Genomic DNA, 70,988 nt, shown 5'->3' with positions numbered 1-70,988 from the left:
TGGTTGCACACACCTGTAATCCCACCTATTCGGGAGGCTGAGGCAGGAGAATTGCTTGAACCCGGGAGGCGAAGGTTGCAGTGAGCCAAGATCGCATCATTGTACTCCAGCCTGGGCAACAAGAGTGAAACTCTGTCTCAAAAAAAAAAAAAAAAAAGTTATTTTGAACCCAAAGTCCTGTACTCTGTACTCAGCCAAATTACTATTCAAATGAAGGGTCAAAATAAAATACACGGGGGTATACAAAACCTCAGGAAGTTTGTCACATTCAGATTTGCTCTCTGAAAGAAATTCTCAAAGATTGCAACCTAGTAAGACTAAAAGAATCTGGCTCTGTTGCCCAGGTTGGAGTGCGGTAATGTGATCTTGGCTCACTGCAACTTCAACCGTCCAGGCTCAAGCAATCCTCCCTCCTCAGCCTCCCAAGTAGCTGGAACTAGAGGTATGAGCCACCATGTCTAGCTAATTTTTGTATTTTTTTCAGAGACAAGGTTTTACCATGTTGCCCAGGCTGGTCTCAAACTCCTGGGCTCAAGCCATCCTTCTTGCCTTGACCTTGGGATTATAGGCGCGACTCACCACACCCAGCCTCTAAAGTTTTCAATACCCAGAATTAATCAATTCTATCCTTTCCTCCAAAAGGATAAAAACCTTAGTCTGTTCTCACTTCAGTCCTCATTCTTCTTCTCCTTGAATTAAGGATCCTTGAACTTCCCCTTGAACTAAGATCTGGGATCTTAGTTCTCTATTATTATTTTTAGTTATACATAAAAATTACTTAAACTTCTCTGACTCAAAAAAAAAAAAACTTCTCCATGATGCGATTATTATGCACTGCATGCCTATATCAAAATATTCCATGTATCCTATAAATACATACACCTACCATGTACCCACAAAAATTAAAACTTAAAACAATTTTAAAAATTACTTACACTTAACTATAACTTATAATGGCTGCTTTGCTTATAATTGCCCACTGGATACCCCATCTTCCTATTTTTGGGATTTTTTTTTTTTTTTTTGAGACAGAGTCTTACTCTGTCGCCCAGGCTGGAGTGCAGCGGCACTATCTCAGCTCACTGAAATCTCCGCCTCCCCAGTTCAAGTGATTCTCCTTCCTCAGCCTCCCAAGTAACTGGGATTACAGGTATGTGTCACCACACCGCTAATTTTTATATTTTTAGTAGAGACAGAGTTTCATCACATTGACCAGGCTGGTCTTGAACACCTGACCTGAGGTGATCCCCCTGCCTTGGCCTCCCAAGGTGCTGGGATTCCAGACGTGAGCCACCGCACGCAGCCACATTCCCTGCATGGCTTGGTGCAGTTTTCTTGGTAGTGAGTTCTCCCGAGATGTGGTTGTTGTCAAGTGTGTGTGGCATCTACTCCTCCACCCCCATCTCTTGCTCCTGCTCCCACCATGTGAGATTCCTGCTCCCACTTCACCTTCCACCATGAGTGAAAGCTCCCTGAGGCCTCCCCAGAAGCCAAGCACATGCCAGCGCCATGCTTCCTATACAGCCTGCAGAACCATGAGCCAAATCAACCTCTTTCTTTATCAATCACCCAATCTCAGGTATTTCTTTATAGCAATGCAAGAATGGCCTAGCATATTCCCCAACTCAAGATATGACTTTAGTGTAACCCTGATTCCAAAACTGTACAAAGACTACAAGAAAGGAAAATTTCAGTTCAACTGTACCCATGAGATGTAAAAACCCTAAATTACATACTCATCAAATAGAACCTGGTAATGTATAAACACATAATGACCACATTGGGTTTATTTCAGGCATGCAAGACTAGTTCATTAGAAAATCTACTGATATAATTCGCCATGGTAATAGATTAAAGGAGAAAAGCCAGATGATGTCACTGATGATGCAAAACCATTCAATAAATTTCAACATCTACTCATGACAAAAACTCTTACCAAACCAAGAATGGAAAGTGTACTGTATTTATTTATTTATTTATTGTTGTTATTATTATTATTATTATTTGAGACAGAGTCTAGCTCTGTCACCCAGGCTGGAGGTTAGAAGAAAGGTCAGAGAGACTTGAAGGGGATCTGGACAGGCCACCATAGAATATGCCACTTTGACATAAAGATTATTTTGAGCTGAAGGCAATTGAGAATCAACAGATCCAGAACGAGTTCTCTGCCCTCCCCCTTTTTGCCTAAAAGCAGGTCATAAATTTGATTACACCAGTGTACTCCAGCCTGGGTGACAGAGCGGGAATCTGCCTCTTAAAAAGTAAATAAGTAAATAAAAGGATCTGCATTTCTACATACCAGCAACAATCAGAAAACAATTTTAGAAAGGAATTAACAATGAGAAGGAAGGAAGGAAAAAAGGAAGGAAGGAAAGAAGGAAGGAAGGAAGGAATGAAGGAAGGAAGGAAGGAAGGGAGGGAGGGAGGGAGGGACAGAGAGAGACAGGAAGGAAGAAAGAAAGAAGAAAGAAGGAGGGAGGGAGGGAGGGAAGGAAGGAAAGAAGGAAGGAAGGAAGGAAAAAAGGAAGGAAGGAAGGAAGAAAGGGAGGGAGGGAGGGAGGGAGAGAGGAAGAAAGAAAGAAGAAAGAAGGAGGGAGGGAGGGAAGGAAGGAAAGAAGAAAGAAGGAGGGAGGGAGGGAGGGAAGGAAGGAAAGAAGGAAGGAAGGAAGGAAGGAAGGAAGGAAGGAAGGAAGGAAGGAAGGAGGGAAGGAAGGAAGGGACAGACAGAGAGAGAGAGGAAGGAAGAAAGAAAGAAAAAGAAAGAAAGAAGGAGGGAGGGAAGGAAGGAAGGAGAGAAAGAAAAAGAGAAAGAAAGCAAGAAAGCAAACAAGCAAGCAAGCAAGAAAGAGAGAAAGAAAGAGAAAAAGAAACGAGAAAAAAAGAGAGAAATAAAGGAAAAAAGAAAGAGAAAGAGAGAAAAAAAGACAGACCTAATAATACCTAACAATAAATCCAATGAAGATGTGTAAACCCTTAATGGGGAAATTACAAAACTTTATTGAAAAACATTAAAGTTGGCTTATGTGTGGGTCAACCATAGTGGCTCACATCTGTAATCCCAGCACTTTGGGTAGCTGAGGCAAGCAATCATTTGAGGTCAGGAATTTGAGACCAGCCTGGCCAACATGGTGAAACCCCATCTCTACTAAAAATACAAAAGAATTAGCCAGGTATGGTGGCACATGCCTGTAATCCCAGTTTCATGGGAGACTGAGGCGGGATAATCGCTTGAACTCGGGAGGTGGAAGTTACAGCGAGCTGAGATTGTACCACTGCACTCCAGTGTGGGAGACAGAGTGAGACCCTGTTTCAAAAAAAAAAAAAATCATGTCAGCAACAACAAAAACCTGATTCAAAACTGGGCAAAGCGCATGCTTCAGCAGCACATATACTACAAATGGAACAATACAGATTATTAGCATAGTCCCTGAAAAAAAAATTTTAATGGGCAAAGCACTTGAATAGACATTTCTAAGATGTACAAATGGCCAATAAGTAGATGAAAAGATGCTCCACATCATTAGTCATTAGGAAAATGTAAATCAAAACCACAATGAGAATGACCATATGATTCGGCAATTTCACTTCTGCATGTATACCCCAAAGAATAGAAAGCAGGGTCTGGAAGAGTTGTGGACACCACGTTAACAGCAGCATTATTCACAATAGCTAAGAGGTGGAAGTAACCCAAGAATCTATAAAGGGATGAAAGATAAGCAAAATATGGAACATACATACACTTAAATTTGATTCAGCCTTAAAAAGGAAGGAAATTATGGGCCGGCGCAGTGGCTCACGCCTGTAATCCCAGCACTTTCAGAAGCCAAGGTGGGCAGATCATTTGAGGTCAGGAGTTTGAGGCCAGCCTGACCAACATGGCGAAACCCCGTCTGTACAAAAAAGTACAAAAATCAGCCAGGTGTGGTGGCGCGTGCCTGTAATCTCAGCTACTCGGGAGGCTGAGGCAGGAGAATCACTTGAACCTGGGAGGTGGAGGTTGCAGTGAGCCAAGATCACACCACTGTACTCTAGCCTGGGCAACAGAGCAAGACTTGGTCTCAAAAAAAAAAAAAAAATGGAAATTCTAACACATGCCACAACGTGGACATTGAGGATAATTTGCTAAGTAAAATAAGCCAGTCACAGAAAGACAAATACTGGTGATTCAACGGATGGGGGGTACTGAGGGTAGTCTCATTCATAGAGAGAAAGTGAAATGGTGGTTGCCAGGGGCTGTGGGTAGGGGGAAAGGAAAGTTAGTGTTTACTGGATACAGAGTCTCAGTTTTACAAGATGAAAAAGAGTTTGGGAGACGGATGGTGCTGATGGTTGCACAACAGGATGAATGTATCTAATACCACCAAACCGTACAATGGTTAGGATGGTCCATTTCGTGTTACATGTATTTTACTGAAATAAAAAAAATTTAATGGGGGAAATCCATTAATAGAGGAATGCCCAAGAGTTCTAGTTCAGCCTGGACAACATAGTGAGACCCCATCTCTACAAAAAAATACAAAAAATTAGTCGGGTGTACTGGCATGCGCCTGCAGTGCCAAGTACCTGTAGTTCCGGCTACTGTGAGTGGAGAGGCAGGAGGCTGAGGTAAAAGGATGGCTTGAGCCCAGGAAATGGAGGCTGCAGTGAGCCTTGATCACGCCACTATACTCCAGCCTGGGTGACAGAGCAAGACTCCGTCTCAAAAAAAAAAAAAAAGGTTAAATAAGTTACAGTATGGTTATACTATAACATTCTGTTCAACGCTTATATAAACAAAGTGGACTTAAACATGAGCAGATTTTTAAGGCATACTTTTTCAAAAAATTCAATTTGCAAAACAATGTACCCAATAGGATCCTACGTATTTTATTTATTTATTTATTTATTTAGAGATGGAGTTTTGCTCTTTTGCCCAGGCTGGAGTACAATGGTGTGATCTCGGCTCACTGCAAACTCAGGCGCCGGACACCAGGCCCAGCTAATTTTTGGTTTTTTTTTTTTTTGGTAGAGATGGGGTTTCACCATGTTGGCCAGGTTGGTCTTGAATTCCCGACCTCAGGTGATCCGCCCACGGCTTCCCAAAGTGCTAGGATTACAGGCATGAGCCACTGCGCCCGGCCTTATTTTATTTTTTAAAAACTGACAATAGTGTACAGCTCTGTGTATGTACAAAACATAATGCGTGTGGATGTGGGTGTGTACAGTTACACATTTGTAAATTCCTAGAAAACAGACTGGAAGCGAGACCCCAAAGTGGGACTTTGGGGAAAGGAAGAGGAGGGAGAGGAGGGAGAGAAGGGAGGGGAGGGAGGGGAGGGAGGCGAGGGAGGGTGGAACAGAGAACTTTCAAGTCTTGCTTTATGTATTCATGTATCATTTGAGTCTTTCCCAATGAACAGGTATTGATGTATTTGTTGTATAATTACATTTTTTAAGTGCTTTAAGACCCAGGTGGCGCTGAGCTAGATGCCTCATGGACTAATGACATGGTATTATGGTATTATCCACCATCCAGAGATAATTTACTCTTTCATAAGCATGCTGAGTGGCTGGTATTCCTGAATAAGGGATGTAGAAGCATAAGCAAGTATTAGAAAAGGGGATGATCTCACTCTTGCCTGTGACCTTTGTAAGTTTTATTCTTGCACTGATTTACTGCTGAAGCCCAAATGTGAGGCCTGACCATCCTTTTATTACCATCATCCTTTAACTCGCCCCTGGCTGTCAAGTTATCTGTAACAAAGCTTCCTCCCAGTCACCCTACCTGCCTCAGCAAGTCACTCAGCAATGCAAATAAAGAGAATTCTGCATTTTGTAAGACTGTGACCACATACCACAGTAGGGCCCCAGGCGCCAGGCAGGCAGGGCCTGAGGCCGCCACACAACGGATACAGAGGGCTGGAGGGAGGAATCTTCAGGATCGGGTGAGTACAGGACTGTCGCCACGCCACATTCCATCTGGGTCTAAAAAACAAGGAAACAGCCTGGAGCAGGGGCTCACGCCTGTAATCCCAGCACTTTGGGAGGCCGAGGTGGGTGGATTACCTGAGGTCAGAAGTTCGAGACCAGCCTGGCCAACATAGTGAAACCCCGTCTCTATTAAAACTACAAAAATTAGTGGTGCATGCCTGTAATCCCAGCTACTTGAGAGACTGAGGCAGGAGAATCCTTTGAACCCAGGAGGCAGAGGTTGCAGTGAGCCGAGACTGCACCATTGCACTCCAGCCTGGGCAACAAGAGTGAAACTCCATCTCAAAAAAAAAAAAGGAAACATAACTTTCTCTTCAGTATACTTTGTGAAATCTTTTTCTCTTCTGGAAAGAAGAAATCTGAACCAAGCACAGTTGTTATGGGTTAATTACCTTTGCTTGGCTTTCAAGAAAAACACTGAAGCAAAGACGCGGAATCTAAAGAGGCCAACATCTCATTCCTGTTTGCTGTCTTCCAACACAGGCTCTCAGATTTTACCAGCATCAACCCAAGGTTTGTGTCTGGAGATTGCGCCTCCATTAGCCACAGTGTTGTCTTTTCTTCTTTATTTTTTAAGACAATGAACTTTCAAGTCTAATGTTATTTTTAAGCCAAGTAAAAACCTCCAGGAGCAGGCTGAATTTAAAAACAAAATACTTGCCGGGTGCGGTGGCTCACGCCTGTAATCCCGGAACTTTGGGAGGCTGAGGTGGGTGGATCACAAGATCAGGAATTTGAGACCAGCCTGGCTAACATGGTGAAACCCCATCTCCAGTAAAAATATAAAAATTAGCCGAATGTGGTGGTGCATGCCTGTAATCCCAGATACTCGGGAGGCTGAGGCAGGAGAATTGCTTGAACCCAGGAGGCAGAGGTTGCAGTGAGCTGAGATCATGCCACTGCACTCCAGCCTGGGCGACAAGAGCAAGACTCCATCTCAAACAAAAAAGAAAAGAAAAGAAAAAAGAAAATCTGAGAATGTGGTCACATGCTGAATTGAAACAGCAAAGCAAAATAAAGCAGTTCTGTGAAGTAGCTGAGTTTCTGAGGCCCAGCAGGTATGCAGCCCTGTGGGGAGATCCCATCTGATCAGCTCGTCCAGGACTTGCTTGGGAACCTGCAAGCTGCAGGAAGTGAAAAAGATGATGATGATGGTGATAATGATGGTGATGGTGGTGGTGAGGGTGATGGTGGTGGTGGTGAGGGTAATGATGGTGGTGATGGTGGTGGTGGTGAGGGTGATGATGGTGATGGTGACGGTGGTAGTGGTGATGGTGGTGGTGGGGGGGGTGGTGATGGTGGTGATGGTGGTGGTGGTGAGGGTGATGGTGGTCCTGGCGATGGCGGTGGTGATGACGGTGATGGTGGTGGTGGTGAGGGTGATGGTGGTGGTAAGGGTGATGGTGGTGAGGGTGATGATGGTGGTGGTGGTGATGGTAGTGGCAAGGGTGATGGTGATGTGATGGTGATGGTGGTGGTGAGGGTGGTGATGGTGATAGTGATTGTGGTGATGGTGATGGTAATGATGGTGATAGTGATGGTGGTGGTGGTGACAACGGTGGGGATGTTGATGATGATGGAGACAGTGATGTTGCTGGTGATGGTGACAATGGCGATGGTGATGGTGATGAATCCATCATTCACATTCTTCCCAGTGCTAAAGACCTTCCTTAGCGCTCAGCCCCAAAAGAGCCCATGGCCCCAGCCTGGATGCCTTGGGACTCAAGCTAGGGTCTGGGGAAAGAGCCAGCTCCGGAAGGGCCTCATGCTGGAACCGTGAAGAGTGTGTCCAGCCCAGATGTGAAAAGGAACAACCCCTTCCTCTGCAGCGTGCTGACAGACCCCTTGTGTGCACAGGGAAGATGCTGTAGCGAATAAACAGGGAAGAGTCTGAGAGCAACCCAGACCCACCCAGCGCTCCTTGAATGCCCAGGTCCCTGCTGCTGCTTCCCCTCACTAAGGGCAAAGGGAGAGTGTTTTCTAAAAAAAAAGCAGCCAGATGATTCTGCAGAATTGGCTGCAGGAGAATATAATGTCCTCCTCATTTCTTAGGAAACCAACACCCTAGAATATAGAGTAAGTAACCAGACTCAGACGATACAATTGGCTACACTAAAATCATACTTTACATTTAATGTTGCAGTTATAGAAATGAATCCTATGGCACAGGCTCTTGACCTCTAAAAAGACTTTCTTCTCTGTAATGGATGATACCAATGACTACTTTCTAGGGTTACTGGTTGGACAGAGTTGGAGATGTAGCACATAAAGGTCCACATACTGGTACAGAGAAGCTCTCGAAGATATGGTAACTGAAAAAGCAGGGGCAGAAGAATGCGACCCCTCTTGGGATTTTGGATAGAATTCGAGCCTTTTGTATAAAGTGTGAAAGAAAATTGGCCAGGCGCAGTGGCTCACACCTGCAATCTCAGCACTTTGGGAGGCCGAGGCGGGCAGATCACGAGGTCAGGAGATCGAGACCATCCTGGCTAACACGGTGAAACCCTGTCTCTACTAAAAATACAAAAAAAATTAGCTGGGCATGGTGGCAGGCACCTGTAGTCCCAGCTACTAGGGAAGCTGAGGCAGGAGAATGACATGAACCCGGGAGGCGGAGCTTACAGTGAGCCGAGATCGCACCACTGCACTCCAGCCTGGGTGACAGAGACTGGCTCAAAAAACAAAAACAAAAACAAAAACAAAAAAACACTTCAAATGATGAGCCCCAACCCCCGAAGTTAACCTCCTAGCTCAGTGCAGGCCACACAGCAGGTGGTCAGTAAGCCCGGCCCCTTCCTTGCTAAACCAGTTGGCACCTGGGATGCAAACCTCCCTTCAGAAGTGCAGGGCAGGGCCATCACAGCCCTAGAGCAACATTTGGTCTTTGGCTTCAGGAATTCAGTTAATGGGCACCTGGCTGCCCCTTGCTCAGTGGGGCAAGCCGTGGCCTCGAGCTAGTTGGAGGCTCCAGTGCTCCTCCTGCAACAGGAAGTTTTAGGTCTTCTTCCTAACTCTCCGGGGGTCTTGGGCAGGCCACTTGGGCTCTCAACGCAGCTGTTACTGTCTCTAAGATGGCAGAGACCCCCTACCCTCACCCCCAACTCAGGAGCAGCACAGTCAAGCCAACTGCCACACATCTGAATTCTGACTCCAGGTCACTTTTCAACTGTAGATAGCGCCCCTCCCACTTAAGTTTCCAATTTTTGTTTGTCCCCTCCCCATTAACTTACTAGAAGTTAGGAAGCAATTTTGTTCAGCCTGGGAAAGAAGTGGGCAGATACGAGAGGGTGGAGGTTTTAAAAATGTAGTCATTCAATAAGGACCAGAAAAAGCCCAAGGTTTAGACAAAGCTGGTTCCGGGAGCCCCCCATCCCAAACACTGTCAGGGAAAGGGAAGTAAATCTTCACTGCAATGCCTGGGCTCTGATAACGGTGATTTCTCTTAGAGATGCTCTTTGAGAAATGCTCATCTAGAAACACCTTTTCCTGCTGCCCTGAGGGCACAAAAACTCAAAGAGCCAATTCCTTTCAATATCTCCCTTCCTGTAGATATCTCTAAAATTCCAAGGATCTTATTCAGAGGTAAGGGATGCTGGCAAAACACCTAGCAAACTTGAGAGAGTTTACGGATGTTAACTATAAGTAATAAATGGTTTTCAGATCATCAATTTGACTTTTCCTTTTTTTTTTTTTATTGAGACAGTGTCTCACTCTGTTGCCCAGGCTGGAGTGCAGTGGTGTGATCTTGGCTCACTGCAACCTCTGCTGCCCGGGTTCAAGCGATTCTCCCGCCTCAGCCTCCCAAGTAGCTGGAATTACAGGCGCCTGCCATCATGCCCAGCTAATTTTTGTGGTTTTTAGTAGAGACAGGGTTTCACCATCTTAGTCAGGCTGGTCTTGAACTCCTGACCTCGTGATCCACCCGCCTTGGCCTCCCAAAGTGTTGGGATTATAGGCGTTAGCCACAGCACCCAGCCTGTGACTTTCAAATAGCAGGTATCTGCCAAGCGCAGTGGCTCATGCCTGTAATCCCAGCACTTTGGAAGGCTGAGGCGGACAGATTACCTGAGGTCAGGAGTTCAAGACCAGCCTGGCCAATGTAGTGAAACCCAGTCTCTACTAAATATGCAAAAATTAGCTGGGCATGGTGGCGGGCACCTGTAATCCCAGCTACTTGGGAGGCTGAGGCAGGAGAATTGCTTGAACCTGAAAGGTGGAGGTTGCGGTGAGCTGAGATAGGGCCATTCATTGGACTTCAACCTGGGAGACAAAGACAGACTCCGTCTCAAACAAACAAACAAAACAAATAGCAGGTATCCAGTAAACAAATAGCAGGTGTCCAGTTTTCTTTCCTTATTAAAAGTGGGCTGGGCACAGTGGCTCGTGCTGTAATGCTAGCACTTGGGAGGCTGATAGAAGGATCACTTGAGCCCAGGAGTTTGAGACCAGCCTGGGCAACATAGTGAGACCCTATCTCTACAAAAAAAAACTAGCTGGACATGGTGGCATGTGCCTGTAGTCACAGCTACTTGGGTGGCTAAGGCATGAGGATCACTTGAGCTGGGGAGGTCCAAGCTGCAGTGAGCCATAGTTGCACCACCACACTCCAGACTGGGCAACAGAGCAAGACCCTGTCTCAAAAATGAAACAAGGCCAGGCATGGTGGCTCATGCCTGTAATCCCAGCACTCTGGGAGACCAAGGCAGGCAGATCACTTGAGGCTATGAGTTTGAGACCAGCCTGGGCAACATAGTGAAACCCCATCTCTACAAAAAATACTAAAAATTAGCTGGGCACAGTGGCACGTGCCTGTAGTCCCAGCTACTCAGGAGGCTGAGGCAGGAGAATTGCTTGAATCCAGGAGGCAGAGGTTGCAGTGAGCCGAGACCGAGACACTGCACTCCAGCCTGAGCGACAGAGTGAGACCCTGTCTCTGAAGAAAAAAACAACAAAAGTGTACCTTACCTCATATTCACCAATCTGAACTCAAAATTCATCCCAGCCCCTACCCCAGGGACTCCTTCACAAACTCAGGACATTGAAATCTCCACATGATCTGTGTTCAAGTCAGGAAATGTGGGGGTTGTGGCCGGGCACAGTGGCTCACGCCTGTAATCCCAGCACTTTGGGAGGCTGAGGCAGGTAGATCACTTGAGGCCAGGAGTTTGAGACCAGCCTGGCCAACACGGCAAAACCCCATTGCTACCAAAAATACGAAAATTAGCTAGGCATGGTGGTGCACATCTGTAATCCCAGCTACTCGGGAGGCTGAGGCAAGAAAATCCCTTGAACTTGGGAGGTGGAGGTTGCAGTGAGCCAAGAACATCGCATCACTGCACTCCAGCCTGGGCAACAGAGCAAGCCTCTGTCTCAAAAAAAAAAAAAAAAAAGTTGGGGTTGTCCCGGACACCCTCTCACACCAAGTGGGTGCCCAACGCTGCCACCTGACTGGCCTCAGCATCCCACCTGCCTGCACGCCTCCTCCAGAAGGGTCTCTTCCCAGCAGAGCCGTCTTTGAACTAGGTGGGTCAGGTCTCTCTCTGGGGGTTGTCTCTGTCTTGACACCTCGCCGTGGCCCTGGCTACCTCTCCAACTTCACTTCCTACTGTGTACCTCCAATAACCCGCCCCTCCCTGCTCCTCCTGCCTGGTACGCTCTGAACAGATACCTACTTGTCTCTTTCACACCCAAAAGTCCTCAGATTCTCACTGAGATGTCTTTTTGGAGAGGCCTTTGCTTCCCATCATGCAATTCCCCTGTCACTGCCTCCTTACCCTCTTTCATTTTCTTCATAGAATGTGGGTATTTGAGTATTTGCTTTCATCTCTCCCCGGTGCCCACAATATAAGCTCCCCAAGGACAAAGGCTGTGTTTCTCCCTGACATATTCCCAATACCAGGAACAGCAGTTGGCACACAGTAGGTACTGAGCACACAGCTGGGGAAGGAATGAAAACCTAAGCTCTGCTCCTGCTCCACACCTGAAATGTCACTTCCTCAGAAGCCTCCCTCCCCACCATGTAACTCTTCTCTCCCTTAGCATTATCATCTGTTAAAGCGCTTACTAAAATAGACAATTACACGTGTGTTTGCATTGTAAAAGTTAACATCTGCCCAGCATTCTGGACCAGGGTCAGCCACCCACAGCCTGAGGGCCCTCCCAAGCAGCCAGTGACGAGACGGCTGCCAGTGCTCTGGGTTAGCAGCATATCCCCTCGGCCACTCCAGCAGAGAGAGTACAGCAGCTGTGAGACCCTCAGATGGAGTCTTGTGGACTGACTGAGCTCCCCTGGGTCACATGGCCGGTGGAAAACAGGGCTCTGACTGGCTGGGTCTAGGTCATGTACCCACCCAGGAGGAACTGAGTGGTTCACAAGGAATGCTGGGTGCTATTACCTGGGGAAGGGAAAAGAGATGTTGGGCTAACCTTGAAAAGTTTTTATCCAAGGACTCTTTCCATAATGGAAAAAGGAACTAGTGTATAAAAATTCACCAGTACAACCAATTTTTTTTTTCTTTTCTCTTTTCGATTTTTTGGAGACAGGGTCTTGCTGTGTCACCCAGGCTGGAGTTCGGTCGTGTGATCATAGCTCACTGCAGCCTTGATCTCCTGGGTTCAAGTGATCCTCTCACCTCAGGTTCTTATAGCTGGGACTACAGGTGTATTCAACCATGCCTGGCTAATTTTTGTATTTTTTTTGTAGAGATGGAGACTTGCTATGTTGCCCAGGCTGGTCTTGAACTCCTGGCCTCAAGCAATCCTCCTGGCTCGGCTTCCCAAAGTGCTGGGATTACAGACATGAGCCACCACACCCAGCCCTCATAGGTATTTTTTAATAGCACATTAAAAACACACAGCTAATAAGCAGAGAAAATAATAAGCCTCTTAAAATTCTGCTTGTATGCCTTTCCTCCTTGCTGTGTAAAATGTGTTCACTGTTGTTCTATTTCAGTGCTATAGGGACAGTTAAGAGCTACAAATGAAGGTGATACGGAATTAAATTTCACAAAAGAAATGAGGGACAAAACAAGGAATGATCAGTAGTTTGCTAAATGCCCTGTTTATTCTGCAAACAAGGCTTAGAAATGTATAGACACAATTTGTAGGCTGAGAAATCTCTGTGTAGTTGTGAGTTCACAACTATACTTCCGCAAAAGCAGTAGTGACAGCCGCTTCTGAACACATTAACCTACCATTGTTTTGTTTAGAGCGAACATAGTGAGAATGGATTCCTAATGGCCTGTTTCTCTAAGTGATCATCACAGTTCGCTGCTCTAGTCTTTAAGAACAAGTGGAGCCTTCACTTGAGCCGCCACCTCCTTGCCGTTCAGGGCTTCAACAATTGCAAGTGCAAACTCGAAGCTGGTCCCAGGCCCCCGGCTTGTAAGAATCAGGCCGTCCTTTTCCACACGATTCTCAGAGTAGGTGTAATGACCTGCAAAGTAGAAACAGAAAAGGTGACATTCTAATGGGCTATGTGATGAGAAAGACGATTACTTACCAATTCAATTCACTATGACAGCATGTGAACCCAACCTGCAGGTTAGCCATTCAAAAACATTTACTTGGCACTCCAAGCTCTTAGAAGCCCCCTACAAGAGTATTTTTAAAACTGCAGAGCAAAAGGTGAGAGAAACCACTGTTAGAATGAAACAAATATGTGTAAGTTAAATGCAGCTGCTAAGACTTTAAGTGTCGGGGGAGATGTCAGTGAATGACAGTTACTCACATCACTATTTTACAACAAAGCTCCAGTGTCAATTCTGAAGTGCCAGGGAAAGGATGAGGGGATGCGGCAATGCTGAAGGCAGAAGCCACCCTGATCAACATGTGGCGGCACGCACACCCTCTGATGCCTCAAAAACAACCACAGCACAACATACTGGAGGCGGGTATGCATGTGTGTGTGCGTGTGCAGGTAGAAAGCACATTCACTCTCAAGGACTACTTTCCTTCTGCATCCCCGCAACCCCTGTGCCAACCAGTTGGCTATTTCTTGGCAAATATAACATCTAAACTGGGATTCTTGAGCATGGATGCCCTGAGCTCTGCCCCTCCACAGCAGGTAGTCACCAGCCTCTCCACTGCACACAGAGCCTAACCTCTCCCACTATACCCATCCCTATCACTCTCCCACCTGGAGCTTCCCTTACTGAATACAACAGGTTCTCTCCTGCTCCAGGATGAGCTCAAGGGCTGCTCCCTTCACCCATAGACCAGCTCTGGGTTCCCACTTTCTTGCCCCTTTGGTTTCAGCATCAACAAAAATCCCTCAGAGAGGGTATCTGTGACCACCCCCACCTTCCCAAATTACGTTCCTCTGTTGACTCTATCACCACATCCTATTTACTGCCCTCCCAGCATTGATACAATCTATCACAATCTATAAACATTTCATTTCCTTGTTTATTGTTTACTCTTTAAAAGGGCTGGGCCTTCATCAGTCCCTGTCTGGCCAATGATATCCATGGCACACAAGAGGCGCCCCTGAAGTGTAGGTCAAAGGCACCAAACACCATTCTCGACTGATCTCTTTTCTCCACCTGTCCCCTGCTTTAAAGAGGAAGGATCTCTGCATGATTATAGCTCTCCCTTCTGGCTGTGCACCCCTTCAACCCATGCCCAGCACCCAAAAGCTCTCTCTCCAGAGTGTGAAGCAGGGCACAGCCAGTTCCCCATGGAAAGCCCTTGACAACTCTCTCCAGCACCAGATCACGCTGAACTCCATGTCACAGGGCATGGAGCCCTGTGCGGTCCGGCCTTCGCACAGAGACTGGGCTGGGACCAGAAGGGAGATGGAAAGGAACCTGCTGTCTGGGTAGAAGCTGGTGGTGCCTGCACTAAGCTGGTGACAGTGATCCAGAGGAAATGGAGGTTTGAAATGAAGGCCTAGGTGAGGAGGCTTCAAGGATGACTCCCAGCTGCCTATCCCAGGTGACTGGATGATGGTGACACCACTTAGTGATGTGGGGACACAGAACAGATTTAGCGGAGGGGAAGCGACAAAGCTCCTCTGTGAACTCCTGCTCTATCCTGATGCACCTGCCACACAGGCAGGCAGGTGGCTCTGGCCACTAGAGCTCAGTGCAGACCTGGGAACACCCCGAAGGCACAGCTTTCTCTTCTTCTTCTGTTCCCAGTGCCAGGTACTAAGGAGGAGCTTAGGAAACGTCTGTTCAATGAACACACATAAAAATTCATCCGAAAACCTCCCTTCAACAGAAGCAGAGTGCTTCTGCTGTATTAATGAGCTTTTGAAACCACACAATGTTCACTTCTTTTCCAAGGAGATTAACAATGGCTACAGGAACTTGTCTTACTGTCATTAGAAACCAAGCCACCGCTGGTCGAAGGCAGTGAGTTATCTCAATTGATCGTTCACAGGCAGTTACTCCTTGTTCTACTCTTTCTCCTCTTCTCACTACTGTGCTTGACTAATCTAAAAAATTTAAAAAATCAGGTCACCCACCAAAATAAATGAATAGAGTACATTAAAAATTTCCAATTTAACTATTCTAGAGAAAAAGAGGATCCCTAGTTTGAGGGGAAAAGGTTTATTATAATCTGGCCTCATTTACTGATGGTTAAACCAGGCCAAGACCACTTCAAATGATAACCTAGAAACTGGGTGGGCTAGGTCTTCCAGAGCAACGGTGAGATGCACAGCTGAGAGTGGGACAACACAAGGCACAACTGTAAATGGTTCACTGAACAGTATCTTTGTGGCTAAAACAGTGCAAATAGGGTTTAAACTGGTTAAATATGCTTAAAGGTTATACGGTTCTTGTCGGACTTTTAATCGGGAAAAGCAAAAGGTTTAAGGTTGCCACCTGCATCAACCTAGTGGCGAAGACAGCACACACATCCTGTCAGCGCTAGGAAGGCATTGTGCAAACTTGAGGGTGGAACTGTGACCCTACAGTGAATTCAGATTTTACACTTCCCATTCCAACCAGCAGAAGGCATTGATTTTTATTTCTTTATTTTTTTAAACCAGACTTGAAGTCTTAAAGTCTCTTCAGAGAAAAAGCAATGGGAAGCCGGGCGCAGTGGCTCATGCCTATAATTCCAGCAGTCTGGGAGGCCAAGGCAGGTGAATCACCTGAGGTCAGGATTTGGAGACCAGCCTGACCAACATGGTGAAACCCCGTCTCTACTAAAAAATACAAAACAAAAAAAAAATTAGCTGGGCCTGGTGGTGGGTACCTGTAATTACAGCTACTCAGGAGGCTGAGACAGGAGAATCACTTGAACCTGGGAGGCAGAGGTTGCAGTGTGCTGAGATGCGCCACTACACTTCAGCCTGAGTGAGAGAGCAAGACTCCGTCTCAATTAAAAAAAAAAAAAAAAGTTGGGGGGCTGGGCGCGGTGGCTCACGCCTGTAATCCCAGCACTCTGGGAGGCCGAGGCAGGCGGATCACAAGGTCAGGATATGGAGACCATCCTGGCTAACACGGTGAAACCCCGTCTCTACTTAAAATACAAAAAATACGCCAGGCGTGGTGGCAGGCGCCTGTAGTCACAGCTACTTGGGAGGCTGAGGCAGGAGAATGGCATGAACCTGGGAGGCGGAGCTTGCAGTGAGCACAGTGAGCGCCTGGATGACACAGCGAGACTCCGTCTCAAAAAAAAAAGACAATGGGAGGGCACAGGACACAGGTCAGCAACTACGAGTCAGGGCCGAGGCCAGGTTACTGCTTGCTTTTGCAAATGCAGCTTCACTGGCACAAAGCCACCCTGCGTTTTTAGGACTGTCTGTAGCTATTGTGGAGCTGCAACAGTTGACTAGCTGCCAGAGAGCTGAAGTCCCAGAAAGCCTGCAATATTTACCACCTGGCCTTTGGGGAACAGTCAGCTGACCCCTGAGCAGAGTTCTGGGTTCAAATCCCAGGTCTGCCATTTGGTGGCTGTCTGACCTCTCAGAGCTTCACTTTTTGGTAAAATGAGAATGACATCAACCTAGCAAACAAACAGTACTCAGCAGTGGTGGCATGCAGTGGCGTACAGAGGCTAGGGGAGGGCAGTTTTTTCACCAACAATCCTGAAGCAGGTTTATCCTCAGGCAACGGACAAGGAAACAGGCTCGGAGAAACTAAGGAAACCTCCCACAGTGAGTAGGGAAGCTGAGGGCCACCCCAAGATGCCAGGCTCCAGAAACCCTGCTCTTCAGTGCTCAGGTATGGGACCAGGCATGCGGATGCCATCAAACAGTGGACAAATGAGAAATGGAATCACACATTACACTTATAACTGACTTATTCTAAAATCGGAGGAATTAAAAGATTATGGGGACTGAGGCTGGTAGCACACACCTGTAATTACAGCACTTTGGGAGAGCAAAGTGGGAGGGTCATTTGAGCCCAGGAGTTTAAGTACCACCTGGGCAACACAGTGAAACCCTGAATCTACCAAAAACAAGAAAAAAGAAAAAAGACTATGGCCTTCAGATGGGATTGCTTATCTGAGGAGAAACTGTCACACTGATCTTTCAAGTTCACAATGAGGACAAGGGCCTCACCCAGAGCAGACTCCCAGGTGATGACTGCAGCCCTACCTCTCAAAGTGTCCTGAAGGGGTAGACATTTCAAGTATCCACTTCTTATAATAGAGGTTACTGACTAAATCCAACACCTGGTAACTTAAATGTGTGTGGGAGCCTTTTGCTACCACAGAGCAGGGGAGGGGCAGGAAGGCAAAACTGGATGCAAGGCAGAGGGCTGGGCTTGAGATCTGGCCTCAGTCTCTCCTTGTTTGTGAAGCTAGGATGATGCCACCTGCCTTGCTGGGCACTGGGGACCAGGAAGCTCCACCAAGATAACGTAGGGGAATCTGCTTTGTAAACTCCGAGTGTGAGCATCAACAATCTGGTATTTTTCTATGCCTGACCAACCTCAGTGTTTTTGAGGCACTAAAGGAAAACAGATGCAACAGGTACACCTTCAGGTAGTGCAGGAGGGCGCTCTGCTTGAGTCTTCCCTCTGAAGACATCACAAAGGGAGCCCAGTTCTGTTCTTTCTACTTCTTTCAACCCTCTAAAATCCTTCCATGAGTTTAAAGTAAATTAAATTCCTACATTTAAAATGCCCAGAAACCAGAGCCTTTTTTAAAAAGTACTAATTATTATTATTTTTTTTTTGAGATGGAGTCTCGTTCTGTTGGCCCGACTGGAGTGCAGTGGAGTGATCTCGTTCACTGCAAGCTCTACCTCCCCGGTTCATGACATTCTCCTGCCTCAGCCTCCCAAGTAGCTGGGACTACAGGCGCCCGCCACCACGCCTGGCTAATTTTTTTAGTATATTTAGTAGAGATGAGGTTTCACCGTATTAGCCAGGATGGTCTCGATCTCCTGACCTCGTGATCCACCCGCCTTGGCCTCCCCAAGTGCTGGGATTACAGGCGTGAGCGCCCGGCAAAAAGTACCAATTTTCAGATAGTTATAATGATAACACAGTATCTTTCCAGCAACTAAAATGAAACCATAAGCAGGGCACAGTGGCTCACATCTATAATCCTAGTACTTCGAGAGGCCAAGCCAGAAGGATTGCTTGAGGCCAGGAGTTCAAGACCAGACTGTGCAATATAGTTAGACCCTGTCTCTACAAAAAAATTTAAAAATTAGCCAAGTGTGGTGGTTCATGCCCATAGTTCCAGCTACTTGGGAGGCTGAGGTGAGAGGATTGCCTGATCCCAAGACGTGGAGGTTACAATGAACTGAGATCACACCACTGCACTCCAGCCTGGGTGACAGAGCAAGCCTCTGTCTCAAATAAATTAAATAAATTAACAAACCATGGATTTTCAGGAAAACACTGCTCTGGATCAAATGTAAGTGTATGTAGAATGTACAACAGCAAGACAGAACCCTCATGTAAACTATGGACTCTGGATGATGATGTGTCAATGTGGGTGCAGATTCTGGTGCAGGATGTTGATAGTAGGGGACGCTATGCATGGCCAGGTGCAGGATGTTGATAGTAGGGGACGCTATGCATGGCCAGGGGCGGGTGGCTGGGGAGTGGGTAGTGGGTGAAGGTAGACAGGAATTTGGCTGTGAACCTAAAACTGCTCTAAAAAAATAAAGTTTAGTAATTAAAAAACATGCAGTATAATGAAAAGTGCATCACTTTTAAAAGGGAGCTCAGATATGCTCACAACGGCATTCAGGGATGTTCATTACGGCATGGTTTACAAGGGCAAAAGCAAAACACCACCTCCATGCCCACCCCCAGGAGAAGGTTACACACAGCACGGCATATTCTAACACTGGACTAGCAGCTGCACTTAATGAGAATGAAGCAAATCTAAATCTACACATGCTGTTAAAAGATAACATAAGATATAATGTTAAGTTAAAAAAAAGCAAGCTGTAGAACAACACATTTAGTAGATCTCATTTTAGTTAAAAGAAAAAGGATAGTATGTATATAGATAAAATTCTATAGTTATACAAGAAACTTTTTTTATTTTTTTGAGATAGGGTCTTGCTTTGTCCCCCAGGCTGGAGTGCAGTGGTGAGATCACAGCTCACCACAGCTTTGACTTCCCAGGCTTAAGCTATCATTCCACCTCAGCCTCCTGAGCAGCTCCAACTACCAGTGTGCATCACTACGCCTGGCTAATGTTTTTTGTATTTTTAGTAGAGATGGAGTTTCACCATGTTGCCCAGGCTGGTCTCGAACTCCTGGGCTCGAGCGATCCACCCACCTCAGTTTCCCAAAGTATTGGAATTACAGGCGGGAGCCACTGCGCCCAGTCTACAAAAAACTTGTGGTGGCACATGCCCGTAATCCCAGTTACTTGGGAGGCTGAGGCAGGAGAATCCCTTGAACCTGGGAGGCGGAGGTTGCAGTAAGCCGAGATCGCGCCCCTGCACTCCAGCCTGGGCAACAAAGTGAGAGACTCCATCTCAAAAAAAACAAACGAACAAACAAAAAAACACACAAGCATATGGGCTGGGTGTGGTGGCTCACGCCTGTAATCCCAGCACTTTGGGAGGCTGAGGCAGGCAGATCACGAGGTCAAGAGTTCAAGGACGGGTGTGGTGGCTCACACCTGTAATCCCAGCACTTTGGGAGGCTGAGGCAGGTGGATCATGAGGTCAGGAGTTCAAGACCAGCATGATCAACATGGAGAAATCCCATCTCTACTAAAAAACACAAAAATTAGCCAGGCATGGGGGGGCGCACCTGTAATCCCAGCTACTCAGGAAGCTGAGGCGGAAGAATCGCTTGAACCCAGGAGGCGGAGGTTGCAGTGAGTGGAGAATGCGCCACTGCATTCTGGCCTGGGCAACAGAGCGAGACTCTGTCTCAAAAAAAAGTTGGAGACCAGCCTGACCAACATGGTGAAACCCCATCTCTACTAAAAACACAAAAATTAGCTGGGCGTGATGGCATGCACCTGTAATCCCAGCTATTCAGGAGGCTGAGACAGGAGAATCACTTGAACCGGGGAGGCAGAGGTTGCAGTGAGCCAAGATCACGCCACTGCACTCCAGCCTGGGCGACAGAGCGAGACTCTGTCTCAAAACACAAACAAACAAACAAAAACAAGCATATACTTACCTCCATTCATCATTTTGTCTTTAGCAAGAGGGTGTGTGGTAACTTTACTTCCAAAACCTATTTCATGAGCCAACAGAGCAGTAGGACCTAAAAATAAAAATAAAAAGATCTAAGTGCGGATATAGAAAAACCCCACGTTTAAAAAATCACAATAGTGCCTGGCACAGTAGCTCCTGCCTGTAATCCCACCAAATGGGGAGGCCTAGGTAGAAAAACTGCTTGAGCCCAGGAATTTAGCATCAGCCTGGGCAACACAGACCCCTTCTCTAACAAGAAAAACTGCAACAGCAAAGTATTCTTCAAAATCAAGAGGCTCTTACCAAACATACAGCTACGATTCTGAAATGAAACACTTCCTAGTACGAGAGATAAAGTATGTTTATAACAAACAATTTGCTGAGCACATCTGGCAAAAGCACAGAAACTCAAAATACTTCAATAACCATTTACTCAAGAAGATTTACCTTGATACCAGCAGAGCATACACAGATAAACAATATGCTCACCTCTCTCACATCCCCCACCCCCAGAACAGGGACCACATATACCAGGAGTCCGAAGGAAAGGGAGGATTACTGTGGGGCAGGCTGAACTTCTTACCTCACTCTTAGTAAAAGGAAAGACTTAGTTACATCCTAAAGGCAACTGGTACTCTCTGAACTTCTGGATTTTATTGCTCTTTTATAGTTTTATTTTCTATATGAAAATGGGAAATTAGGCCAGGCGCGGTGGCTCATGCCTGTAATCCCAGCACTTTGGGAGGCTGAGGCAGGCGGATCACGAGGTCAGGAGATCAAGACCGCTGGCTAATATGGTGAAACTCCATCTCTACTAAAAATACAAAAAATTAGCCGGGCGTGGTGTTGGGCACCTGTAGTCCCAGCTGCTTGGGAGGCTGAGGCAGGAGGATGGCATGAACCCGGGAGACGGAGCTTGCAGTGAGCCGAGACCGCGCCCCTGCACTCCAGCCTGAGCAACAGAGCGAGACTCCATCTCAAAAAAAAAAAGAAAAGAAAATGGGAAATTAACACTCATTCATCCACCTGTCCATCCAGGTATACCAGCTGGTAGGATTAAAATCGACAGCACACTGTCCCTGAAGGAGATAGCCTGTGAAGTGCCTGGAAGTGTGAGATATAAAGGCACTAGCATCACTTTACGAAAGCTACTTAAGCAAAGAACCTCATGGAAGTGTCAGTTAATGAAGTCTTTCCAAATTGACAGGTCCTAACTTGAGATTTTTATTTAAATGTATTCACTGAAAATGGCCAACTTCAGGGAGGGTCACAAGCATATTGCGTATGTAATAGTCCTCAAATAAGGATTAAAAACAAAGATTTCATATACTTTTAATTGTTATTTCATCTTAAAGCTTTTTACAAAGTATTCATTCTACCTTTTCTCTCTAAGCCGCACATATAAACATTGTAAAGCCTCACATGACACTTAGAAGGATGTTTCAGAACAGCACCTTGACTTTGGAAACACTTAGGGTGCCCTGGATGGCTAAGATCCTACGGCACAGTCTGTACACTTTTAGTGTCAGCAAACTTGAGAGGTCTTGGTCTTACTGACCTTTCATTTTTCAACAAGACTCCAAGGAAGGAGTTATATAATATACCCACAGGCTACTCAGACTGTAACTGTTACAAACAGGAAGATCACACAAATACTACCTAATTACATAAGCTTTCTGCCTAATATCAGGTGTCAGTTTCAGACCAAGTCCTGATTTATAGCTCTTAAATCAAAAGCCTCAAATGTCTCTTTTCCACGTTACTTTTTACACACAAGACAGCTATGTATGGTAGCAAAGTTTTAAAGTCTATAAGAATTGAATAATAATTTTTATTTGAATGGATTTATAAATTGCTTTTAATTTTTATTTGGTAAGAGTTTAAGAAGAAATTCCTACATCATCTTGTATTTTAAAGTAAACTTTAATAGATGATTGTACAGTGAGGAAAGTGATCAGTGAGAATTTTTAGGCTGCTCCCTTCAATGTGGTAATAAAATCACTGCTACAATGATGTGCATAAATTTACGTTACAGTTGGATGCAGGAATTTACTGATGTCTTTCTTACTCATCATGGTAAGCTCATAACTACTGTTTTCTGGGGCTTCAGAACCCTATTTGGAATATTGGAGAAGAGACGTTTCACTCTCCTAGGACCTGGGATTCTGATGGATGAAAACTCTGCACTCTGCACTACAGTGCAGAGCGTGCAGCTGACCACGTCCCCTTCTGCAGCCAAGAGCGCCACCCTGTGGTGACTTGCAAAATGACCACGTCTGCCAACTCCCCAGCTCCTCCAGGTGGCCAAGACCTTGTTTCCAGAGGCCTTATTCCTAGACCTGGGCATGTCAGCTGACAATTGTCCACTCCTCCAACTCCACACTTCCTCTGCCTCCCCCACTCAAAGTAAACTCATTTAATTTTCTTCTCAACATAGACTCCCTTCCAATTTGCCTTCCTCATTCACTCAATATTAAGGACTAGGCTAATATTCTTTGTGTTCAAAATGTTTCCAATTCCTAACTGCAACACTTCAGAATAATCCTGGCTGAGCATAGTGGCTCACGCCTGTAATCCCAGCACTTTGGGAGGCCAAGGTGGGCAGATCACGAAATTACGAGTTCGAGACCAGCCTGGCCAACATGGTGAAACCCCGTCTCTACTAAAAACACAAAAATTAGCCAGGCATGGTGGCAGGCGCCTGTAATTCTAGCTACTCGGGAGCCTGAGGCAGGAGAATCACTTAAACCTGGGAGGTGGAGGTTGCAGTGAGCCGAAATTGTACCACTGCACTCCAGCTTGGGCAACAAGAGCAAAACTCCGTCTCAAAAAAAAAAAAAAAAAAATCTTATTTTTCTGTTTGCCAATTTAAAAGATCCAAATCTCTTTCATCACTCCTCTTTTCCATTCCCAAAACCCTCATCTCAATTCGCTCAGCTCATCATCACATTTTTTCCTATTTTTTGTGTAGTGCCCACAACAGTGGTGCAGGATATTCAATGGTATAAACACACTGCTAGTGTGTTTTCCATTTTTACTTTATATACATATATATATATATATATATATATATATATATATATATATATATGTTGTGTTTTTTTTTTTGAGACGGGAGTCTCGTTCTGTCGCCCAGGCTGGAGTGCAGTGGCATGATCTTGGCTCACTGCAAGCTCTGCCTCCCGGGTTCACGTTAGTCTCCTGCCTCAGCCTCCTGAGTAGCTGGGACTACAGGTGACCGCCACGACGCCCGGCTAATTTTTTGTATTTTTAGTAGAGACGAGGTTTCACCATGTTAGCCAGGATGGTCTCGATCTCCTGACCTCGTGATCTGCACGCCTCGGCCTCCCAAAGTGCTGGGATTACAGGCGTGAGCTACCACCCCCCTGGCCTATTTTTACTTTTTTTCTTAAGAGACAGAATCTTACTCTGTCATTTAGGCTCAAGTGCAGTGGTGTGATCATCACAGCTCACTGTAACCTCAAATTCCTGGGCTCAAAGTGATCCTCCCACCTCAGTCTCCTGAGTAGCTGGGAATACAGGTGTGCACCACCACGCCAGGCTGATTTTTTAAAATATTTTTTTGTAGAGATGGAGGTCTCACTATGTTGCCCAGACTGGTCTTGAACGCCTGGGCTCAAGTGATCCTCCTGCCTCAGTCTCCCAAAGTGCTAGGATTACAGCTATGAGCCACCACAGCCAGCCTGTTTATTTTTTAATGTTGATTTTAATTATTATAAGGCTCATGCTTCTTGGCATGGCATTTGATCTAGCCTCAGCACAAAACAGTGAGCCAGATGAGGTTGATCTTTTTTTTTGTTGTTGAAACGAAGTCTCGCTCTGTCGCTCAGGCTGGAGTGCAGTGGCACGATCTTGGCTCACTGCAACCTCCGTCTCCCGGGTTCAAGTGATTCTCCTGCCTCAGTCTCCCAAGTAGCTAGGATGACAGACATGTACCACTATGCCCCGCTAATTTTGTTATTATTATTATTATTTTATTTATTTATTTATTGAGATGGAGTTTCGCTCTTGTTGCTCAGGCTGGAGTGCAATGGCGCAATCTTGGCTCACTGCAACCTCCACTTCCCAGGTTCAAGCAATTCTCCTGCCTCAACCTCCCAAGTAGCTGGGATTACAGGCATGAGCCATCATGCCCAGCTAATTTTGTATTTTCAGTAGAGACAGGGTTTCGACATGTTGGTCAGGCTTGTCTCGAACTCCTGACCTCAGGTGATCCACCCGCCTCGGTCTCCCAAAGTGCTGGGATTACAGGTGTGAGTCACCGCGCCCGGCCGTGGCTGATCATTTTGCTACTTTTGTGGCACAGGACAAACTGATTTGCGGTTTTTACTTTCAGCAGAATCATAAGGAAACAAACTCAGCCCAAACTCTTAACTTTCTTCCTTTGGTCAAAGCATCTAGGACTGAGGCTTGCTTCACAGCAGCAGAGCCAAAGAAAACCAAACTCAAGGATCTGTGACTTTCTCTCCAAAGAGGGGTACACCTGCTTGGGCTGCAGTGACTGCAGTGCCCTTTGGCAGAGATAACTACCTGAGCCTCAGGGCAGGTCAAAAGGCTAGTGATGAGTCTTGTAGCAAGCCCATGTACAAGACCTGCCAGGGTGATCGACCGCTGTGGTTCTTCCCAGCCCCTAATGCCAGGGTTCTCAAACATTTAGGTCTCAAAATCCCTTTAGCTTTTATGTGGGTTATATCTATGAACATTGCCATATTAAAAATTATTACTTTTTTTTTTTTAGATAATCTTGCTCTGTCACCCAGGCTGGAGTGCAGTGGCGCCATCTCGGCTCACTGCAACCTTCGCCGCCTGGGTTCAATAGATTCTCCTGCCTCAGCCTCCTGAGTAGCTGGGATTACAGTCACGCACCACCATGCCCAGCTAACCGCCCAGCTAACTTTTGTATTTTTAGTACAGATGGAGTTTCACCATGTTGGCCAGGCTGGTTTTGAACTCCTGACCTCAAGTGATCCTCCTACCTCAGCCTCCACAGTAGCTGGGATTACAGGCGTGCACCACCACGCCCAACTAACTTTTGTATTTTTAATAGAAATGGGATTTCACCATGTTTGCCAGACTGGTTTTGAACTCCTGACCTCAAATGATCCGCTCACCTCAGCTTCTCAAAGTGCTGAGATTACAGGCATGCGCCACCATGCCCGGCCAATTATTACTATTAATGGCAAAAACCACAATTACTTTTACACCAACCTAATAAAACTGGGAAATTTTTAAAACACAGTAATAGATGCTCAAATGATGGTATCATCCCACTCTGATGTCACTCCTGAAAGACTGAGAAGAAAAAAGGCAAACAACATTTTGTTTGAAAGACATGGTCTCAATCTGTTGCCCAAGCTGGAGTGCAATCATAGCTCACTGCAGCCTCTAACTCTTGCCCTCAAGCAACCCTCCCATCTCAGCCTCCTGAGTAGCTGGGACTACAGGTATGCAGCACTGTGCTCGGCTAATTGTTTGTTTGTTTGCTGAGATGGGGTCTATGTTGCCAAGGTTAGTCTCAAACTCCTGGCTTTCAAGAGATCCTTCTGCCTTGGCCTCCCAAAGTGCTGGGATTACAGGCATGAGCCACCACACCTGGCCCCTCAGTAGTATCTGCTTTGACCTTGCAAGTGCACCAAAAGAACATTGAGAACCACTGACTGAATGTATCAAGTCCCTAGGACCTCTGGCCCGAAACTTCTTTTAAAAAGCCTACTGTGTTGAACAACATAGCAACATGTTTTGATGTTGATGTTTACCAAACCATCCATTCATTCATTTATTCATTCACTCTTCTGACAAATATTTATTTATTTTATTTTATTTACTTATTTATTTTGAGGCGAAGTCTCGCTCGTGTACCCCAGGCTGGAGTACAATGGCACAATCTCGGCTCACTGCAATCTCCGCCTCCTGGGTTCAAGCGATTCTCCTGCCTCAGCCTCCCAAGTAGCTGGGATTACAAGTGCGCACCACTACGCCCGGCTAATTTTTGTATTTCTGGTAGAGATGGGGTTTCACCATGTTGGCCAGGCTGGTCTCGAACTCCTGACCTCAGGTGATCCGCCCACCTCGGACTCCTAAAGTGCTGGGATTACAGGTGTGAGCCACCGCACCCGGCCCTGACAAATATTTAATGAAGACCTACACAACAAGGAAGGTGCTGGCAAAAATTACAGCATGGGAAAAAACCAAGATGGCAGAACATCATCTGATATGAAAGCAACAAGAATGGATTTTAAAATGGCTATGAGAAAATAAAATATTACTAGGATACAAAGATGAGGGACATCTGTGAAGCACCAAACGTCCTTATTCTAAGTTGTGTGGCAGATAATGCGGTGCCCAAGATAACTCGGCAGTGAGAGAATCAGAAACGCCCGGAAGCCAGCAGAAAGCACCACGGCGCTTCTGAATCTGCAGGGCAAGCACAGGGCAGAGCTGCTGCGTTGATGTTTGACGGATTCTTGCTGACTGTGTGCTGGCACAAAGACTTTCTGGCACAGAGACCTGCTGTAACAAGCTGTTTACTGAATTCCAGAGGGCCTTATTTTCCTCCGAGGTCAACCAAACACGGAAAACACTAAGTTTCATAGCACGTAGACCAAAGGCATGGAGAGGCAGAAAACGGAACAACTGTCCTCATTTCTGAAATGACACCAACTTCATGCCACCCAAACTAAATACACCAACATAGACACCCTGCATGCTTTATGAAGGGGAAGAGCTATTTGAAATCAAACCACCGAATGAAAGGCTACCCCACCCACCAATGACACTGCAACACAGGCTGCCCCTGCACGTCACCTGCACAGATGGCGGCTATCAGGCCCTTCCGGTTTTCCTGCTCCTTCAGTATCTCCTTCACGGCAGCAGACTAGTGAAAAGAAAACCAAAAATACATCAAGTTATCATTAAGCCACTAACCAATCACTCACTAGGAAACTTTGGAAGAATTTGATTTTAGCTTAAACCACAAGCTCTCTGACCTATTTTCCAACAATATTTCTAAATCATTGGTATAAAAATGATCAAAATGTGTCTATATTATATTATTAAACCCAAGCAAGGCATTTCTCATAAGAGAAACGCATTCCTCCACATTTAAAGATCAGAAGAAAGAAGCAATTTGACCCTTGCCATTTTGTACTCCATGGAGAAACAAACAGGAGGAGGGAATGTGGTGTTTTGGGTGTTTTCAGATGGCAAATAGAGGAAGAAAATCTAGCAGGAAATGATCCCTCATGTCTGACTCAACCCACTTCTTGAGTGCTTCTGGCAGCCCCAACTCTGCCTACTGGTGTGCCCCTCACCCTGGCCTCTGACTCCTCGCATACAACTTAAAATGAGGAACAGTGGTCTCTGCTGATGGCATTTGTCATTCCTGCTGGCAGCCCTAGCCCCACAGCCTCCCCCATTTCAGACTTTGAGTAGACAATTTGCCCTTCCCAAAACACAAAATCTGATCATTCTTCTGCTGGTGGAAAAAAACTAAATCATCTTACTTTGGACTGTATTCACCGAAATCTGTTCATAACGGTTCCACCAATTCAGCTTACTTCCATGGCAATTTTTTTTTTTTTTTTTTTGGATAAAACAGGTTCTTGCTTTGCTGCCCAGGCTAGAATGCAGTGGTGCATTCACAGCTCACCGCAGCCTCAAACTTCTGGGTTCAAGCCATCCTCCCACCATAGCCTTCCGAGTAGCTGGGACTACAAGTGTGCACCACTGTGCCCAGCTAATTAAAACAAAAATTTTTGTAGAGATGGGGTCTCGATGTGTTACTTAGGCTAGTCTCAAACTCTTGGCCTCCAGCAATCCTCCTGCCTCAGCCTCCCAAAGCACTGGGATTATAGGTGTGAGCCACTGCGCCTGACCTCCAGAGAAAATATTAAAAACGTGTTTTTGAGGCTGGGTGTGGTGGCTCATGCCTATAATTCCAGAACTTTGGGAGGCCGAGGTGAGTGGATCACGAGGTCAGGAGTTTGAGACCAGACTGGCCAACATGGTAAAACCCCGTCTCTAATAAAAATACAAAAATTAGCTGGGCAAGGTGGTGCGTGCCTGTAATCCCAGCTACTCGGAGGTTGAGGCAGAAGAATTGCTTGAACCCAGGAGGCGGAGGTTGCAGTGAGCCAAGATTGTGCCACTGCACTCCAGTCTGGATGATAGAGCAAGACTCTTGTCTCAAAAAGAAAAAAAAAAAGAAAGAAAGAAATTTTTGAGTTAATGCTACAACACCATTTTGTTAATTTTAGTTGTTTCTATTTTTTTTTCACAGCCTCCTCCCTGAAACATCTGAATAATAACAAAATCAACAGAACACAAGCAGATGCTGAAATTCTTTAGTTTTTTTCCCCCCAGCTTTATTGAGGTATAATTGAGTAGAATTTTTACCTCAGATAAATTCTGTGCACCCAGATTACCTCCTGGTAGAACCACCACATCATACGGTCCCTGTAACAGTTTAAAACATAAAGAAAACAAAAACATTTCATTTCAACTGTGCATTAAAGTGACAGTCCAGTAACACTTCCCTATTTTAAATGTGGGAAGCACAGGAGATAGCCTAAATATCTGCCAATAGAACAGTTAAATAAATTAAGGTGTATCCATATGACGGAATGTTGTTTTAACTAGCAAAAAATGCAAAACACCTGTATATAGTGACATGCAAGGATGTCCACGCTGCAGAGTAGCAGGGGTAGTATAATCTCCTTCCTGTAAAAGACAATGATATATGTATTTATGTGTAGATATATGTGTGTATGAGTACAATCATCACAAGCACCCCCACCTGACATATTGTGTACACAGGTAGTCACACACCAAGGAAGACACTCTAGTTGCTAACAGGAGTAGTGTGGGATGGGGCAGAGGTAGAATGAGAATAGGACACTTAACATTTTGACTTTACATGTGTCTATATTGTTTCAATTATTGTTCAATAAGAATGTACATGAGCAACTTAAAAAATTAATAGAAAAACAGGCCAGGCACGATGACTCACGTCTGTAATCCCAGCACTTTGGGAGGCCGAGGCGGGCAGATTACCTGAGTTCAGGAGTTCAAGACCAGCCTAGCCAAAATGGCTAAACCCCCATCTCTACTAAAAATACAAAAATTAGCCGGGCGTGGTGGTGCACACTTGTAGTCCCATCTACTTGGGGGGCTGAGGCAGGAGAATCGCTTGAACCTAGGAGGCAGAGGCTGCAGTGAGCTGAGGCTGCGCCACTGCACTCTAGCCTGGGCAACAGAGTAAGACTCTAAAAAAAAAAAAAAATTAATAGAGAAACACATTTTAAGTAAAAGGCACAATTTTTTTTTTTTTTAACATTATGAAAAATGTAACGGGGGAGAATTTGAGTATCCCCCCCTAAAAAAAATCCTAGAAATCTAATTAATTTCAAACTTCCTGAAATTACAAAATGGAAATTGTTTTAACAATACTTTAGGACTTCTTATTTATTTATTTTTATTTTATTTTATTATGTATTTATTTATTTATTTTTGAGACAGAGTCTTGCTCTGTCACCCAGGCTAGAATGCAGTGATCTCAGTTCACTGCAACCTCCATCTCCCGGATTCAAGCAATTTTCCTGCCTCAGCCTCCCAAGCAACTGGGATTACAGGCACCCACCACCACACCCGGCTAATTTTTGTATCTTTAGTAAAGATGGAGTTTCACCATCTTGGCCAGGCTGGTCTCGAACTCCTGACCTCGTGATCCACCCGCCTTGGCCTCCCAAAGTGCTGGGATTACAGGCGTGAACCACTGTGCCCGGCCAACAATACTTTAGGACTTTAAAAAGAGGTTAAAAAAAAATCTAGTCATTAAACAAATTACAAAATAAAAATGTATTATGTATTTAGTGCAACCTATAAAATTTTTTGAGAGACAGGGTCTCATTCTGTCACCTAGGCTACAGTGCAGTGGTGCAATCATAGCTCACTATAGCCTTGAACTCCTGGACTCAAGCAATTCTCCCACTTCAACCTCCCCTGTAGCTAGGACTACAGGCATGCACCACCACAGCCAGCTAATTTTTTTTATTTTTGTAGAGACAGAGTCTCACTACATTGCCCAGGATGGTCTCGAAACTCCTGGGCTCAAGTAATCCTCCTGCCTCAGCCTCACAAAGTGCTAGGATTTCAGGTGTGAACCACTGTGGCTGGCTTAGAATCCCTTTTAAGACCATAAACATCCTACTGTTGATTCAAAACCAAGCAAAGCTCAAAACTCAAAAGAAAATGTGTAAAGTATAGAATTAATTTTACCCCTTTTAGAATCTGCACTGAAAAACAAAAACACACAAAAGGTAACACCACTTTCTCAAAAAACTATAGTAAACAGAACTACCATATGGTCCAGAATCCCACTACTGGGAAAGCAGCCAACGGAAAGGAAATCAGTATACTGAAGAGGCACCTGCACCCCCTTGTTTACTGCACCAATACTCACACTAGCCAAGACATGAAATCAACCTAGGTCCAACAACAGATGAATGCATAAAGAAAGTGTGAATATGGCATTTATACACAATGGAATACTATCCAGCCATAAAAAAGAATGAAATCTTGTCATTTGTGACTACAAGAATGAAACTAGAGGACATTATATTAAGTGAAAGAAGCCAGGAACAGCAAATTAAACACTCCATGTTCTCACTCATAAGTGAAAGCTAAAAAAAATTGATCACATAGAAGTACAATGTAGGACAGAGGATATTAGAGGCTGGGGAGGATAGAAGAAAGTGGGGATAGGGAGAGATTTGTTAAAAGATACAAAATTATAGCTAGATAGGAGGAATAGGTTCTGGTGTTCTATACCCCTGTAGAATGACTGTAGTTAACAATCACAGCTTCAAATAGTTAGGAGGATATTGAACGTTCCCAACACAAAGAAATGTTTGAGATGATGGATATGCTAATTACTCTGATCCAATCACTATATATTATGCACGGAAACATCACGCATCCCATGAATATGTACACTTATTATCTGTCGATTGAAAATAAAGGTAATCACTGTTTTAAAATGGCCAGACACCATATGACACAAACACAAATGAAAAAAAAATTATTACTATTATTTTTGAGACAGGGTCTCGCTCTGTCACCCAGGCTGAGGGCAATGGCACAATCACAGTTCGCTGCAGTCTCAAATTCCTGGGCTCGAGCAATCGTCTGAGTCCAAGTGATCCTCTTGCCTCAGCCTCTTGAGTAGCTAGAACTACAGGCGTGCACCACCATGCCTGGCTTTTAACATTTTTAATTTGCAGAGAAAGGGTCTCACTATCTTGCCCGGGGTGGTCTCAAACTCCTGGCCCCAAGTGATCCTCCCACTTTGGCCTCCTAAAGTGCTGGGATTACAGGTGAGCCACTGCACTTGGCCTGGAATATTTACTTCTGCTTGTCATTTTTAATTTGTTTCAACAAATCATATGTAAATACCAACAGTCTAATTTTCTACAATCCAGTAATGAAAAATCTGAACTTATTAGAAAGGATTAAACTTCTTCCTATGTATCTGAGGACAGCACAGGGAATCGCACTCCAGGTTCCTCAGCAGTGCACAATCAGCCATTCGTGAGCCAACTCTGCCTCCTTTCCCGCCATGACTCTGCTGTCAGAGGGTACAGTCCACACTCCTGTCACCCTGCCTGACGATGGAGTCTGCAAAAGCGCCTGTGGGGGAGCATGTTTCTGAGGAAAGGGATGCTAGCTTCCAGAAGTGTCCATCGTCCTTAAACGTAAGAGTCATAATTCTAAAGATACTGAAAAAGGAACACAACTAAAGTGGAACTCTGAAAGTATCATTAGAAAAAAGAATAATGGCCGGGCATGGCACATGCCTGTATTCCCAGCTACTTGGGGGGTTGAGGTGGGAGGATTGCTTGAACCTGGGAGGTTGAGGCTGCAGTGAGCTGTGACTGCACCACTGGACTCCAGCCTAGGGGACAGAGCGGGATCATGCCTCTAAAAAAGAAAAAAAAGAATGGAAAATGTGGCAGTTGATTTATAGCAGGTAAAAATGTGTAATAGGAGGCAAAGATGCCTATGTAAGCCGGAAGAATACTGATGGGAGAACAATGCAGCCATCCATCTAAGCACCAACTCAACCATCTCGCCACACGTCCAACCGGCCACCTATCTACCCAGCCACCCACCTACTGAGCACATTCAGTATCAAGCAATTGCCACATTCTATGGATACAGAATAGAAAGACAAAATCCTCACCCTCTTAATCTGTCAGGGGAAGACATTCAAGCAAAATCATTTTCTAAAATGAGTCTGTGCTAACAACAGTCTTAGACATTTCAAGAAACAAAGAAGCCGTATGAAGGAATACCTCCATGTATGGATTACAAACCTCTTTTTTTGCATCTTCAAGACTGGCATCAGGACAAATGACCACATCACGGCTACACTGTACTGGGTCTTTTCCAGCCAGACCTGCAACGGTGACCTTAATCTACAAGAAAGATGTTATCATAGTTAAGAACACTGAAACATAAATTCAGAGTAACACTGTCTTTAAAAAAAAATAGAGATGGGGTCTCACCCTGTCACCTGGGCTAGAGGGCAGTAACACAATCATAGCTCACTGCAGCCTCCAGCTCCTGCGCTTAAACGATCCTCCTGCTTCAGCCTCCCAAGCAGCTGTGATTACAGACATGGGCCACCACACCCAGCTAGAGTAACATTTACACAGCTGCCCTGTTTGAAAGTAACATGGTAGGAAATACTGCACCACAACTATATCAAATGTGAACTAATACATTGGCTAAATATATTTAATAACTAGGTCTGCCCTGGTTTGCCTGGACGGACTCTACTTATAGCTGCTGCCCTGTCCTGTGTGACTGGACATCCTTTCTCCCACAAACGTTCTGGTTTGGGTGACCAGTTATATGATCATCCTGTTAATAACTCACCTTGCAAGTTTACTGTTGCCATTTAAACCTCATGGTATTTTTGTAAAATAGAAATGCAAGTCAAAACAATGAAATACTGCTTTATCTTTCAAAAATTTTTAAAGTCAACAATACCAAGAGCTGGCACTGGGAAAGTGGGAATTTTCCTACATTGTTGGTGGGACTACAAACTGGGACACTGGAGAGCAACTTGGCAAAACCTAGTCATGCTGACTATGGGCAGTCCTTCGGCCTAGTAATTCTACTTTTAGATATATAACCTCAAAAAACTTCCACATATTTGCACAAGGAAACCAACACAAGAATACTTATTACAGAATTGTAATGCTGTAATTAGAGGAATGGGTAGATTATGGCATTCAGTGCAACATCAGGCAGCAATTTTAAATGAATAAACTAAATCAACATAATGTCTTCATTTCTGAGAACCAGAGGAGTATAGGGTTAACAGACTCTGGGGCCAGGCTGTCTGGGTCTGAGTTCCGGCTTTTGGACTTACTGTGTGACATGGGTACATTATTTAATGTCTTTGTACCTCAGTTTCTTCAACCATAAAATGAGGATGGCGATATCTAACTCACAGGGTTGTTGTAAGGTTTATCAGCACTTAGAATGATGCCTGGCACAGAGTTAGTTCTACTTCAGTGTTCACTATTGTTAGAGAGAGAGAATATATAAACATGCAAAATGAGAACCACGGTCAAACACTACCTTAAAGGCAGGTGCGGTAGCTCACACCTGTAATCACAGCATTTTGGGAGGCCGAGGCGGGTGGATCATGAGGTCAAGAGTTCAAGACCAGCCTGGCCAAGATGGTGAAACCCCGTCTACTAAAAATACAAAAAATTAGCCAGGCATGGTGGCGCGGGTGCCTGTAATCCCAGCTACTTGGGAGGCTAAGGCAAAGAACTGCTTGAACCCAGGAGGCAGAGGTTGCAGTGAGCCGAGGTCGCACCACTGCACTCCAGCCTGGGCGACAGAGCGAGACTCTGTCTCAAGGAAAAAAAAAAAAAAAAAAAAAGACATGCATGCATGGATACACAAGATTGCGAGGACAGCAGTTATCTTTAAGGAAGGAAGACAGGGCATAGGACTGGAGAAATTTACAAAGGAAGCTTCAACTGTATTTCTTCGAAGCATTTGTTCCTTAAGAAATGAGTCTGAGGGGCCGGGCATGGTGGCTCACGCCTGTAATCATGGCACTGTAAAAGGCTGAGGCAGGCGGGTCACTTGAAGCCAGGAGTTCGAGACCAACATGGTCAACATGGTGAAACCCCATCTGTACTAAAAATACAAAAATTAGCTAGGTGTGGTGGCGGACACCTGTAATCCCAGCTACTCAAGAGGCTGAGGCAGGAGAATGTGTTGAACCTGGGAGGTAGAGGTTGCAGTGAGCAGAGATCATACCACTGCAGTCCAGGCTGGGTGACACAGTGAGACACCATCTCAAAAAAAAAAAAAAAAAAAAAAGGAAAGAAATGGGTCTAAGGACAGTGCAGCGGCTCACGCCTGTAGTCCTAACACTTTGGGAGGCCTGAGGTAGGTGGACAACTTGAGCTCAGGAGTTGGAGAGCAGCCTGGGCAACATGGCAAAACTCTGTCTCTACAAAACATACAAAAATTAGCCAGGTGTGGTGGCATGCATCTGTAGTTCCAGCTACTTGGACGGCTGAGGTGGGAAGATGGTTTGAGCCCAGGAGGCAGAGGCTGAAATGAGCCGAGATCCTGCCATTGCACTCCAGCCTCGACAACAGAGCACAAAACAAAAAAGAAATGGGTCTGAAGGAGACATGGCAAGACATCAACAAGCACTAAATGGGGGCAGTGGATCAACAAGTATTTATTCTTATGTAATCTCTGAAATTTTGTGTATATTTGAAATCTTTCATGAAGCACTTTTAACACTATTTTATTCAAAATGATTTAAAAATCCAAAAACCATTTAAAACACGAATGGCTAAAAATCGATGTGGGACTTACCCCAGCTCGCCTCATGACATCTACAGGGATGACCGTCTCCATTTCCTCTGCTCCTTTAGCCAGGATGACCAGAGCTCTTTTGGAAGCCATTTTTATATGTTTAAAGGCTTAAAAAAAAAAATTTTTTTTTCAAAAAACTTCCACTGCAACCCTGAGATACCCCAAAATTTAAAGTTTACGAGCATTTTCAAGCAGAGTAAGTACTTCCTAGGGAAATGGTTCTCACAGACAACTGAATACGAAAAAAGCAGCAGGGTAGTTATCTTAACGTTCATTTGTATAGTTTCAATTGCTCTGAGATGCAAACACAATGAGGCTGCTCAGAGGTGTAGTATTGCTTAGATTTTCTTCTACCATGTTCTCTTAAATTCAGCTTTAATAATATGTTGCAAATGAGATTTTCTAAAATACGTGGGTCTCTTGCATTTCACACAATGTACGTGGGATTTTCTAAAGTACGTGAGTCTCTTGCATTTCACACAATTTCGTGGGATTTTCTAAAGTACGTGGGTCTCTTGCATTTCACACACCGCGGGGAGACGGTCTTTTTTGAAGTACTGTTTCAGAGAAACGACTAAACTGAATTTCATGGGCAAAAATTTACATAGGGTCCTTCGCAATTAACCTGTAATTTTTTGGAGGGGATTTTTGTTTTCTCAGTTCCAATAACTGTACTAAAAAATTGTGTGTGGGGGTCAACAGTGTTAAATGTCGGAGCACTTTATGACTGAGAAAGATGGAAATCCCCTCACTGAAGTCAACCCAACTACATTCTGTCTCTCCGTGCAGAGTTCTCACTGCAAACGACAGCTACTCAACGAGGTTCCCAATCTTTTTTTTTGCCTATTTAGAGATTATCTGGAGGATTTACCGTCCAAGCAAAACACAGTTTAATAAAAACGGTTAGCCAGTTCCATGCCGGCGAGAGATGAGGCAGAAGATTCTGGACGCTTCAGCGTTGCCACCACGCTGGCGGTCAGTCAAGTCCAACGCCAGCGACTGGGCCCGACTGGGAGGCTGGAGGCGAGGGCGGCCCAGACCCAGGCCCCGCGCCGGTTCTGAGCCAGCGGGACACCGTCCAGCGCCCCCACGCCGCCCAGCGCCACGGCCCACACACGCGCCGCGCCCCCGCTGGCCCTGACCTGCACCCCGCCCTTCTTCCTGCAGACGCAGCGCCCCGGCCCTTAGGCGACCACTCACCCCACACCAGGCTGAAGGTGAACGCACGCCAGCACGCACGCGCGCCGCCCGGCCTCCCTCAGCCCCACACTGCGCAGACTCACGCAGCCTTGGCATCTCCTGCGTCACGTCCGGCCGAGCCTACCTCCGACTGAGGCGGGGGTGGCGCCAGGGCGTTTCTAGTTGGACAGCCCTGGGTGAGGCGCATGGAATCCCCCACGAATGGCACCGTCCGGCCTGCCCCGTCGCCCGCGGGGCTTAAGTGTCTCGGCAGCCACTCTCCGTGAAGACCCGGTCCGTGGAGCTGCCGAGTGCTGGCGTTGCTATCAGAGGGGTTCCTTAGTTCGCGCTCCGTGCACGCCTGCTCCCTTTGCGTTGTTCCTTTTCTGGAGCGCCTTCCTGTTTCGCCCCTGGTCTGTGAGGGCTCTGGTCCAGGCCTCCCTGGGCCTCTCCCCCACGCCTGGTCTCCCGATCTCGGGCGACTCTTGCGCATTTATTCACACCCGGATGTCTCAGGGGTGTGAATTTTTTTTCCTCAGCATTTTTTTTTTTTTTTAACGATCCTGATGCTGCCGCATCCACAGGATTAGAGCATTGCTGAGCACATAAGTCTAATAAGTACCAAGTTGGTCAGATGTATTTACATCATAATCTCAAGTTGTATTTATTGATATGTAAGAGACGTATGTGTTTTCTAAGTATATGTGCTATTTTGATACTTTAATACAATGCGTAATGATTAAATCAGGGTAAATGAGCTATCCCCTTAAACATTTGTCTTTATACCGGGAACATTCCAGTTACTCTCTTCTATAATAACATTTTAAAATATACAACAGATTACTGTTAACTATAGTCACCCTACAGAACTATCCAACACTAGGTCTTATTCCCTCTTGAGGAGACCACAGATCACCTGGTGACCATCAAGCAGGCCCCTTATCTGAGGAATTTAGAATTAGATATCCCTGTTATCTAAAGTTGGCACCTGGTACCAGGTTAAATCAAAGGAAATAGAGCCCAAAATTCTTAAATGAACTTAGAAGGATCCTGGCTAAATGAACCCAACTTGGATTGAATTTGCAAAAGATGAGACATTGGAAAAGGGACATGAAAAATCCACCATGGCATGCTCAGTCCTGTCTTGCTGAGGCTGCACTCTTCTCCAGCGTTCTTTCTAATAAAACTTTCCTTTTTCAAACCTATATTGTTGTCGATAAATTCTTCTTACCAACCAGCAAGTCGACCACTTTCTGATGCTGGGGCTCTTGACACCTTGCCCAGCACTTCTACCTATTTTTGTACCTATTAATGAGCCTGTTCATCCCCTTCTCCTGGCTACCTTTCCTGGCCTCTGGTAACCACCAACCTATCTTCATGAGATCCACTTTTCAAGTTCCCGTGATACTTTTCTTTGCCTGACTTGTTTCACTTAACATAATGACCTCCAGTTCCATCAGTGTTGTTGCAAATAGGATTTTATTATTGTTTATGGCTGAATAGTATTCCATTGTGTATATTCACATTTTCTTTATCCAGTCATCCATTGATGAACACTTCGGTTGATTCCATATTTTCGCTATTGTGAACAGTGCTAATAAGCATGGGAATGCAAATATCTCTTTGATATATTGATTTCTTTTCTTTTTTTTTTTTGTTTTTTGAGACTCCATCTTGCTCTGTCACCCAGCCTGAAGTGCAGTGGCACCATCTTGGCTCATTGCAACCTCCGCCTCTGTGTTGAAATAATTCTCGTGCCTCAGTCTCCCGAGTAGCTGAGACTACAGGTGTGTGCCATCACGCCTGGCTAATTTTTGTATTTTTAGCAGAGACAGGGTTTTACCATGTTGGCCAGGCTGATCTTGAACTCCTGACCTCAAGTGATCCACCTGCCTCAGCCTCCCAAAGTGCTGGGATTATAGGCGTGAGCTACTGCACCTGGCCCTTCCTTTTTGATATATACCCAGTACTGGGATTGCTGGATCATATGGTAGTTCTGTTTTTAATCTTTTGAGGATTCCATACTGTTTTCCATAGTGGCTGCACTAATTGAGATGCTTGCCAGCAGTGTATGAGGTTCCTTCTTCACATCCATCTCAGCATGTTATTCCCTTTTTGATAAAATCCATTTTAACTGGGATGAGATGATATCTTACTGTCTTTCTTTGCATTTCTCTGATTAGTGATATTGAGCCCTTTTTCATCTCTTGCCATTTGTATCTCTTCAGAAATGTCTATTCAGATCTTTTGCCCACTTTTAAATCAGATTGTTTTCTTGCTATTGAGCTCCTAATATATTAGTCATTAGTCCCTCATCAAATGGATAGTTTGCAAATATTTTCTCCCATTCTGTATGTTGTCTCTTTGCTTTGTTGTTTCCTTTGCTGTGCATACGCTTTTTAATTTGATGTAATCCCATTTGTCTGTTTTTGCTTTTGTTGCCTGTGCTTTGAGGTCTTTGCCCAGATCAATACCCTGGAACGTTTCTCCAGTGTTTTCTCTCTTTTCCTTTTTTTTTTTTTTTTTTTTTTCCTGAGATGGAGTCTCGCTCAGCTGCCTAGGCTTGAGTGCAGTGGTGCAATCTTGGCTCACTGCAACCACCGTCTCCTGGGTTCAAGCAATTCTCTGTCTCAGACTCCTGAGTATCTGGGATTACAGGCACCCTCCATCATGCCTGTCTAATTTTTGTATTTTAGTAGAGACAGCGATTCACCATGTTGGCCACGCTGGTCTCAAACTCCTGACCTCAGGTGATCCACCTGCCTCAGCCTCCCAAAGTGCTGGGATTATAGGCGTGAGCCATGGCGCCTGGCCCCCTAGTGTTTTCTTCTAGTAATTTCTTTTCTTTTTTCTTTTTTTCTGAGACAGAGTCTCGCTGTCGCCCAGGCTGGAGTGCAATGGTGCAATCTCAGCTCACTGCAACCTCCACCTCCCAGGTTCAAGCAATTCTCCCACCTCAGCCTCTGGAGTAGCTGGGATTGCAGGCACCCGCCATCATGCCTGGCTAATTTTTGTATTTTTAGTAGAGATGAGGTTTCACCATGTTGGCCAGGCTAGTCTCAAACTCCTGACCTCAAGTGATCTGCCCACCTCAGCCTCCCACAGTGCTGGGATTACAGGTATAAGCCACAGCACCTGGCCTAAATACATCAGTGTTTTTAAGGTTTCAATTTAGATATTAAAATCGCATTTCTGGCCAGGCGCAGTGGCTCATGCCTGTAATCCCAGCACTTTGGGAGGCTGAGGTGGGCAGATCACGAGGTCAAGAGATCGAGACCATCCTGGCCAACATGGTGAAACCTGGTCTCTACTAAAAATATAAACATTAGAGAGTGGGGACGTCCTGCTTCAGAGCGGGTATCTTCGTTGCGCCAGCGACTAAAAAGAGAATTAAATATGGGTGATGTTGAGAAAGGCAAGAAGATTTTTATTATGAAGTGTTCCCAGTGCCACACCGTTGAAAAGGGAGGCAAGTACAAGACTGGGCCAAATTTCCATGGTCTCTTCAGGTGGAAGACAGGTCAGGCCCCTGGATACTCTTACACAGCCACTAATAAGAACAAAGGCATCACCTGGGGAGAGGATACACTGATGGAGTATTTGGAGAATCCCAAGAAGTACATCCCTGGAACAAAAATGATCTTTGTCGGCATTAAGAAGAAGGAAGAAAGGGCATACTTGATAGCTTATCTCAAAAAAGCTACTAATGAGTAATAATTGGCCACTGCCTTATTTATTACAAAACAGATGTCTCATGACTTTTTTATGTGTACCATACTTTAATAGATCTCATAGACCAGAATTCAGATCATGAATGACTGACAGAATATTTTGTTGGGCAGTCCTGATTTAAAACTAAGACTGGCTTGTGGTTAAATGAATATGTCCAGTTTTTGAATTTTAATAGTAATTCCAATTCAGTAAATGCTATCGCTGTTTACCGCTTCTCAAGATATGATTAGACTTTGTTAGTAATGTTCAACTTTTCACAAAGATGGTAAGTGCCATCTCAAAACTTAACTGGAGATTGGTTTTATATCTAGATTTATATAGCTGGTTATGTGAATATATTTAAATACTGGGGAAATTCCTTCACTGTCTCAGAACCCGGCAAGATTCACCTGTGTTTTGTGTTCATTTGCCTCTTAAAGGCAAGGGTTGAAGATAAATAAGGTAGCAATGTCTAGAGTTTTGGCCTTAACGATGCCAATCTAATTATAATTCCCTGTATTTAAAAATGGTTCCTTTTACTTACTGAAAGGCATTTTAGTATGATTTATGTGTAATATTAAAGATTATTCAGCACTTCTCACATCTTATAAATCTATAAAGTCACATGCTTTTAAAATAGTAGCAAGTTAAACTTCACTCTTGAATTCTTTACAATCTAAGTCAAACTAAGTTATAATTTAGGATTGTCTTTAAACAGCCATTCAGAAACATAAAACTGTAGAACTGTGTATTTGTGATTGGGAATGGTGCTTTTGCCGACTTAAAAGGATTAAAGTAGCGGAGATATACACAAATTTTAAAACTATGTGTGATCACAAGACTAAAGATAATTAAAAAGAAAACCACAGATCATAAAAAAAAATATATATATATATATATATATATAAATTAGCCGGGCATGGTGGCGCACGCCTGTAGTCGCAGCTACTCGGGAGGCTGAAGCAGGGGAATTGCTTCAACCTGGGAGGCAGAGGTTGAAGTGAACTGAGATAGCACCACTACACTCCAGCCTGGGCGACAGAGCGAGACTCTGTCTCAAAAAAAGAAAAGAAAGAAAAAAAAATTGCATTTCTGTCTAACTAATTTTTGTATTTTTATTAGAGACAAGGTTTCACTATGTTGGTCAGGTCTCGAACTCCTGACCTCAAGTGGTCTGCCCACCTCAGCCTCCCAAAGTGCTGGGATTACAGTTGTGAGCCTACTGTACCTGGCCATATTTCTTTCTTTTTCTTTTCTTTTTTTTTTTTTTTTTGAGATGGAGTCTCGCTCTGTTGCCCAGGCTGGAGTGCAGTGCAGTGGCACAATCTTGGCTCACTGCAAGCTCTGCCTCCCAGGTTCATGCCATTCTCCTGCCTCAGCCTCTTGAGTAGCTGGGACTACAGGCGCCCGCCACCATGCCTGACTAATTTTTGTATTTTTAGTAGAGATGGGGTTTCACCTTGTTAACCAGGATGGTCTCGATCTCCTCACCTTGTGATCTGCCTGCCTTGGCCTCCCAAAGTGCTGGGATTACAGGTGTGAGCCACCACACCTGGCCACATTTATTTCAAGAAATAAATTTTTTGTTAGTTTACAAAGCACTTTGGTATATTTCATGTGATTCTTACAATGGTGGTGAGTGTGTTGTTTATTTTGTTTAATTTTAAAAATTGGAGCTGAGCGGGGCAGCTCATCCCAACACTCTGAAAGGCTGAGGCAGGAGGATTGTTTGAGCCCAGGAGTTGGGGACCAGCCTGGGCAACATGGCAAGGCCCTGTCTCTACAAAAAACTTAAAAAATTACATGCCTATGTAGTTCCAGTTACTTGAGAGGCTAACGGGGAACTGGGGGGGAATTGCTTGAGCTGAGGAGGTCAAGGCTGCAGTGGGTCATGATCTCATGCCACTGCACTCCAGGCTGGACGACAGAGTGAGACTGTGTCTCAAAAAAAAAAAAAAAAAAATGTGAATAACTGATGAACACTGAACTTGTGCAAAAGTTTGAAATGTCTTTAATCATATGACACTTAAGAAGAAACTTTTAGGAGTTCTGGATGACTTCACTTTCGGCTGTTTGCAAAGGAAGCAGCTGTGAAGGAGTGTGGAAAATAGGAATGACAGAGAGAGGAGAGACAAGTGGTCAGATGTGTGCTTCTTGAACCAAGGAGGGATACAGTTGGATGGAAGGAAAACCAAAAGAAGACAGGCTTTTCTGATCCAGTCCGCGTGGTAAACCCTTTTCTTTTTTTTTTGAAACGGAGTCAGTCTGTCACCCAGGCTGGAGTGCAGGGGCATGATCTCAGCTCACTGCAACCTCTGCCTCCGGGGTTCAAGTGATTCTCCTGCCTCAGACTCCTGAGTAGCTGAGGTTACAGGCAAGCACCACCACGCCCAGCTAAATTTTTTGTGTTTTTAGTAGAGACAGGGTTTCACCATGTTGGCCACGCTGGTCTCAAACTCCTGACCTCAAGTGATCCACCAGCCTCAGACTCCCAAAGTGCTGGGATTACAGGCACGAGTCACTGCACCTGGGCCCGTGGTAAACTCCTAAAAGGAGTCAACAATGCTCCTACTCCTGGTCTGCTACAGCATGAAACAGCCACGATAGTGTAAAGATGACAGATGTTTCAGCAGTGAGAGCCAGAGAGAATGAACTGGAGTTAACATTCCTGAGACATACACATCACCATCAAGACCTGAAATGGACCACAGTCTGCATTAATTCTTACCAAGTGAATACACTGCACGGTTTGAAAAAGTCAAGTATTACTTGTGGCAGATTGGATTATTTTTCAGAATTTGTCACTCCCCTTCCCCTGCGTGAGTGGAGTCTACGTCCTGTCCCTTGATTTTGGGTTTGGCCTTGTTTTGGTCCATGGAATGTGAACAGACACCTGAACAAAGCCTTGAAAAGTCTGCCCTGATGATTAGGTTGTGCTCTTATACTGTTGAATTGCTGTAGGAAGAGCTTTTCCCCCAGGCAAGTTGCTGCTGTTCCCTCAACCTGGGTTTCAGAATGAACATGTGGAACAGAGTGGCCCCAGCCAACCTGCACAGCTAACAACCTGAAGCAAAGTTACTACAACCCAGTGGCGAACTGTAGCAGCCAGGTTTTGCTATGGAGCAGTAGTTAACCCATGCAGCAGCAGCCCTCTAACTCAGTCCTTCCCCTTAGCCCTGCTCCCCAGAAGCAAGTATTTTCAACTGTTTCAATTATTTCTTCTGGTAGTATATCAGTCTTTTGAAACAGTATGCTAATATTTTATTTCTCATTTATCATCTTTAGACCTTATATATTGACTTCCTGGCAGGTCTTATAATTTTCCTTCCACAGATGTGAAGGTTGAGGTCCAGAAGGGTGAAATGACTGTGTAAGGTCCTGCAGTCTTGGTCAAATTCAGATTACTGATGCTAAATTTCACACTCTACCCACCATATACTGTCTACTAGTAGATTAAAAGTCAGTTACACTCAAGACACTCTACAGTTCATGCATATTTCCCATCACACATTTAGAAGATAAAACCAAAAAAAATTTTACCAAAAAATACTGCTGTACTACTGACAACGAAGACACTTCTGAGTTCAGTCTCCAATTTCCAGGCAGAACCGCCCCCATCCTATCCACTACCTTTTTAAATCAACATTTGACAACTCTTTATGCATCGCGGGAGGTACAAAGGAAGAAACTGCCGGTTTTATTTCTTTTTTAGAGACCGGGCCTGGCTATGTTGCCCAGGTTGGCCTCCACCTCCTGGGCTTAAGGGATCCTCCTGCCTCAGCCTCCCAAGTAGCTGGAACTACAGGTATAAGCAACTATGCCTGGCCAAAAACTCCGTTTTTTCAAGGAACGTAGCTTCTCGTAGCAGTTGCAACTTTTAATGGTGAAATATTGCTCTGCCTGTGAAGGTCACAAGGCAATAACAGAGAAATGGCGTTGACAGTGTTAGTAATAGCCACCCACAGCCACCTGGTCATCGTTCCAAAAAAACAACTCCCCTCAGAATTATCCTGATCTTAGCGGCAAAAAAAAAAAACAAAAAAAAAACTGCTCCCAAGTTATTGTTTTTCCATGGGTCGCTCTTAAATTTGGCATCTCATTAAGTAAACACTCTAAATCATTCTCGGCCGGGGCGGTGGCTCACACCTGTCATCCCAGCACTTTGGGAGGCTGAGGCGGGTGGATCACCTGAGGTCAGGAGTTCCAGACCAGCCTCACCAACATGGCGAAACCCTGTCTCTACTAAAAATACAAAAAAATTAGCCAGACGTGGCAGTGCACGCCTATCGTACTGGCTACTTGCGAGGCTGAGGCAGGAGAATTGCTTGAACCCGGAAAGTGGACGTAGCAGTGAGCCGAGATGGCGCCATTGCACCCCAGCGTGGGCAACAAGAGCAAAACTCCATCTCAAAATAACATAAAATAAAAATAAAAAATAAATCATTTTCTATATTTCATCTAGAGAGAGCGCATCATTCTAGCATTTTGCCTTTAGTTATTTATTGCGTCTTCCCCAGTCCTGTGAACGCCGGGAGAACCTTCTTGTCTTGGTGGTTGCTGCATCCCCAGCATCTGTCACAGCCCCTGGCACACAGCAGATGCTGACCAAGTATTATCCTGCTTTTACCCTCTATTATTTGACAGCCTTCTTTATTGCTATAAATTAATATTTTACATTTGCAGAACTCTACAGTTTACAACGTGATTTCAACTAATTTCTTATTCCTATTTTAATCTTATTTCTCACGTCAAATTCATCTCACCGAACTACAAAATGAAGCAGAGGAGGAATCTGAACTGTAGTTACTGGGCATAAAGAAGCCCTCTGGGGCACTGAATAAACGTAGCTGACATCATCCCATAAAGGCCGGGTTCAGGCACGCCCTACAGAGGTCCGGCAGAAACGGCGAATTTCCCCTCTGGAGCCCCCGAAAGGTTAGGTCGGTGAGACTGGAGAAGAGTGGGCGAGCCCTGACATTTGAGGCGGCGCTGGCGCAAGGGGGAAATTCTGACGCCGAAGTCTGTGAGGGGCCCCGGGAACGGCTTTGCCTCTGCGCCCACCAGTGTGAAAAGCACCCCCACCGTGGCCTACCAGACACAACTCCCACAGGACGCCGGAAACCGACCGGCTGACCCGCATGTCGTAGGTCTACTTCCGGCGGCCGCAGCACGCGGCACCCGGGATTGGCCGAGCCGGTGGCAGTGGGCGGGACCGTCGCGTGTTCCCAGCCGCTATCGCGGTCGCGTCGGAGCTTGCAGGTCAGATCCGTCGTAAATGCGCCGGGTGCTGCTGGGCTTGGCCTGAGAGTAACAGCCCCTAAAGGTCACTTCCTTTAGAGCGTCGCGTGTGGGTCTCTGCGCCCTGGAGTCGCTTTGCCTCAGCTACCTCGCCGACTTCCGAGGGGTGGGTACAGCCTGCCGGATGCAAGGCGGGAGGTCGAGCCCTTTGGCACCTGCTGGGGCCAGATTCGTCTTGGTGACCGCAGCCCACAGGCTCAGCAAAGAACGACGACGATTTGCCTGTTCCCATCCCGCGAGCCTTGGTGTATTGGGGAATCAGATGCAGTCTCTGATGGTTTAACCACCTCGTTGGTGGCTCATTGGAAAATCTGCAAAGCCCAGTGTGGAAGCAAGGCTGTGGCTTGGACAGCGTTTTCTGTTTGTTTCTCTCCGGTTGTTTATGGAAAACACTTATTGCCATCCCTTCCATGGCATCTTATTTCTTTTCTTTCTGAGAAGTAGAGACGGGGTCTTGCTATGTTGCCGAGGCTGATATTGAACCCCTGGACTCAAGCGATCCTCCCGCCTTGGCCTCCCAAAGTTTTGGGATCACAGGCATGAGCCACCGCCCCCAGCGAGCATCTTATTTCTTGAAGTGAGAGTAAGATCCCATTACTTAGGGTTTCAGTCAGGGGTTATCAAAAAGCCTTTTAAGATAACTTACTTGCAAATGTGAATAGCAATGCCTGCCCAGAGGTGAGTGAGGACCTAGTGAGATCTTACATAAAACACCAAGCTCAAAAGAGTTGAAATGTTGAGTCCCGTAATATTTCCGGTTATAATTCTCTAATTCTGTTTCCATAATGCTTTCAAATTCCAATACTTTGGAAACATACAGTGATCAAGGAGTTATGCCAGTATTTCTCTCAACGGGCAAGGCAAAATCCATATTCCACCCAGCGGTAGACACTTGAATGTAGCAAAACTTTTCTGGCCAACTCCCTATCCTTTACTGTATCCTAGAGATCCCTTCCTTATCTTGAGGCCCACCTACTCTGGAGGTTGGTAAGCAGTGGCTACACCCAGGATGAGAACTATATTCTGGTGACCTTTCGTATGTCTGTAGTTCTGTGAATCTGCTGAATTTGGCAGTGACTCCTATGTAGGGGATTAAAAGTTTGAATCCTGCTACAATGTGCTTCAACAAATCCCTTCTTTCTTATCTACCACATCCGTACCTCTTAACACTCCCTCACTCAGTTTCTCTTTTTCTGGAACTTCCTGGAACTTCACTTCCTTCGTGCTTTGGCAAAAGCATTTCCTTCTGCCGGGAATACCTCCTCTACTTCCATATTAGCTTTTTTTTTTTTTTTTGAGACGAAGACTTGCTCTGTTGCCCAGGCTAGAATTCAGTGGCTCGATCTCGGCTCACTACAACCACTGCCTCTTGGGTTCAAGCAATTCTTTGCCTCAGACTCCCGAGTAGCTGGGATTACAGACCCCCCACACCACGCCCGGCTAATTTTTGTAATTTTAGTAGAGACAGGGTTTCACCATGTTGGCCAGGCTGGTCTTGAACTCCTGACCTCATGATCCACCTGCCTCAGCCTCCCAAAGTGCTGGGATTACAGGCGTGAGCCACCGCGCCTGGCCTTTATCAGCCTTTTATCAGGATGGGTAATATATTACCCATCCTGGAAAACCCAGTTAGAGTGCCAATCCCTCCAGGAAACTTTCTCTATTCCCGTAGCACTTTGTGCTCCTATTATAGAATCTGTAGGGCTGTGTGGCCTTATCTTAGTTCCTTCCACTCAAGGCTGGGAAGATTGTTGGGATGGCACTTTATCTATATATGCCTCACAAGACAGTAAAACTCATTCCAGAAGTATTTGTGGAGCGCTTGTCATGTGTTCCCAGGAGTGCTCTGGGTGCCAGGGATGCAGCAGTGAACAGTGTCCCCTCTCATGGCGCTTATGTTCCATGAGGAAAGACAGGCAATAAACAAAAGCACAAATAAATAGCATGCCAGGCGGTGGTATGTACTATGAAGGAAAACAAAGGAGGGAGAGAAAATGGAGAATAATGATGGGGGGAGGGTGCTCGTGTAGACACTGGTCAAAGAATGCTGTTTTCTGAGGAGAAAACCCAAATAAGATGAGGGAGTGGCCGGGTGCAGTGGCTTCCGCCTGTGGAAACACAGAAGAACAGGAGACGGATCTTGTGGAGAACGACTTTTGTGTGGAATTATTTGGTAGAAAATGCTGATCACCATCAAAAAGCTCAGAAGGAAACACTCCTGGTGTTGCCTTGCTTTTGATTTGTTGAATAAGAACACTTGAACGCTAATTGACAGTAGTTGAGATGAATTTGTGTATTCCTTAATTTTAATAGTACTTTCCTTCCCAAGGGCTAAGGTGAATGCTGGGGATGGGGAGCTAGTACCCCACAGCCAGAAGCTGGCCTTCAGTACAAAGTCATGTTACTTCAGGATAATGTTGCCTTTTGGGGTGATACTGCTTTGATCACAGTTGTCACTTGCACCCCAAAGAATAGTTTTCCCCTTAATGGCATGTAGCAACTCTCTCTCTCCATCCGAATTTAAAAATAAAGAGCACGTGTTTACTTAATGGTTTTTGATTATGTGCTCTTATTTTAAGCGAGTCTAACTTCCTCCAAAAAGTGACTACTATGAGGCTATCCATTCTGCTCTTTATCACATTTCTCAAAGTTTAAATTGATCGTCAGTTTCTTGGTAGTCATTCATGTAGATGAGCTCTGATGTGGTTTCCAACTCAGCTCTTAAACCACTGAATTGACAGTCTTACCCTTGGTTGCTGAGTCAACAAATCTTGTTACTAATTCACAGGAATACACCATTACAGTTAGCTCCTACGTTAGTCATACCTCTTGGCCAGATGTTAAGGTAGCTTTGGAATGAGACAACACCCATTTCCATCCCTGTTGTCTCCATTCCTTAAATGTGGCAGTATGGTGTGGTGGCAGAGCCTGTTCTCACTCTCTGAGTCCAGCCTGTCTGGATTTAAGCCCAGCTCTGTCCCATGCTAGCTAAGTAATCTTGAACAAATGAGTTATCCCTCATGCCTCAGGTTCCCCATCTATAAAACGGGGATCACAGAACCTGTGTACTTCACAGGGTCACTATGAGGATTAAATGAATTAATATAGGTAAAGCTGGAACACTGGCCTGGAGTAAACCCTCAAATGCCTTACCTCAGGAATACAACTCCCTTGGCTTCTGTTTCTTCACATTAGAATAGTAACAATAATTCTTACCTCATGGAGTTCCTGCATTGCAGATGTTATGCTCAACATTTTTTTGTGTTCATCTGTGAGACGGAGTCTCACTCTGTTGCCCAGGCCAGAGTGTAGTGGTGTGATCTCAGCTCACTGTAACCTCTGCTTCCCAGGTTCAAGTGATTCTCCCACCTCAACCTCCCAAGTAGCTGGGACTATAGGCTCATACCACCATGCCCAGCTAATTTTTGTATTTTTAGTAGAGACGATATTTCACCATGTTGGTCAGGCTGGTCTCAACTCCTGACCTCAGGTGATCTGCCCACCTCAGCCTCCTAAAGTGCTGGGATTACAGGGATGAGCCACTGCACCCGGCCTGTGCTAAACACTTCAAATATTTTATTTAGCCTCTTCAGAAGGAGACAAAATCTGTCTTCCAAGGCTGAATAAAACATTGAAAGTGTTTCGCATAACATCTGCAATGCAGGAAGCCACCCATAATTATTAGCTATTATTATTAGAAAACATTTATTTATCAGTAGTCACAATCTGTTTACATTCAGTGATGAAAGGACCAGAGGAATGGACCACAGAAAGTGATACACCATAAACACGTGCCATCTTGGTGAGGATGGCGAGGGACAGAAATGACATAGAGTTTTTGCCTTAAGATACAATGACAGCATCTGGAGAAATAATCAAAGTGAAGCTTGCTCTTAGAGTAAGAGCAAGTTCCCAGAGCTCAAACTGTTTAAGCGCATGAGCGACAGCAAAGAGACTTCATATAGGGGTTGTGACCCTAAGGTCCACAGATGCCCAAGAGTGCACAGATAAAAATCAGGGAGTCTGTGAACTTAGATGTAAAATTCCATCTTTGTTTTCACTAACCTGTCATGGAAACCTAACTTTTCCTCCCATTTTGAATATAGTAATTCACAAAGCATAGCTGAAGGAACAGTACTCATGGCTTGGGACCAATAGTACTGAAAGTCATATTCATATCACATTACAGTTCTTGCAGATATCCCAGAATACCATGTCAACTCATGATTAATTTGAAATCATGCCAGATATATGTTAAGTCCATACATGAGCGCATCACGAATTGGCTTTAAAGATATTTGGCAGGTACATTTCAATTCAGTTGGTTTCTTTTGTAATCTTTTGTAGTATCTTTTATGAATTACAAATCCTATTCTGAGGGCTCCACAAGCATAGGACCCACAAGTGAACGGGGCCTTGGGCACAGGCAGGTTAAGAGCATGGGTTCTGCAGCCAGACAGCTAAGTTTCTAACCTTTTCTCATCTCCTTCCCAGTCAGGTGACACTGGGCAGGCTACCTGGCTTCTCTGTGCCCTTGTTTCCTCACCTGTGAGACAGGGACAAAGGCTGTCCTAGGGTGTAATTGTGGGAACTCATGTAGACACATAGAATAGTGCCTTGCACGTAGTAAGCCCTCAGCCAGTGTTAGCCGTGATCGGAAAAGCATTTTACATGAGGCCTGAGAAAGGACAATGGCAGCTCGGGTTGGGGTCTGCATGCCAGAATGATTTTCCCAAGAAGAGAGTGAAAATGAAACGTTAGGTCATGAAGAGATAGGCAGACGGCAGGACTGGAGTGAACACATTCGTGTATTTATTTGTTCATTTGATAAAGGTTTATTGACTACCAACTGCGTGTCTCTCAGCACTGGCTCTAACACTTTTGGGTCCTGCAGCAAATATAGAAATGGAACCCACACACCATGTTCGAATATTTACTAGTGGCAAATCAAACACAAGGAGAATATTCTACTTCACAGAGAAGTCTTCAAAGTAACTAAATAACCAATTATATTTATGTGACAAAGTTGGCAAAGATGACTGAGTTTTAATATTACAGATGTGTAGATGTTTTCTGATGACCTGAGAATGTTTAACTTAGTGGTAAATAAAGGCATACAGGGCCAGGCATGGTGACTCACGCCTGTAATCCCAGCACTTTGGGAGGCCGAGGCGGGCAGATCACCTGAGCTCAGGAGTTTGAGACCATCCTGGCCAATGCAGTGAAACCCCGTCTCTACTAAAAATACAAAAATTAGCAGGGTGTAGTGGCGCACACCTGTAGTCCCAGCTACTCGGAAGGCTGAGTGGGGAGAATCACTTGAACCCAGGAGGCAGAGGTTGCAGTGGGCCGAGATCATACCACTGCACTCCAGCCTGGGTGACAGAGCAAGACTTTGTTTTAAAAAAAAAAAAAAGACACACATAGTTCATAAATTACCGTATTTTTACCCATAAAATTTATTTTTCTTGCTTTCATTTGTTACAATAGATAATTTCGCATAATTTGTGTTTGGACAGTAATGACTTAAAGGATTAAGAAATAAAATATAATTATACTTAATATATACAGCATTTGTATGTATTTAATATAAAATGTGAATTTGAGTATGTAAAATTTTAAATTTGTTTTATGTTCATTTTTTCGTTTTTCTAAAAGTTTCAAAATTATTAGAATTAAAAACAAATAATAGTGGATAAATATCAAGTATTTAAAACTTATTTTTATTAAAGAACTGAGATTTTTAACCTTTTGAAATTTAAATTGTTTTAAATATTTTTATAAAAATTGAAATTGTCATTCTGAGGCTAGTCCTAGGTGATTCTAGTAAAGAATTAATGCTGCAGTTCTTAGTCTACATATTACATATGTGCATATTCAAAAATAATATGAATTGTTTAATATTACAAAGGCTTCCTCAGACTTTGTGCATAACTGCTGTGAATTCCATGGCAATATACAAGAACTTCCAAAACCACCAAGTGGACCATAAATAGGATCAAGCAAGTGGATAACCAGCCTGAGCAACATGGCAAAACCCCTTTCTACAAAAAAATACAAAACTTAGCTAGGCAAGGTGGTGCGCACCTGTAGTCCCAGCTACTTGGGAGGCAGAGGCAGAAGAAGCCGTTGAACCCTACAGGTGGAAGCTGCAGTGAGCCGAGATTGCACCACTGCACTCCAGCCTGGGTGAGGTCTCCAGAGTGAGACCCTGTCTCAAAAAAAAAAAAAAAAAGAAAAAGAAAAAAGTGGATACTTGGGACTGCTGGGAAATAACACTGTGATATTCTTGCATAGTGATAGATTATACAAGAATCTGTTACACCCTTAGTATCTGAGATGGATTTGACAAATCCACTTGCTGTTTGTCTGCCTGGTACTCCTATGGCTCACACCTTCCCTGCTGTCCTTGCAGGCAACAGCACAGCCCACAACCCTCACAGCACAGAGTCAGCCTCAAGTGGAGTTTCAAGAACATGGATCTAGTGATGTGAGGGAGTCTTCACCCAGGCCTGGCAGTGTGGGTCCAGAGAGCAGACGGAGCCGAGTTATGCGTCCCTATGCCAGCACCATGCACCAGACACCCAGTCACAGACGCACCTCTGTGTTCATTGTGTGTGTGTGTTTGTGTCTCTACTCTGGACAGAACATACTTAACAGCGTATTTGGATTGATGAACAATTTCTAAATATTTGGACACATGGTAAGCAGGCCTCTGTTTGTACTCTTGTCCTGGGGATTGCACAGTGTTGGAGGTGGTCTGAAGTTGGAGACAACTATTGATAAGTCTTCTTATATGAGTGGATGCCACCTAGAGAAAGGGCAGAACAAGGAGGAAAGGTGAGCAAAGTCGACGACCGCTGACACCTGCCTCTCCTTATGATTCGTACTTCCTTCTCCTTACTCTGCCTCCTCTTTGATTTCCTACTCATTTTCTTTGTTCCAAGTTTAAAAACAATGTACTCCTTCCCAGGCCTCAGAACACCTACTGACATCACAAGCACCAGATATGGCTGATAGTGACTACTAGTTTGGGTGTTTGGGGTAGGGGTGGCGACGTTGAATCTTGAAAGAATAGCTCTTTCGGGCAGATAACAAGTGTAAATAGTGAATATCCCACAGATGAGATTCGCTCTAAGATGTGCCCTGGAAAGATGGAAGAATATTTTATAGGAAGCTTATTTTGAGGGCTTTCTCTTTCTAAATGTCTTCTTTATCTTGTTGAGAATTGTTGGGCCTTCATGCTATTTAGCCTCAAAGTATTTAGCTGCTTGAGATATTCAAGATTAGACTTATAGTCAGTCAAAATGAAATAAAATCTATTTCTTGGTTTGTTTGTTTGTTTGTTTGTTTTTTGAGACAGAGTCTCACTCTGTAGCCCAGCTTGGAATGCAGTGGCACGATCTTGGCTCACTGCAAGCTCCGCCTACCGGGTTCACGCCATTCTTCTGCCTCAGCCTCCCGAGTAGCTGGGACTACAGGCACCCACCACAACGCCGAGTTAAATTTTTTTTTGTTTGTTTGTATTTTTAGTAGAGACGGGGTTTCACTGTGTTAGCCAGGATGGTCTTGATCTCCTGACCTTGTGATCCATCCACCTTGGCCTCCCAAAATGCTGGGATTACGGGTGTGAGCCACCACGCCCGGCCTATTTCTTGGTTTAGAATGAGATGTTTAGGATGTAATGAAACGTATTATTAATACGGCTAACGTGTTGCTGTCTTGTTGGTGTCATCTCTGATTTAGTTTGAAATGGTTTTATGGAATAGAAAAACATCATTGCATTTGAAAGATTACAGGGCTACAACGGATAAAGCAATATGATATATATTATAAAGCAAATGAAAATTATACCAAAAGAGTATTACAGGTTTGCCTAGCTTAGATAGTATGTATATCTGGTTAACTATATAATTTGCCTTAGCTTACTATGATGATTTTATACCACACAAAAATGCATGCAGTAAGATGAATTCTTTCTTTCTTCCTTTTTTTTTTTTTTTTTTTGAGACAGTCTAGTTTTGTTGCCCAGGCTGGAGTGCACGGGTGCAAACATGGCTGACTGCAGCCTCGACCACCCAGGCTCAAGCAATCCTCTCATCGCAGCCTCCCGAGTAGTTGGACCCACAGGCGCATGCCACCAAACCCAGCTGATTCTTGGATTTTTTGTAGAGACAGGGTCTGGGCATCTTGCCCAGATGGTCTTGAAATCTTGGGCTCAAGCGATCCTCCCACCTCAGCCTCCCTAAGTGCTGAGATTACAGGTGTGAGCCACTGTTCCCGGCCATGAATTTTTTAAACGCCTGAATAAAGTTGAGCATAGCCTTCAGTAGCATAATTCTGAAGTGGTTGATTTTGTTTAACTGTGGGCTGGCAAAACTAATGTTGAGACTCTTTTAGCTCAGTAAAGACTCTTATGTTACTGGCATAAAAGCCTGAGACAGTGAGCTAATTACTGTGCTGGGAAACTAAATATGTCACTTTCAGAGGAAGTAATGTCTCTGCCTACAGAATGTCCAAAACATAGACTAGTGAGTGGCATTTAGTTAAATGAAATACGGCCCAGTTAAATGTCACACTGCAATGTTAAACAGAGTACCACATGTAAACGAGGGGGTTACTTGGTTAGATGGTGACTTTCAAAGTGTTAGGAGGGGATCAGCAGTCTGATTTTTATGGTGTGACACTCTCACATTCAGCCAGTTTCTGCCAAAGTGGGGCAAAGAGGGATCCCACAGATGTCACAGGTAAGATGACTCTCAGATGACCGTCAGTATTTGGGAACACATTTTGTAGGCAGCCCATGCATTTTTCTCCTTTTCTGTCATGACCTGCCCTGTGGTCACTCTGCTGATGATCGGTGTGGGAGGTAGGGAAGGAACAGTTCAAACCAGTAAGTCTGATCATTAACAATTCCTACTTTCTTGAGAACTATGTGCCAAGCATTGAGCTAAGTATTTCACGCTCATTGTCTCATTTAATCCTCACTCACGAGGAAGACCTATGATGTTACTGTACCTATAAGATGTACTTGGAAAAACGGAGTCAGGGAGGTTGAGAAATTTGCTCAAGGTTACACAACTGAGGCAGGAGAATGGGGAACATGAGGCGGGAGAGAGCAAAGTGAATAAAAATCACTGGGAACAGGTAACCCGCTCACCCGCGGGAGTGGCCAGCGGGAGACAGGCTGCCTGAGGGGAGGAAGCTCCGCAGGACCCGCTGCAGACCCAGGGCCAAGGGTCCCGCAGGAGGAAACGCGGGCGCGGTGGGGCTGGCTCCAGGCACGCGGGCCAAGGGCAGGAGGGTGGGACACGAAGCCACAAGGCTCCTTGGGTTTCTCCTCCTTCCTGTCTGCCTTCTGCTTCTGCAGCCTGATCTCCGAGTCCCTCTGCCTGCAGGCGGTGGCACAAAGGCCGCATCTCCGCGCTGTCCCCGAACCGAGTCGCTCCGCATTTTGCTGTTCTGACCCGAGAGCTCGTGCTGGGTACCGCGGGGCAGGGCGACAGCCCGAACTACTCTCGATGTCATTCCCCAGCCCACGCCTGCTCCAGCCACAGTTCCCCTGGTTTTCCTGAGGTTCTCCAGCTGCTCAGTGATAGGCAGGTTCATCTACAGCCTGGAGCATCCTCCTCCTCCTCCTCCTCCTCCTCCTCCTCCTCCTCCTCCTCCTCCTCTTCCTCCTCCTCCTCCTCCTCCTCCTCCTCCAGAAACACCTCTTTTTCCTTCTCCTCATTCTTCCTTCTCGTTCTTTCTCCTCCTCATTCTTCCTCTTCCTCCTCCCCGTCTCCTTTTGTTCTTTTCTTCTTCCTTCTCTTCCTTTTCTCTTTATTTTCCTCCTCCTCTCCCTCTTCTTTCTCCTTATCCTCCTCTTCTCTTCTTTCTTACTGTTCTTTTTTTTTCCTTCTGTTTTCTGCACTTCTGCCCTCCGCTTCCTCTTCTTCCTTTTTTTTTTTTTTTTTTTTTTTGAGGTGGAGTCTTGCTCTGTGGCCCGGGCTGGAGTGCAGTGGCGTGATCTCGGCTCACTGCAACCTCTACTTCCCAGGTTCAAGCGATTCTCTTGCCTCAGCCTCAATAGCTGGGATTACAGGGGTCCACCGCCACCCCACCCCCCACCCCCCACCTCCCCCCACCAGCTAACTTTTAGTAGAGACAGGTTTTTGCCATGTTGGCCAGGCTGGTCTAAACCTCCTGACCTCAGGTGATCCACCTACCTCAGCCTCCCAAGTGTTGGGCTTATAGGTATGAGTTACCACGCCTGGTCTCTTTCTCCTTTATTTATTTATTTTTTAAGAAAAATTGAAATCATGGTTTTCTGAAAATCCCTTCTAGCTCTCAGCTTCCCCAAATCAAGTCCTGGTCATTCACTTGCCGTGCGACTGCTGTGCTTCCCCTTTTTCCGTTTCCCTCCTTCCTAAGGGACCAGGCAGACATGGGTTCCAACCCCGCAGGCTCCCTGTCCTGTTGACGCTCCGACTCCACCTGCGGCCCCAGTTTCCTCATTTGCATAGTGTTCCCCCAGTAACAACAGCAGTCGTACAAAGTTCTAGGGTTCTTTCGAGGATAGTGTGTATTCACCACAGTGCACCTCTGACGCCTCGGACGTCGGCTGTGCTCAAGTAATGACAGCTATTGCTTTACAGTAACTGTGGAGTTAAGGGACCGCATATGGCAAAATGCTGATCATTATTTTGAAGTTGGTTTCATCCCTCTAATCTCAAATCCAGTATTTTAGGGACATGCTAAATGGTTTGTCCTGGAGAGCTGTGTTAAGGGACAAAATCCTTTTCCCTACATCAGCTATGACACATCCTGACAGTAGACAGCAGCTTCCAAGAAGCAATTTAAAGTGCCATTATCAGGCAGGGACAGGGGCTCTAGGGGATTTTGGGGTCAGCAGATGTGAAATGAACGATTTCACAGAGCTGTTACAGAGCGGTGATGGGAATTTCCTACGAGACCCCGCCCCCAGCTGAGTCATCCACTCCTGTTTGACCTGAAGTCCTCCCCCTCCTGAGCTGCAGAAGCCTGAAGACCAAGCAGTGGAAAGTTCTCCAGCAGCCCTGAGATCGCAAGGTCTGTCCATTTGGGGGAGTGGGTGGGGGCACTGAGAGGGGGTGAGGATAGAACTTTTGCTCCCTTTGCCCATTTCTAGACTTATTCTCCTTCTAATCTATAATAACTTCTCTTCAATAGCCCATTAAATAAACATCAATAACTTGGCCTGAAGAGAGTTTTTCACTCCTGAGTTTTGTTACCATACAAGCTTCACATCTCAGAACATGTCTGTGTTGAAGAAAATGTGTTAGTGAGTTGAACAGGGAGGTCTTTCCTCATGTTAGTAGTTAGGTGTTCAGCTAAAGGGGGAAGAGTGATTTTGTGACAGCTTCTTCTTGAACTGAATTGTCTGATGCCCCCGACAGATCAGATTCTGTTTGTAAGGAGTTTATTCCAGGGGCAGTAAGTAATTGGCATTATTGCTGGATGGTACTGCAAAGTACCTATGAAAGTCCCCAAAAGTTCTGGCTATTGTTATTTCCGCATTTTGGCAGAACATGATGGAAAATGCACCCTCAGACTTTGGCAAACATGCACAAAGCAGTGTGTTTAATCATGCCTGCCTTGTTGTAGTGGTTTCTATGAATTTGCTACTTTTCCATAATATTGCATCATTAATTGTTCCTGAAAAACCCTGAGTTTTCCTCTTGTAGAATTGTATAGGTAATGATTGCAAATAGATAATTTTGAAAGGAGAAACCACCTTTCCTTGGAAATGTTTACCTTTTGCAGAGTGACATTTGTGAGACCAGCTAATTTGATTAAAATTCTCTTGGAATCAGCTTTGCTAGTATCATACCTGTACCAGATTTCATCATGGGAAACAGCTGTTACAACATAGTAGCCACTCTGTTGCTGGTCCTGAACTTTGAGAGGACAAGATCATTGCAGGATCTGTGTAGTAACTGCCCAGCTGGTGAGTACCCAGTTATCATGTGCATTTGATCTGTTCTGTTGGAAGTATGGTTCAGTTAGTCTAGTAGTCAGGGCCAATGAGCTCCTTTTAAGGAAAGGAAAATGAAAATTCATTCATTTACAAATATTTATTGGATGCTACAACCTCGCTGTGTGAACACAGCAGTCATTCCACCTCTTGTGCCTTGACTTTCTCATCTGGGGATAATAAGGGAACCTGTTTTATAGGATGGCTGGGAGGATCAAATGAAGGGCTTAGAACAGTGCATGGCACATGGCAAGACTGTGGTATTTATTTGTGGCAATTATTTGTGGACTGAGCTTTCTAAATATTAGAAGAAACATTCATTTGACAAGACAGAAGTTTTTACTTACCAAAATGTAAATAAATGTTAGTTTTGTGTGTAGGACTTTGTGCTCAGACTGGGGGCATAGCAGCGAGTAAGTGGGTGGTAAAGGGCTTAACAGAGTGGGGAAAGTCAGGCGCATTTAAATTTTAGTGTAGGACATTGATGTCCTCCTGGATCCAGTCATACTCATCTCCTAGATCAATCAAGATAATAATTTTGTTTTATTCAATAGATAAAGTATTTTCTTTCTGCTGATTTATTTGTTACAATATCTGTTTTTGTTTTTTTTGTTTGTTTGTTTTTGTTTTGAGACAGAGTCTCACTCTGTCACCCAGGCTGGAGTGCAGTGGCATGATCTCAGCTCATTGCAACCTTGGCCTCCCAGGTTCAAGCAATTCTCCTGCCTCAGCCTCCCAAGTAGCTGGGATTACAGACGTGCACCACTGCGCCTGGCTAATTTTTGTATTTTTAGTAGAGACAGGGTTTCATCATGTTGGCCAGGCTGGTCTTGAACTCCTGACCTCAGTTGATCTGCCCGCCTTGGCCTCCCAAAGCGCTGGAATTACAGATGTGAGCCATTGCACCTAGCCTGTATTTTGTTATTTCTAATTCTGTGATTACACAAAGAATAATCTTGCAAATGTATCATTTTAGGGAGTCAATCAAACTAATGCCTATCACTGTGGCATCTAGAAAACTCATCATTCTTTTATAATCCTATTTTCTTGTAAACTTCAGAATGCCTTGGGTGACAATTGCCCATTGTCAAATGTGTACCATTATTGTCTGCCTTTCTTAGGTACATTCTGTGATAATAACAGGAGTCAGATTTGCAGTCCCTGTCCTCCAAATAGTTTCTCCAGCGCAGGTGGACAAAGGACCTGTGACATATGCAGGCAGTGTAAAGGTATGAGTTCAAAGATATTTTCTTCTTCTAGAAGATAGTTGGGAAGATAAGCTTTTCTTTCCTCTTTACTAACTACTCTCTTTTGAAAATCTCAAGTGTCAAAGACTCTGATTCTTCTGACAACCAGCAGGTCCAGTAAAATAATATCGGGTGACAGCAATTATTTGTGGACTGAGCTTTCTAAATATTAGAGGAAACATTCATTTGACAAGAGAGAAGTTTTTACTTATCAAAATGTAAAAATGTCGTTACGGAGATTTAAAAGTAAACTTTAAAATCACTGGGAACACCGTAGTTGAGTGAGCATGACTGTTACTGCAGAGCGTAAATTCGCTTCCTGGATTTGGAGGTCAAGTGTAATAAAACGGGGGCTGGGGGGGACTTTGTAGGTGTTTTCAAGACCAGGAAGGAGTGTTCCTCCACCAGCAATGCGGAGTGTGACTGCATTTCAGGATATCACTGCCTGGGGGCAGAATGCAGCATGTGTGAACAGGATTGTAAACAAGGTCAAGAATTGACAAAAAAAGGTACGTTTGCGCTTCTTTGATCTAGAGTAGTTTTGTGATGTAGACAAACTTAGCTTAGGTCTTGATCCTTTGAAGATAAACAGATTTGTAGAACCTTAAAGTAACAAGTGAGTATATGATATGTCATATTTTAATTAATAAAATATTTCCGTTATTTCTTCATAAATGGAAATAATTTGAAGTCAGAACATTTGTTAATTGCCAGAACCATTCATCTTCACACATTTCAGACATAGACAATACTTTATGTACAGTTAGAATAAAAACTAGCTATCTTAGGGTATTGTTTCAAGAATTATAGAATAATTTGTGCAGATTGCATTACGGTAATGACTTTATTAAGTTAATCACAGGGAAAGTTACCAAATGATGAAAATGCATCCTTTTTGTTATTGCTTTCATTTTTAACGCAAGGTTGTAAAGACTGTTGCTTTGGGACATTTAATGACCAGAAACGTGGCGTCTGTCGACCCTGGACAAAGTAGGTATCATTTCCTTTAGTTTATGGAATAAAGAATCTGGGTTAAATTTTTTGGAAGATAAGGAATGCTATCATTGAAGCTTATTTTGCACCCATCAAGTGTAGACAGAGTGTAACATACTAGGCAGCGTGGGAACACTGTGAGGTTGTAGCAACTCAATAGGCAAAGTGGGCATTTTCTCCAGAAACAGTGCCTGGTACATTTAGATCAGAATTGCCAGTGGAGGGTGGGCACGTGCAGTGGCTCACGCCTGTAATCCCAGCACTTTGGGAGGCTGAGGCAGGAGGACTGCTTGAGCCCAGGAGTTCGAAACCAGCCTGGGTGAGACCCCGTCTCTACAAAAAATCAAAAAATTTGCCAGGCATAATGGCACATGCCTATAGCCTTCCCAGCTATAGAGAAGGCTGATGAGGCAGGAGAATCACCTGAGTCTGGGAGGTTACGGCTGCAATGAGGTATGATCACACCATTGCACTCCAGAGCAGAGACCCTGTCTCAAAAGAAAGGAAAAGAATTGCCAGTGGAACTTTGCCACTGTCTGCCTCTTCTCTGTTTCCTTCTCATTCCTTTGCTGCCTGTTATCTTCTCTTGTTGATCAGCCCATCTCCATGTGCTCAATGCCAGCCCCTAGAATGATACAGAAGTAACTAATTGCTCGTTACCCTCCAAAATGTGGCACACACTTGGGCACACAAGGCCATCACAGGTGGTAAAAAGCCAGTAGTATACGAGAGAATGTGACTGTTGTTTTGTGGAACCAGAACTCACACTGTGGTCTGTGGATAGGTGCTGGTCCACACATGGCTTGTCCTGTGCCCCCGTCAACAGCGGTGTAGGGTTAGAGAGTAAGCATTTAGAAACTTTTAAGGCAAATTGGCAGAGTAATGTGGTCTGTTGACTAAGAATAAAAATTTGGGCGTTGTATTTTATATGTATTTGTTCTTTTTCCATTTGATTTTCTTACTAGAAAATCATTTTTATTATTTTACTTTGACATTTTTATTGTATTTCAAAAGTGTATTGGTTTATAACAGACTGGAAAGTGACTTTTTTGGAGAGAAAACAAAGTGTTTTAAAGCAGGAATCATGGTATCCCTCTGCTTTTGTTATTTACAATTTATCAGCATCAGAGTGGCTGACAAATGGAATCGTGATTCATAAGAAAAGTATTAACTGTTTTCTCGGACTTAGCTGAATTCTCTCTTTGGAAAGTGGTTTTTTTAAAAAGGTCTGTTTTGTTTGTTTGTTTGTTTGTTTGTTTTGAGATGGAGTTTCACTCTTCTTGCCCAGGCTGGAGGGCAATGGCGCGGTCTCGCCTCACTGCAACCTCCACCTTCCAGGTTCAAGCAATTCTCCTGCCTCGGCCTCCGGAGTAGCTTGGATTACAGGTGCACGCCACCACGCCTGGCTAATGTTTTTGTATTTTTAGTAGAGATGGGGTTTCACTATGTTAGCCAGGCTGGTCTTGCACTCCTGACCTCAAGTGATCCACCCACCTTGGCTTCCCAAAGTGCTGGGATTCCAGGCGTGAGCCACCGTGCCCGGCTGGAAAGTGGCTTTTTAAAAAAAGTCTTTCAATACAAATTTTTCAGAGTTGTTAAGTGAGTCTGCGTGGAAGAGTGGGTTTAATCTGGCTCTGAAGGATGGTGGATTTGGGGTCAGTAAAGGGACGAGGGAAAGGCGTAACAAGAACAGCCAACAATGATGGCGGTAATGGTGATGATGATGATGATAGCTGCCATTTACTCAGCGTGTCAGACGTGCAAGAGTGTGTCACTGACTCTCGCTCGTTTGTTCTTTGAAACAGTTCTGGCAGCACATACAATCCTAATTTTGCAGATGAGAAAACTGAGGCTTAGGGAGGTTTCATTTTTCTTTTCTTTTCTTTCTGAGACAGCATCAAACTCCTGGGTTCAAGTGATCAGCCTGGAACTCCTGGGTTCAAGTGATCCTCCCACCTCAGTCTCCTGAGTAGCTGGGACCACAGGCATGCACCACCAGCTAATTTTTTTTGGTTTGTTTTTTAATTTTTGTAGAGATGGGGTCTTGCTATGTGACTCAGGCTAGTCTCCAACGCCTGGTCTCAAGTGATCCTCTGGCCTCAGCCTACCAAAGTGTTGGGATTGCAGGCATGAGCCACCGTGCCTGGGCTACAGAGATTTCTTAACTTGCCCAAGGTCATTCTGGAAAGCAGCAGACCCAGGGCTCAAACCCCGGTTTGCCTGATGCCAGTGCCAGACCTGTTAACCCTATGCTGGCCTTCATCCGTGCCAGAGATGGTCAAGTCTGATTAAGAAACTGGGGGTGAGAGACTAACCAGGCAAAACAGCCTGAACTAAGCTGTCACCGAACAGAAGGAAGCCATGGAAAGCTGCAGGGAGCCAGATAGTCAAGTGGAAGTTTCTCAAAATATCTTTGCATCGCCTTCGAACCCAGACCCATATATCTTTTTCACTAGGCTACTTCATTGGGTAAAAACTGACAAAGTTTTAAATCAGAATCGTCTGGACCTAAGTTAATTATTTAAACTCTTTTCATTGAACTGTCTAAGCTGTTCTTTGGATGGAAAGTCTGTGCTTGTGAATGGGACGAAGGAGAGGGACGTGGTCTGCGGACCATCTCCAGCCGACCTCTCTCCAGGAGCATCCTCTGCGACCCCGCCTGCCCCTGCGAGAGAGCCAGGTAGCTGGGCTATGCCATTCAATCAAAGTGTATATCTTATGGCGATTCCAGATGGTATCTAAATCGCCCCAATATCATGATGTCTCACATCTCCACCTACAACAGGCACCGCCCATGTGCATTCCTTCCTGAATCCTGCCCTCAGGGACCCAGCAGGTTCCTTCCCAGGCATTTGTTATTCAGTCTGAGATACACATTTGTAAGCAGTGCCAGAGGACACTTCACCCAGATAGTCTATATCTTTATCAATGCCAAGGAAAGGGGATTATAAGGTCCCATATTTTCTTTTCTTTTTTTTTTTTTAAGAGAGTTCCTTACTCTGTGCCAGGCTGGAGTGCAGTGGCGTGATCTTGGCTCACTGCAACCTCCACCTCCTGTGCTCAACCAATCCTCCCACCCTAGCCTCCCCAGTAGCTGGGACTGTAGGCACCCACCACCACACCTGGCTAATTTTTGTTTTTTGGTGTGTTTTTTTGGTAGAGTCGGGGTCTTGCTATGTTGCCCAGGCTGCTCTCAAACTCCTGGGCTCAAGCAATCCTCCTGCCTTGGCCTCCCAAAGTGTTGGGATTACAGGCATGAGCTGCCGCGTCTGGCCCCTGGGTCCCATATTTTCTATGTGCTAGAAAGGATAAACTGCTTAATTTTTGTGGCCTCTAGGAAAACTATTACGTTTCTTTCTTTTTTTTTTTTTTTTTTTTGAGACAGAATCTCTGTCACCCAGGCGGGATCTTGGCTCACCACAACCTCCGCTTCCCAGGTTCAAGTGATTCTTCTGCCTCAGCCTCCTGAGTAGCTGGGATTACAGGTGCCCACCCACCACGGTGCCCGCCTAAGTTTTGTATTTTTGGTAGAGATGGAGTTTCTCCATGTTGGCCAGGCTGGTTTCAAACTCTTGACCTCAGTTGATCTGCTCACCTCGGCTTCCCAAAGTGCTGGGATTGCAGGCGTGAGCCATCGCCCAGCCATTCAGTTTCTTTTTTTCTTTTCTTTTTTTTTTTGAGATGGAGTCTCGCTCTGTTGCCCAGGTTGGAGTGTGGGGGCACCATCTCAGCTCACCGCAAACTCCGCCTCCCGGGTTCAAGCGGTTTTCCTGCCTCAGCCTCCCAAGTAGCTGGGATTACAAGTGCCTGCCACCACTGTGTTGGCCAGGCTGGTCTTGAACTCCTGACTGTAAGTGATCCTTCTGCCTCGGCCTTCCAAAGTATCAGGATTACAGGCATGAGCCACCATGTCTTGCCTTTTTAAAAGTTTTCCAAGTTTACTCCATTAGCAGGTTGGAGATGCCCAAGGCTCTGATTCTTCTCATGCTTAGGAGTTTACCAGTGTAAATATACACATGGGTGTATGAGTGTCCATACATTTCTGCATGCGTTTCTCCTTTTGCTGTGTTTTGCAGGACACTCTCCGCAGATCATCTTCTTTCTTGCGCTGACTTCGACTGTGGTACTCTTCCTGCTGTTCTTCCTCGTGCTCCGTTTCTCTGTTGTTAAACGGAGCAGAAAGAAACTCCTGTATATATTCAAACAACGTAAGATTAACGTAATCATATTAGAGCTCTGGCAAAGCAAGGCTTTTTATAATAGAAAGGAAAAGATGATTCTTTAAAAAATTCTAGAAATGAGGTTCATATAGCCCGGTGGTTATCAAGCAGGGGCAATTTCGTCCCTGGGAGTATTTGGTGGCGGTGGTGGTGGTGATTAGGGTGATTAGGTGGTGATTGGCATCTAGTGAGTAGAGGCCAGTGATGCTGCTAAACTCCTACCATGCACGGGACAGCCTCCCAGCAAAGAGTGATGCTGCCTAAATGTCAACAGTGCTGAGGTGGAGAAAGCTTGCGTATAGAAGAGCACACCTCGGTTCTAGAAAAATGTCAGATTTAAATATGCTGCAGCCTTGGATTATTGTGTGTGTGTGTGTGTGTGCGTGCGCGTGCATGTGTGCGTGCCTGTGTGTGCGTGTATGTGTGTATGTGTGCGTGCATGTGTGTGCGTGTATGTGTGTGTGTGCGTGCCTGTGTGTGCGTGTATGTGTGTATGTGTGCGTGCATGTGTGTGCGTGTGCATGCGTGTGTGTGTGTGTGTGCATGTGTGCGCGTGTGTGTGTGTGTGTAAGTGCGTGTAGAGGACACTGGCAAATAAGAATCAGAAAACCATGTTGTCCCCATGTCCCTCTGGTTGATAAACTGGTTTAAAATGAGTTTAGACCCCTATTTGAGGAAGGCAGAGAGAACAAAGAGGGAGTTTGAAGGGGGTTTAACAAATGGATTATTACAGCACCAGTATGGATTACATGAAAAATTTCAATAATGAATTTCATTCATTCATTTGTCCAACAAGGTATTATTTCTATAAGGTATTCAGCAAGTGCCTGGCACAGAGTCAGCACCCACTAGACAAAAGCCATTGATATTTATTTGAAAAAGTATATAGATGGAAGGCAACCTGTTTTTTGTCTTCGTGAAGAATAGAACGAGACATAACAGGCTTAATAAGACTTAATGAGAGGGATATAATAGAAGGAGCTTTTTGAGAGCAAAATTTTAACCCAGAACACCATATAAGACCAGAATGTGTCTATTTGTAGGTTGTTAAAAATATATGTGCAGGAACAGCATTTGTAAAGTTATTTTTTTTCTTTTTCTTTTTTTTTGGAGACGGAGTTTCACCCTTGTTGCCCAGGCTGGAGTGCAATGGCGCAATCTCGGCTTACCGCAACCTCCATTCACTGCAACCTCCTCCTCCCGGGTTCAAGCGATTCTCCTGCCTCAGCCTCCCTAGTAGCTGGGACTACGGGCATGCATCACCATGACCAGCTAATTTTGTATTTTTAGTAGAGACGGGGTTTCTCCATGTTGGTCAGGGTGGTCTTGAACTCCCGACCTCAGATGATCCACCCGCCTCGGCCTCCCAAAATGCTGGGATTATAGGTGAGAGCCACTGCGCTCGGCCAGTAAAGTCTTATCTAATAAATTATGCTAATTTATTTAAAGCCTCTTTTTAAAGCAATATAGAACTTTTTTACATTGTGACCTATATCGAAAAAAGGCATAAATGCAAAGTTTAACAAATTGTCGTAAATGAACATCCAAATAACTCTACCAGGATCAAGAACTGGAACATAACCCATTCCTGAAGCCCTGGGCTGCCTTTTCTAGATCACAGCCTTCCTTGCCCACTAGTGCTAACCACATCTAGACTTGTATGGTATTAACTTCCTTTTGCTATAGTTTTGCTACCCAACAACACAGTTTTATCAGGCTGCTGTGAACTTCATACAATAGAATCACACTGTGTTTTCTGTATCTTGCTCCTTCTTTCAACGTTGTGTCATGAAGATTCATCCACGTTGAGTTCATCTTTAGTTGATTTCCATTGTTGCACACTCTTTTATTGAATGATGACATTGTTGTTTACCCATTCTAATATTGATGGACAGTGGGATCACTTCCAGCTTGGGGTTATTACACGCAATGACATTTGAATATTTTTGTCCGTGTATCTCAGCACACGTAAACACGTGTTTCTGGTTTGGTTGTGTTTTTAAACCTAGGAATAACATTGCTGAGCTAGAAGGAATGTGTATCTTGCTCTTGAATATGCCAAACTGTTTTCCAAAATGATTGGACCCCATTTACACTCCCCTGGTAGTAATGATGTTCTTTTTACTCCACATCCCCTGATAACTCTTGGCATCATCGGACTATTTTTATCGATATGGTGGGCGGATAGTCGTATCTCATCGTGCTTTTAACTTACACTTCCTGGTTGCTAGTGAGGTTAGATGCCTTTTCATGTTATTTTGGCTATTTCCTCTTTAGTGAAGGGCCTGATCAAGTCTTTTGAGTATTTTCTCATAGGATTGTCTGTCCTCTTCTTACGTATAGGAAGTTTTTAGTCTGCTGTTCATGAGCTGCAAATATCTTTTCCTATTCTGTGGTTTGCTCTTTCATTCTCTTTTTGAGGTCTACACCTCCAATTTAAACCTCTATGCTCTCACTTAAGCCTGATTTCGGTTTTGTCTTTTGTTTTTTTGAGACACGGTCTACTGTGTCACCCAGGCTGAAGTGCAGTGGTGTGATCACAGCTCACTGCAGCCTCGAACTCCAGAGCTCAAGCAATCTCCTGCCTCGGCCTACTAAATAGCTGGGACTATAGGTGCATACTACAACACAGAGCAAATTTTTAATTGATTTTTTTTTTTTTTTTTGTGGAGACGGGGTCTCGCTATGTTGTCCAGGCCAGTCTTAAACTCCTCGGCTCAAGTGGTCCTCCCACCTCGGTTTCCCAAAGTGCTGGACTTAATCCTGATTTAAAGGACTACCTCTGCAACAAAGTTCCATCCACACCCCAGACTGCAACAAAGTTCTTTAGAAAATGCTTTTCAAAAGTATTTATGAGTAATTAGTGAGTTTCAGTGGAACCGTAATCCATTTTTTAAAAGTTTTTAGGACACTCCCTGGTGGTCCAGTGGTTAGGATTCGGCGTTCACCGTCGCAATCTGGGTTCGATTCCCAGTCAGGGAAGTCCTCCTTCTGGCTGGGTGCTGTGGCTCACACCTGTAATCCCAGCACTCTGGGGGGCCGAGGCAGGCAGATCACCTGAGGTCAGGAGTTCAATACCAGCCTGGCCATGGTGAAACCCCGTCTCTACTAAAAATACAAAAAATTAGCCAGGCGTGGTGGTGGGTGCCTGTAATCCCAGCTACTCGGGAGGCTGAGACAGGAGAATCGCTTGAACCTGGGAGGCGGAGGTTGCAGTGAATGGAGATTGCGCCACTGCACTCCAGCCTGGGCAACAAGAGCGAAACTCTGTCTCAAAAAAAAAAGTTTTTAGGTCATTTAAAAGAAATTTTGATTTTGACATAATTATAGATTCACAGGAATTTGCCAAGACAGGTACATCTCTCATGCCATTTCTGGGTTCCATCCTCCAGTGCAATGGCAAAGCAGGAAATTGACGTTGGCATGGTGTGTGTGTGTACTTTGTCCCTTTGTCACACATGTGAAATCGTATAACAACCAACACAATAAAATCAGAACTTTCCATCACCGCCAAGATCTTCTCCCACTACTCCTTTCTAGTCAGGTGCTCTCCCTCTCCCCACCATCCCCTGGCAACCACTTATCTGTCTTCCATCTCTATACTTTTGTTATTTACGGAATATTGTATAAATAGAATCATACAGCACGTGTCAAGCTAAATCACAGACAGAGAAAGAGGCTCTCTAAAAGATTATGGTATTTTTTTCAGGAGTAGCATTGCAGTGGGAATATGATGGGTGTATTCAGGGAGGTAAAGGTGACAAGAGTTTTTAAAAGAAAAAATGAGGGGCCGAGCGCAGCGGCTCATGCCTGTAATCCCAGCACTTTGGGAAGCCGAGGTGGGTGGACCACCTGAGGTCAGGAGTTCGAGACCAGCCTGGCCAACATGGTGATACCCCATCTCAACTAAAAATACAAAAAGTTAGCCCAGTGTGGTGGCACGTGCCTGTAATCCCAGGTACTCGGGAGGCTGGGGCACGAGAATTGCTTGAACCTGGGAGGCAGAAGTTTCAGTGAGCTGATATTGCGTCCTGCACTCCAGCCTGGGTGACAGAGCAAGACTCTGTCTCAAAAAAAGAAAAAAGAAAAACTGAGGAGGATTACGTAAGTTATTTTGAAACAATGATCCTTTGCTACAAAGAGCAATACCCGCAGAAGTATTTTTTTGTGTAAGACACGGTAGCCTTTGTGCAAGGCTGTGGTTTCTGCAGTCTTGTGATAGTTGTTTTTATCAGGCATGCACGCATAAGAAACCCTCTTCATGGCCTTCCCTGGCTCCGTTTGTCAGAGTTTTTAAAAAAAATTTGAGACAGAATCTCCATGTGTCGTTCAGGCTGGAGTTCAGTGGTGTGATCTCCGCTCGCTGCAACCTCCGCCTCCTGGGTTCAAGCGATTTTCGTGCCTCAGCCTCCTGAGTAGCTGGGATCACAGGCAGCCGCCACCATGCCTGGCTATAGTAGAGACGAGATTTTGCCATGTTAGCCAGGCTGGTCTTGAACTCCTGGCCTCGTGTGATCTGCCTGCCTCGGCCTCCCAAAGTGCTGGGATTACAGGCGTGAGTCACCATGCCCAGCCCATTTGTCAGGGTTTTGACACAAGTTACTCCATTTTGATTCTGACAACTTTCACAAACGTGAACTTTTTTAAGATTTTGCTTTTTCACTCAGCAGAATGCCCTTGATATTCATCCAAGTTGCTGTGTGTTTCAATGATTCGTTCTTTTTCCTTGCTGAATAGTATTCCACGATACGCTTGTGCCACAGTTTGTTTTACCATGCACCCATTAAAAGATATTTTGTTTGCTTTTTATTTTGACTATTACATATAAAGCTGCGAGGAATAATTATGTACAGTTTTTGTGTGGGCATGTATTTTTGTATCTCTATGAGAAATACTCAGGAGTGCAATTCCTGGGCTATACGTTTGGTGCTTGTTTAGTTTTTAAGAAGTTGCCAGCTGGGCACGGTGGCTCAAGCCTGTAATCCCAGCACTTTGGGAGGCCGAGACGGGCGGATCACAAGGTCAGGAGATCGAGACCATCCTGGCTAACACAGTGAAACCCCGTCTCTACTAAAAAATGCAAAAAAACTAGCCGGGCGAGTTGGCGGGCGCCTGTAGTCCCAGCTACTCGGGAGGCTGAGGTAAGAGAATGGCGTAAACCCGGGAGGCGGAGCTTGCAGTGAGCTGAGATCTGGCCACTGCACTCCAGCCTGGGCGACAGAGCGAGACTCCGTCTCAAAAAAAAAAAAAAAAAAAAAAGAAGTTGCCAAACTGTTTTCCAGAGGAAGCATATCATTTTACATTCTCATCGGAGTTTTTCTGCATCCTTGCTCGCATTTTGCATTGCCTCAATTTTTATTTCAGCTGTTCTAATAGGTGTGTAGTGACATCTCATTGGGGCTTTAATTTGCATTTCCCTTATGGGTGGACATCTTTTCATATGCTTATTTTCCATTTTTGTGTCTTCTTCAGTGAAGTGTTTTTCAGGTCTTTCGCCTATTTTGTTTTTTTTTGTTTTGTTTTTTTTTTTTTTTTGAGACAGAGTCTCGCGCTGTGTCACCCAGGCTGGAGTGCAGTGGCGCGATCTCGGCTCACTGCAAGCTCCGCCTCCCAGGTTCACGCCATTCTCCTGCCTCAGCCTCCGAGTAGCTGGGACTACAGGCGCCCGCCACCACGCCCGGCTAGTTTTTTGTATTTTTAGTAGAGACGGGGTTTCACCATGTTAGCCAGGATGGTCTCGATCTCCTGACCTCGTGATCCTCCCGCCTCGGCCTCCCAAAGTGCTGGGATTACAGGCTTGAGCCACCGCGCCCGGCCTCTTTCGCCTATTTTGTAGTTGGATTATTTGTTTTACTGTTGAGATCCAAGAGTTCTTTATGTTTCCCAGATAGGAGTCCTTTGGCATATATATGATTTATAAATATTTTCTCCCAGTCAGTAGCTTGCCTTTTCATCCTCTTCACGGGCTCTTCCACAGAGAAAAGCTACTTAATTTTGATGAAGTCCAAATTATGGGTTTTTTCATTGATGGAGTCATGTCTAAGAATTCTTCATTAAGTCCCGGGTCTCAAAGATTTAGATTTTTTTTCCTCTGTCTCTTATAACTTTTACAATTTTTTATTTCATATTTAAATCTTGATTTTTTTTTTTTTTTTTTTTCTGAGACAGGGTCTCTGCTTTGTCACCCAGGCTGGAGTGCACTGGTGTGATCATGGCTTACTGCAGCCTCCACCTCCTGGGCTCAAGTGATCCTCCCTCCTTGGCCTCCCAAGTAGCTGGGACTACAGGAGTGTGCCACCACTTGCCACAGACCTATTGGACTGAACAAAGTGGGGAGAACGTGGGAATAAAAGACAAGAGACAAAAGAGTATATTTGGAAGAAGGAGTCAAGGGTAACCTTGCGTCTAGTGGACAAAGGCCCTGAACTTTACACAGCCCACTGTATTTATTAGGCAAAAGAGATAGCGAGAAAGCGGGGATGATTGTCCTGTCGGTAATTGTCAGTTGGCCATTTGGTGTTTGGTTCACAGCAGACTTGAGAGACTGCATCCTTTGAACAATGGGTGCTAGATTTCTCAATAGATAACTTCGAGGAGCCAGGGAATGATGTCCCTCCGCAAACCTTTTGGTGGCAGGGCAGTGTGAGTTTGCTCACATCTTGCATTTAAACACTTTGCTGTTTGATCATATAGCCTCCAGCGGAATGTTGAGTTGGTCATGTCTCACGGCTTCGGCTCCCTGCATGCCTGGGTAATTTTTTATTTATTTATTTATTTTGAGACAGAGTCTCACTATGTTGCCCAGGCTGGTCTTGAACTCCTGGCCTCAAACAATCCTCCTGCCTTGACCTCCC

The 70,988-nt window shown here is 44.9% G+C and overlaps 3 protein-coding genes across 9 annotated transcripts in view; 2 read left to right on the top strand and 1 right to left on the bottom strand.

Moving 5' to 3' along the window:
- Positions 1–13,011: 13,011 nt before the first annotated feature.
- On the bottom strand, positions 13,012–36,771 carry PARK7 (Parkinsonism associated deglycase). Of its 7 annotated transcripts, none has more exons than XM_025364594.1 (7): positions 36,689–36,771; positions 35,489–35,595; positions 32,944–33,045; positions 28,967–29,026; positions 27,377–27,446; positions 20,535–20,621; positions 13,012–13,405 (listed from the first exon to the last, which is right to left on the bottom strand). In XM_025364594.1, exons 2-7 carry the CDS (start codon positions 35,576–35,578, stop codon positions 13,245–13,247), a joined length of 570 nt encoding a protein of 189 aa, XP_025220379.1. In that variant the 5' UTR covers positions 35,579–35,595; positions 36,689–36,771; the 3' UTR covers positions 13,012–13,244. The 7 variants fall into 7 exon arrangements, with proteins under 7 accessions (XP_025220379.1, XP_025220387.1, XP_025220404.1 ...); XM_025364602.1 differs by having other exon boundaries at positions 36,631–36,764; XM_025364619.1 differs by having other exon boundaries at positions 36,716–36,754.
- Positions 36,772–39,995: 3,224 nt separating this feature from the next.
- LOC112634215 (cytochrome c-like) lies at positions 39,996–41,250 on the top strand. Its single transcript, XM_025401408.1, has one exon. The coding sequence runs from the start codon at positions 40,064–40,066 to the stop codon at positions 40,379–40,381; it is 318 nt and encodes a 105-aa protein (XP_025257193.1). The 5' UTR covers positions 39,996–40,063; the 3' UTR covers positions 40,382–41,250.
- Positions 41,251–54,396: 13,146 nt separating this feature from the next.
- The window catches only part of TNFRSF9 (TNF receptor superfamily member 9), a 23,398-nt gene continuing 6,806 nt past the window's right edge, over positions 54,397–70,988 (top strand). The window contains exons 1-8 of the mRNA XM_025404396.1: positions 54,397–54,423; positions 56,597–56,749; positions 57,464–57,647; positions 58,796–58,903; positions 59,293–59,430; positions 59,845–59,911; positions 62,464–62,594; positions 63,991–64,122. Coding sequence (XP_025260181.1) covers positions 57,548–57,647; positions 58,796–58,903; positions 59,293–59,430; positions 59,845–59,911; positions 62,464–62,594; positions 63,991–64,122 — 676 coding nt within the window. The 5' untranslated portion in view covers positions 54,397–54,423; positions 56,597–56,749; positions 57,464–57,547. The remainder of the gene's footprint in view (positions 54,424–56,596; positions 56,750–57,463; positions 57,648–58,795; positions 58,904–59,292; positions 59,431–59,844; positions 59,912–62,463; positions 62,595–63,990; positions 64,123–70,988) is intronic.

Source organism: Theropithecus gelada, chromosome 1 (genome assembly GCF_003255815.1).
Source record: "Theropithecus gelada isolate Dixy chromosome 1, Tgel_1.0, whole genome shotgun sequence".
In the NCBI taxonomy this organism is placed as follows: domain Eukaryota; kingdom Metazoa; phylum Chordata; class Mammalia; order Primates; family Cercopithecidae; genus Theropithecus; species Theropithecus gelada.
The sequence above is the reverse complement of the archived record's forward strand: the minus strand, read 5'-3'. Positions and strand labels throughout refer to the sequence as shown.

What these genes read in the sequence shown, in the direction of transcription:
- PARK7 (XM_025364594.1), bottom strand. Translation starts at nt 35,578, where the DNA reads ATGGCTTCCAAAAGAGCTCTGGTCATCCTGGCTAAAGGAGCAGAGGAA. An exon ending in TTGAAGATGCAAAAAAAGAG is followed by an intron (nt 29,027 to 32,943) that starts GTTTGTAATCCA and finishes AAACTGTTACAG; the next exon opens with GGACCGTATGATGTGGTGGT. An exon ending in GTGCACAGAATTTATCTGAG is followed by an intron (nt 27,447 to 28,966) that starts GTAAAAATTCTA and finishes TCTTTTCACTAG; the next exon opens with TCTGCTGCCGTGAAGGAGAT.
- LOC112634215 (XM_025401408.1), top strand. Translation starts at nt 40,064, where the DNA reads ATGGGTGATGTTGAGAAAGGCAAGAAGATTTTTATTATGAAGTGTTCC.